Raw genomic sequence first — 72,089 nt, forward strand, 5'->3', positions numbered from 1 at the left:
AAGCCACACTGATAAGGTCCAATCAGTTTGTTGACGGTGGGCTTTAATCTTTCACACAATACGCTCGATAGAACCTTATATGCGATGTTGAGGAGGCTAATCCCACGGTAGTTGGCGCAGATTGTGGGGTCTCCTTTTTTGTGGATTGGGCATAGCACACTTAAATTGCAGTCGTTGGGCATGCTTGCGTCCGACCAAATTTTACAAAGAAGCTGATGCATGCTCCTTATCAGTTCTTCGCCGCCGTGTTTGAATAGCTCGGCCGGCAATCCGTCGGCCCCTGCCGCTTTGTTGTTCTTCAGGCGGGCAATTGCTATTCGAACTTCTTCATGGTCGGGTAATGGAACGTCTGCTCCATCGTCATCGATTGGGGTATCGGGTTCTCCTTCTCCTGGTGTTGTGCGTTCACTGCCATTCAGCAGGCTGGAGAAGTGCTCCCTCCATAATTTAAGTATGCTCTGGGCATCAGTGACTAGATCACCTTTGGGGGTTCTACAGGAATACGCTCCGGTCTTGAAACCTTCCGTAAGCCGCCGCATTTTTTCGTAGAATTTTCGAGCATTACCCCTGTCGGCCAGCTTATCAAGCTCTTCGTACTCACGCATTTCAGCCTCTTTCTTTTTCTGTCTACAAATGCGTCTCGCTTCCCTCTTCAACTCTCGGTATCTATCCCATCCCGCACGTGTAGTGGTCGATCGTAACGTTGCGAGGTAGGCAGCCTGTTTTCTCTCCGCTGCGACACGGCACTCCTCGTCGTACCAGCTGTTCTTTTGCACTTTCCGAAAACCAATGGTTTCGGTTGCAGCTGTACGTAAGGAGTTTGAAATGCCGTCCCACAGTTCCCTTATACCGAGTTGTTGACGAGTGCTCTCAGAGAGCAGGAGTGCAAGCCGAGTAGAAAATCGTTCGGATATCTGTTGTGATTGCAGCTTCTCGACGTCGAACCTTCCTTGTGTTTGGTGGCGCGCGTTTTTTGCTGCACAGAGGCGGGTGCGAATCTTAGCTGCAACAAGATAGTGGTCCGAGTCGATGTTAGGACCTCGGAGCGCACGCACATCTAAAACACTGGAGACGTGTCTTCCGTCTATCACAACATGATCGATCTGGTTGGTAGTTTTTCGATCCGGAGACAGCCAGGTAGCTTGATGAATCTTCTTATGCTGGAATCTAGTACTACAGATAACCATATTTCGGGCCCCGGCGAAGTCAATCAGCCTCAACCCATTTGGGGATGTTTCGTCGTGGAGGCTGAATTTACCGACCGTAGTGCCAAATATACCTTCTTTGCCCACCCTGGCGTTAAAGTCGCCAAGCACGATTTTGACATCGTGGCGGGGGCAGCTCTCATAAGCGCGCTCCAAGCGCTCATAGAAGGCATCTTTGGTCACATCGTCCTTCTCTTCCGTCGGGGCGTGGGCGCAAATCAGCGATATGTTGAAGAACCTCGCTTTGATGCGGATTGTGGCTAGACGTTCATTCACCGCAGTGAATGATAGTACTCGGCGACGGAGTCTCTCTCCCACCACGAATCCTACACCAAACTTGCGCTCCTTTATATGGCCACTGTAGTAAATGTCACAAGGACCTACTCGTCTCTGTCCTTGTCCCGTCCATCGCATTTCTTGGACGGCGGTGATGTCAGCCTTTGTCTTTACGAGGACATCAACCAGCTGGGCAGCGGCACCTTCCCAATTAAGGGACCGGACATTCCAGGTGCATGCCCTCAATTCGTAGTCCTTATTTCGTTTGCCATGGTCGTCATCAAAAGGGGGGTCTCTCATCCGAGGCTGGTTGTAGCTCTTCACTGGGGGTGTTTTTTACGTGGCGGGTCCCAAACCCAGCGCACAACCCTTGTAGGGAATGTTTCGCCTTCTCACTTTAGCTCACCTTCGAACGGATGTTCTTAGGCTACCCAGAGGATACTTGGTCAAAGACCGGAAGTAGTGAGCTGCTTGAGCCATGTGTAAAAGAATCGTTTCTGGCCACTCCCAAGTGAATGGCGATCAGAGAACTTTCCTCACTTGCGTGAACTTCTACACATGACTCCATCCTCCAACAAATACTATCTGAAATTAATTTTCCATTGTAATAAAAAAGGATTTAGATTTAGGATTTATAAGTATGTTTAATTGCAACTAATAATTTAACAAAGGGATCATAATGATTATTTGCAATATTCTTCCTCCAAATATATTCAAAATTAAATTAGAAAAATCTTCACAATTATTATATTTATCTTTATTAAAAACCCGTTTAATGACGCGCCACTGGGACTCGATGCGTTGAGTGTGGGTCCCGTCCTCTGCGACGAACGGATTATCGCCGTCGCTGTGATTAACCCGTCAGTGATCATACCCGTGACTGGTCAGACATTCATATGTCTTCCAACAATCGGTACATATAATACTACCTTTTGTCACGTGCTTCTCTATCAAAGGTATAAGCACCTCAGCAGACTTCACATTGCCGGGACATACCTCCAGGCTAAGGTCGTCACTCCCATCCTCAACCATCCCAAGAACCCAGTGGCCTTCGACTATCTGCCCTAAAATAAGAAAAGATATATTAATTACGTAAAAAAACAATAATGTTTTTATTATTATCTTTGTTGTATGTATTTCCAAATTTGCTCTCATCTATTTGAACAGTTTTACCAGGGCCACCAACATTACCTATCGTTACCTGATGATCAACCTGGTATAATATTACGGCCTCGCGGCAGTAATTATAGCAGTCACATATAGTAGCGCTAGATAAAACTGGTTCCCTGATAAAACTGTTCTTCCGCATGCGACAAATGGGATGCATACGCATACATTAAATAAAATATTTCAGGAAGTGAAATTTTTACGTTGTCCAACCAGGTCTCGCTTGACCTTGCCAACGCAGTTCGGTTCCTTTCCGACACCGGAACACCCCATCAGTGCTACTTTTATTAAATTATAGCGTCATTGGCACTTTATATGTACGACACATTTTAGATTTTAAAATTAATCCTTGCTCTTCTGCAAAGGAAATACATTTTTCTTTACAATCGAATGTTCGGATTATTTTTACAATATTCCATATTGATTTCACTTCCGAGGCTTTAATCACATTTATTCGCTTTACGACACCTCGGCTGGTTGACGCTCCGATACAATCTATTTAAATGCCTTAAGTTATATTTATATCAATTTAAAAGTTGTATTAACTTACCTGATGAATTTGCACTCATTTTTTTAAACACACTTTAATTTTTAATACTTATATATTAGATATATTTTTAATTTTATATACTGCTATATATTTTTAAATTTGTATACTGGACGCGGAATTCAAATGAAATGAATATGAGAATAATTACAAAACGGGAAAAAAGAAACGGTACATTGTTTAGTTGTAATAATACCTGTTATAGAAAAAGTAGTTTAAAAAGGGGAAACGCGGAATTGATAAATGTGAAGATATTGACAAAACGGACAACAAAAAGAACGGTACCTTGTTTAGTTGTAACAATATCCGTTAAAGAAAATTTGGTTTAAAGAGGGTGATACACCCTATTTAACATAACTTTTGGATTTCCTCTGTGCATTGGCAGCCTTCGGCCGCGCTTAAAAAAAAACTTTGGCCGATCCCACACTAGGGCAAACATTAGTCCATTCGCGTCCGACTTCTTTCTGCATTGGCGGCCTTCGGCCGCGCTTAAAAAAAAAATAACCTTGGCCGATCCAACACCGGGGTGTGCCAGGTTTGTTTTAGTAAAACTCCTTTTTGCGTTTCAAAAATATAACCTTAGCCGATCCAACACCGAGGTGTGTCAGATTTTTTTCCGAGTAAAACTCCTTTTTAATAACCCTGACCGATCCAACACCGGGGTGTGTCAGTTTTTTTTTCGTGTAAAACTCCTTTTTGCGTAGGCGGCCTACAAAAAAAAAAAAATCGGGTGGAGCTGTGCCGAGGCACACGGCCGTTGGTTTTAACGTGAAACGTCTATGTTAGCGAATCGCTTTTAAAGTAAATTATTGAAATGAAAATTGACGCTGTTTTAGGTATTTTAATAAAAAAGAACAGGTACATAATAGAAACATAAATTACTTATTATTACGATTAATATTCGACAACAATTTTATTTAACATAGGTCTGTGATATGTGAAATAAGCAACATACCATAATGTCAACATTAATACGGCATAATGTCAACATTAATATTTCTGGTGAATGAACAGTCTATAGTGGTATTGCCTAATGTTGTCGGTGATGTTTGTACGTTGTTGAGGCCGAATTCATTCCTCATGAACTCAACGAGATAGCTGTTCTGTTGTGGATCGCAATCGAATTCGCCGCATAGAACGATTGGAGGCTTCAAGTCTGGCTGAGAGTTCGGTATTAATTTTGTTAAGTTTGCTGAATATGGCAGGAGTGATTGATAAAGACATAGCTTAACAGCTTCAGCCGACGCCTTAGGATGTATATATACGACACCGAGGATAAACAGAGTATGATCTTCGACTTTAACGTCTACCAGGCATATGTCACCAACATTATGTTTTCTCAAGACTGAATTTCCGCATGACTTGTTAGAATTTACAATGATTTTGCTACAGTTCGTGGAGCTTTGTAGGTTTCTGTAGATTGCAGAACCTCCGGCTGCAGAAACTCGCGACAATTCAGATGAGGTAGACGGACAATCTGTACGATGTTCAAGTTCGGTGTTATTACTTGGTCATAGTTCGAAGCCATTGATTATCACAGTGTTCGCGCAATTCATCCAAGTCTCGCTAATTACCATATAATCGGAGTTCATCAATATATTACCGCTTTCAATATCTTCTGCATGGACAACCAAACTTTGTGCATTGAAAGCAGAAACGATCAAAATTAATTGCCGTCGTCGATGTAGGTAGTCACCCTGGTCTTCATTGCATTCGGCTAGGGCGTCTCGCTTAGAGAAGGCTCTTGCTTGCATTGACAACATGGGAAAGCGATGATTGGCCATCCGATCGTACTCGTCGCAAATATCTTTCACCGTTGGCGCCGTGCTGCCTCGCCCGTGATAAAATTTAAAATCGTCTTTATCATTGGTGAGATACAGACCGTCAATCGATGTAACTCTACTCAGCGCAACGTACACAAGCTGTGGCTGTTGTGACTTATCGTAGTTGAAAACGACTTCGTCGAATGTGCCACCTTGCGATTTATGAATGGTGATCGCGCTTGCGGACACAACCGGGAATTGGTTACCTCTACACTTGATATTCCCACCGAGCCGTATGTTGGCGACTGTGGTCACAATAGGTGTCCACTTTAAATCTAACACATCACGTTTGCACTTAACGTGGAGCTTCGCTTTCACTCTACATAGTTGGCGCATGCTTGGATTTGGAAACTCCAGCCAAAGGCGCACTCTCTTCCGAATTCTTGTTGAGGTTGACGGCTGAGGTTCAACATCTATTTCTGCCGTCCTATAGATTGCTACCTGTTCGTCTTCAGTCATTCTATATACTTAAGCGTACCGATTGCCCATTCACTAGTCCATCTACAACATCTAAACTCATAGTAATCATATACGGATAACCGGCAGCTAGTTTTAAACTGTACGGCAAGCCGCCCGACTCTACGGCGCTCATTTTGTGCAAGTTGCGGCGAGCAGTCGCGACCTCTGTTAGCGTATTGTAGCCAATCGTCGTGTCGTCTGCAATATTTTCAAACTCAGGTATGAAAGCGTTGTTGTTATATGCGTCAACGTCGTGGTTGCAATGAAAGAGGCGAACAGCCGCAGGTATGTTTACTTTACACCAAGCTCTACTTCTGAAACGTGATTCGATCAGAGCAATTTTCTCGGTACCGAGTCTCTCACTTACGCGGCCCTCTGTAGAACGATGAAGCATTTACGGGCGGTAACTGACAAAGATCTCCGCAGAAGATGATGTTAAGATTGCCAAACGGTTGGTCGTGTACACCAGTGATCTCTTGTAAGCGCAGGTTTATTTTATGTAGCACATCGCATCCAATCATGCTCACTTCGTCGATTATGATGCATTTCACACCAATGAATGTACTTCTGTAATTTTGAAGCACCTCTCTTGCCATCGTGCCTATACGTCTTGATTGAGTAATCTAATCTTGAAAGTGGAATGTACAGTCACGCCGCCCAAGTTTACGGCTGCTAGTAGACGCGCAAGCAAGAAACGCATTGCGAAGCGAATTATGTTGTTGGGTGTATCTATTGTACGTCTCCATTAGCAATTTGAGCACATAGATCTTACCACTGCCAGCAGGGCCGGTAAAAAAAACTTGAATGGGAATCGAATCACGCAAGAGCAACCGATGTATCGCCTCGAGACAGTACAGTACTCTTGTTTAGACATCACATTGCTGCGTTTACGAATAGCCGATATACCTATTGCATTAACGACATTCTCAAAGTCGTCATTGTTCTCCGTACCATCAGGCGGCCCCAAAACGTTTCGGACGAAATCATCTCGACTGTTGCTTGTATCTAATGGGTCAATGTTATCGAAGTCTTCGCAGATCTTCTTCAATTCATCAAGTATCTTCGCGATATCTTTGTTAGACTCGAATTCTTTACGCGTGGCCATGATCTCTACTTCCCTTTCGTCTTACATCCTGAGGAAGCCATTTCGGTCCAGAATCTCAACCGCCTCGTTATTAAATGGTAAGTAGAGCGTTACCACTTCTCGCTTATAGTTCACAACATCATTCAATTCATAGCATCGTGGACTCGTATAGAACGTTGTCCAGTGCTGGCTCGTCATCACCAGACGCATCGTCGTTTACTTCAGTTCCAAGCGGTCGACCCTTTCTTTTTTAGTTACTGGTGTGTACCACGCAACAAAGTCAGCGAGGCACTTGTCTTCAAGTTCGGCCTTTTTTCGTACCGCTATTATACTCTTAGTCCAAATGTCAGTGCTATTTTCGTTCAAGTTCTCCTCGTCCATCACCGCTTCACGCTTTCGTAATTTATGACGTTCTTGTGGCCACATAGTCGGGATATAGCTCACTTCACGGCTGCTGCCCTCATTGGTTGGCGAAGCAGGTACTATGCGGCCTCCTGCTTACATTTCAAAACTCGGCTTAACGCCGAGTTGTTTCATAATCTCCACATACTCCTTCTCGGGATTCTGTTCTTGTATTTTAATAAGTTCTTGGTGTAGGTTACCAATACCGTGGTTTGACTTATTGACGTATTCCACAACATAAGCCGCGCAGCTGTACTCGGAAACTAGTTTCTCTGCGCGTACACGTAAACGTATGTTTATGGACTTGATTCGCATACAATTCGCCGGGTAGATCGTTGCGACTCACTGAGCAGAGATCAGTCAAGAGTTGGATAGTCTTTGGCATGTTTCAGAGATGTTTTCCTGTGGATCGTTCTCGAGCCATAGCAGAACATGGGCATGTGGACTACCGCGGTGCTGGAACTCAATACGAAGAAAGTAATCGAGAACCCGGTAAGGACCGAATGGGTTGTATGTCATTTTCGCTTGTAGCATCGCCATAATTGTGTCGATAAACTTGTTGAAATACACGCAACAGCTTACCGGATCTTCATTAATAAGATGGCTCCGCTGAGATCGATTTAAGTTGACTAAAGGATCTTCGACACGAATATCTTTGAATGAGTCGCTAAGGTCATGTAGTACTTTCAGCAGTTTTGGCCACTTGATCTCGTTAGCACTGATAGTAAAAAATACTGTTGGTTTTCCAAGTTGACGCAACATTGCAAATAGGTCCTTTTTGCGAGCCATCCAATATTGAATGGAGTTCGGTATCGACTTTAAGAAGACGAAATTTTTATAAATGCAGTCATCCATAAAGTTTCGGTCCTCAAGCATCCTGCGTGTGATTGACTCAGTCTGCTTTATACAACGAAACATGTTGTAAATATCTTCGACAACGCGGAAGCATCTTCATGGCCATGTAGAGAACATGATCCGGAGTTGCACCGCGTCGATCCAAATCGTCGTCTATCCGCCTCGGTAATTGCTGCACAATGTTGTTTACATCGACTGGTACATTGATTACCTGACCGACTATACCATAGTTACATTCGTAGTGCAATCGACGAATTTCCATGAATGGTACCCGCAGTGAAATCAATCGAGTGCTGATCGGGTCAAGCAGCGGCAGTCCGCTCGGCTTTGGAGGATAACGAAAACCGTTTGAGCGCGACTGCGTTGAGATTTTATTGGCATCTATCGATTTGCTACAGGTACTGCATAAGCGAAATTCCGTCACATTTTCATCTGGTAATTTTTTGAAAGGAAAGAAGTGTTGCGATGTTTCACTTTCTTAAAGTCTCTTTCGAACCAAAGTCGATCACAAACGCTGCAAGATAAACCAAACGGATTGGCTTCAAATACCGTTTTGAAGCGTTTGTCCGCTGAACGCCAATGATTTTGCATTGCTTTCCTTCTAGTGATATTGACATCTCTCAGTTCCGTGGCAGATCCAATAGATATGTCGATCGTCTGTTCATTCGTTACGTCCATAAGTATAGGTATTCCAGTGGTAGAGGTACTCGCGAGGTCGGCGGCAGCAGCTTTGCTACGTTCTCGAAACCGTCTCTCTCGCTCGGCGCCGGACATTGGGGTACCTATGCGTGGCCCATAGCCCTCTCTCTGTAACGATAACCGTAATTTATATTTCTGGCTGGCTCTTGCACAAGCTGAGGCAGACGTAGCAAAAGTTTATATATTTATTATCACTTTCTGGTTATTTTAAATATAAATACTGTCCAAATTACACTTATTTTTGTATAAATCAATCGGTTTAAATAAACTTGACAAACACAATAAAGAATCAACGCGCTATAAAGTCGGAGTCACGAGTTACACTGAATAGAAACAAGCGAGAGCGCCGGTTTCGCACAGTTAACGCAGTATGCCTCCCCCGCCACCCCGCTCGAACTCAATGTCATAACAGGGAGCTGACTATATAAGCGAAATATTCACACCACATTTTTGTTTCTAAGACTAATAGTTTTTTAATTATTAAGGTACGATGATATAGATCTTTTCGTTATGGTCCACTTTTTAAACCTGGGCCCGAATCGCGTCAGTCGTGAGCGAGCAAGTAATCGTATCGAGTGAAATTTCGTAACGTGTCGAGTGTGCGGATCATCGCTCTCGATACGAAACGAATAGAAGTTTTATAAAATAACTTCCCTGGTGTAGCTCTAAATGACATGTTCGAATAACATGAAATACGAAACAAAACAAAAAAGTTTTTGAATTGGAATTGAACGTAAATATTCAAAAATATTATACGTTTATATATAAATTTACTAAATTTAGTTTTTGCAACAAAAAAATTAACCCTAAGCATATAATAAAAACAGTATGAGAAATATCTGGCTTTTGGGTAATATATGCACTTATACAGCTACAAAATATATTTACAGACATATTTACGTATTTTATCAATTACATAACAGGAGCTTCTGGATATCCTTTGGAGCCATGGTGTTTGACACCATTTAGAAACCCCGAACTTGGCTCGTGCCAATCACGCTGTATTGCTGAACGAACCATTGGTATGCTGAAAGACCGGAGGAAAATTCAGTAATGATACAAGAAGTCGGTATAGTAGTACAATTTAAAAATTTGACATATTGCAGATATTTTGTGAATGAAAACAATGTACAGAAATAGATACGGAAAATGAGACTCAATTAACAAAAATTGGTCATCAAATTAGAAATCATATTATGTTGTCTTCAGATAATAATTGAACTAAACGTTCCAACAACATTTGAATTCATATTTTTCTTTAATAAACATATTTTCAATAAAAACAGGAACTTGGAATTAAGATTTCGTATATATTGGTGTTTATTTCTGAAATTTTCTCTTTAAAATATTAATCCCATAAGTTTTAATCTGCAACTCCACAGTGTTTTTTGCATATCTGATTTATGTGCCTGTTCTTTTATTTGCAGCGGTCTCTCCTTTAAAGTAATTGGTTTCTCAATATTTTTTTTGATTTGGGCTTGCGTTGCTTCATATGCGCGTAAATTGGATTTCAAAAAAGAAAGCTTTTCGCTTTCGACTGTAGGCTTCTTCTTCCTCGCTACTAATAATCATCTCTACCAACTCATTTAAACCTTCTTCTGGCACTACATTTCCAAAAGATTTAACTATTGTCAACCCTTCTACTGCAACATCTATCCCCGTAGCTTGGATGAGTTGCTCTTCTGCTACCTATACCTATTATTGTATTTTATTATAATTTTAATCATCTATTATTTTATTTATTTAATTAATATTATTTATTGATCTCACTTTTCTCCAAGATTTTCTCCCATAGCTTATTTGCTGCAACTTTGCCTTCCCCACGATTAGGGAAAATATTTTTGGCAAAGTCTTGCTGCTGTAGCATAAAATCACTCATCAAAATTTTTTTTTTACGCATATTTATTCAAAAATAGAAAAATAACTCACATTTTGCCTCCGATTATTTTTAACTTAACTTTTTTTTAATTTGTACTATAACGTTTCTCAAATAGCTAACGAGTGAAATTTCTATTCTTTCGCACAAGCAAAAACACGTTATCGAATGAAAAAATTTCAAATTTCTAAAGTGCGTATTCGACAGCGTGTACAACGATCCGAAAACAAAAAAAAATACACGAATTTCGCTCGTTAACGAGTGCCGCGATTCGAGCCCGGGCCGGGTTCCCGTATGTTTCGGCGCGATTTTAAAGACGTTTCACGTCAATAACGCTGGCTGATCCAACACCAGGGTGTGTCAGGTTTTTTTTTCGAGTAAAACTCCTTTTTGCGTTAACGGCCCAGCCGATCAAAAATCATGATATATCAAGAAAATCGGTAATGATTTATGTATTTGGGGTATAATCCTATTTTTTATCCATTTTTATTCGTTTGATAAATGTGTAATTATGGCAAAACTTATTATCTGTCAACACTGAACTTTTTATTGTGCATGTAATGAAATTTGTGTAAAATATAAAATGCTTATTTTAAGCAAATATCTAAATAATTACTGAAAAATAAATACATACATATATATGTAGAAGCATTGTAGTGAAGTGTATAAAAAGTGCATAATATGAAAGAAAAAGTTACTATAAATCGAGAAATTACAAAAAATAAAAATTGCTAAATTTTCAAGTTTAAATGCAAATATCTCGAAAACTATACGTTTGCGGCGGCAATAATTATATATACTAGTAATAACCCCTGATAATCGGGGGACTCCGTTATTTAAAATGAAAAAAGTAAAAAAAATTTTTTTATAAAAACTCAATTTATTCAAGTACTTCATGGAAAACTACATTCGTAGTGGTTTTATTGTGGTCGTAAGTCTTAACTTTGATATCTTGAGAAGATCGTACTTGACTCAATGCGACATACAGCTGGCCATGCGTAAAACAATCCTCCTTGAGGAAAACACCAACTCTTGCTAGAGTCTGCCCTTGAGATTTGTTTATTGTTATTGCGAATGCTACAATTATTGGAAATTGGCGACGCTTTAAAATAAAAGGAAGTTTTGATTCGCTGGGCTGTAAATTTATACGGGGCAATAAAATTTGTTTCCCTTGTGATTCACCGGTTAAAATTTCGACCTCCAAACAATTACAATGTAGTGCTTTTTCTATCAAGCGAGTCCCATTGACCAACCCTTCATATGTACTAAGATTGCGGATTAACATCACAACTGTTCCAACCTTAGGCCTTCACTCATGAGGCGCTACTCCACTGAAATTAAGGGAGTTTAGAAATTCTGTAGGGAATCCGACATGCTCTTGAGGATCTTCAGAAACGACAGTATCCACGCTATAATATACCCTTTCTTCACCGGGCAACATATTTACTATTTCGCTATTTATTATCGTACAGTGATCTTTTTTTGGACACAAAATTGCCCGATCCTTCAAATAGTTTTGACTAATAACACCAGACTGAGGCTGAAATACCCAATCCACTAAATTTTCATTTAGCAAAATTATCTCTTCTGGTATATTGATTTTCGACTCTGGAGAGAGCTCTCGACCTTCTCCAACACGCAAAAGAAAACTGTTGTATAAGGATTCTTTAGAACGCATATTCGTTGATAGTTTGAGACACCTAAAAAATTTCCAAAGTGAGCACCGTTTCAAACAATTACCAACTATAGCGGCGCGTGAGCTATTGGGCACCACAGGAAGAACTTGCCTGAAATCACCACCTAATAAAATAACCTTTCCACCAAAAGGTATTTCATTTTGGTGAATATCACGTAATAATCGATCTAAGCAAAAGTAGCATGCTAATTCGGCGAGCATTGCGATTTTCTTCTCTGGCCCTCTGTTCCTCTTCGCGTTCAACCTGTGCCATATGCTTATACTCATTTGCCAAGGGGTTAATATTTGAAAGCATTTCGTGGATTTCTCTCAGCAAATACCTATCGCAGTTTGAATTATGTTGTGCCCTTATATCAGTTGCTTGATCCGTGTCAAGAATAAACAGCTGGGCGTAGGAGGATTCTGAAGGATGATCTGCATGCAATGGACCTACCCTATGATATATTGATCCATGTATTCGGAAGCAATATGGTCCGCGCCTTGTAGGCTCCGCAATTTTCGCTTCGAATGATGCAACAGCAAACGAACTATTTAGCTGCCGAATATTCTCCAAATAGTGTCTCCGCCAAGAGCTCAAATCATTTTCTAACACAGTTTTCAAAAACTCAGGTACACGTAATTCTTGAAGTTTAACTTTTCCGCCATGACAACATGTCGTAAAGCCATTTCTTACCTAGTAACAATTTCAACCAAATATTAAGACAATAAGTATGTGTATACATATATTACGAATATAAAACAACGAAAAGTACAGGTACCTTTTCACTTCCGAAATGTTTTGCTTTACAGTGTAAACCCCCAAGCGAACTATACTCCGGAAGAACTACGGAGTTTAGGGCAGCTTTGAAATAACTTGCCATAGATCTTGCATGACTACGGCTCTAATAAAATAGGTCAATTCATATACATACATACATTAACAATTAAAAATTCCTTTTTATCTATAACATTCACCTCTTCTCTTCGACCTGTTAAACTCCTTTTTCGTCTAATTCGCCTTTGGTTTGGCATTTTATTTTTAATAATTAATCTGAATCTGAACTGAAATTCGATGTAGTATGTATGTATTCGCTGGTAATAGCCGCCTTGACTTTTGGAAGAAAACTGAACTGACTCAAAGCTTACCTAACGCAACAACACTTCTAATCAAAATAACGCCGATAACAATATTTCTGTTAGATTTTGCACTTGCGTCTTCGCCCATACATATGTATATACATACATATGTTTGTAAGTATGTATGTGTGAATATAAAACAAAGTAGAGTATGCATGTCAAAGCGCAGTGTTCCTTAGCTCGTACATACATATTCGTGCAACATAGAAGAGAGCGCATGTCAAATCGTAGATAGCGCCTTAGCGCATGCATATGTATGTATGTACCAGTGCACATGCCAAAGCAAACATTTGTAATTTGTAATATTCGTCATTCTCTTATTGTCATAGATAACTTGATTAGAATCTCTTTTCTTGCTCTCTCGCTTGCAGCTGATCTGTTTTCTGAGCTGGCAACAAAACACAATCAGGGTGCCGTCAACCAGCAGTTAGTGAAAAAGGCGGGATGCCAGGAAAGCAGCGCTTTATTTACGTGACGAAATTAGTGTGAAATGAAACTGTGCGAACATATTTTGGCAAAATAAATGTTTATGTAAATTAATTAATGATTTTGCATTTTAGCATTTACATATATATGTATGTATGCATTTTCAAAGTGTTTAATTTAGTGTTTTGTATAATTTATTAAATACACAAGTTAATATTTTTCAGCAGTGGCATCATTGGCAAATGTTATAAAAAATGCGAGTTTTGACAGCTCTCTCTCGAACCAAAGAGTCTCGTATCAAGTTATCTATGCTTATTGTCATTTTGCTACCGACCAGACAACATTGTTGTTGTTAGATTTCGCACTTGCGCCTTCGCGTATGTGGGTATGTGTGTAACGAAAGCAAATGACAGAAACATTTTTAATTATTCATTCTCCTACATATATGCTCTTTTCTGTAGAAGCGCTGCTTATATTAGCATAATGTAAAAATTGAAGAACTTTAAACGCAAATATATCAAAAGTGGTTCAATGAATTTAAAATCTGTAAAATTTGTGCAAAGTTTCAGATCGCACACTTTAATTTGATGTATTATTTGCCTCTGTACGTTTTGTAGATCTCTGGAAATAAGCGCCTTGCCTTAGAATAATATATAGATTCTTAATCTGGAGCATCAGCTCTATCCAACCATACCACTTTTAACCCTGAAATCGTGGGGTGGTATACTAAAGCCTTGTCGGCAACTATGTATATACATACATATATTCTTAACCTGGAGAACCTCCTCTCTCCGTAACATTCTCAATTTAATACGAAATCGGGGGAAACGTTATTATAAAATTCACCCACTATTTTTTAGTTAAATATTTTTTTAGGTAGGTATTGTTTCTTTTACAAATTCATGCTGGAGTATGATGTTCCGACACCGTGCTACTTTATACATTTTTGCGGCAATATAAATATGAAAAAATAATTCGTGGGATGATGTTTATGGATTTGATATGAGTTGCATCTGGAAAGTTGCCGTGACTGAATCACTGAAGACTTGGAGTTCTCCTTTCCGTTTAACCTGATTTGTGAAACAATTTTGTACAGGCCCTTGTTGCATGCTTCAATTTTGAATTTACAAAATGTCACAAGTGACTAGGTTTTAGTACTTTCCCTGAGGCTACGTATACCCACTGGAAACAAACAGTTGTAGGTACCTTTAAAAGAAATCCAAATGAACGCTATTATCGCGATTTAGACTTTGTCATATATGTTCAATTTAAAGGCGAGCTTTCAAATGTCCATAAACACCTATAGAATGCATTATATGTATTTAAAAACGGCACGATTCCAATTACTTTGGCGGAGGGGTAAAAAAATTTCCATATAAATGGGGTATGTTCGGATGCAAAAATAGTGGAAAAATAATTTATACTTTTTAAAATATACCCGATTAAAAATTCAAAAATTTGCATTAAAAACACATGATATTTCTCTATGTTTCAGTAAATTTTTTTACACTCTTCACTTGGTATATTTAAATATACACTCTAAACATTGAAATAAGTTCACATTTCACTTTTATTTTGTAATATTTTACCTAAATTTATTAATTTAAAAATCATTTAGCACACTCATCGTTGCAAAGGTGAGATTGTTTACAATTATGAGGAAAACGAGCGTTGCCACATTTTACCCCGAATTTGTAGGAATCTTAACGATTTTTCTTAGTTTGTTATTTTGCGTGATTCTTTTTTCTATATTAATTATAATATAAAATACTTTCCCACATTTTTCAAGTTATAATATTGAGTTGTGAACACTTTTTCCATATACATATTCCATATATAGTATATATGTATAATATGCGATTTATGTTTAATAAACACAAATAAGTAAAAAATAACCCTGGTCGAGCCAATACCCGGGGTGACTGAAGTACTTTCGCGTAGTACTCCTCTAAGTATTTTATTACCTAATATTATTACATAATATTAACTAGTTGTTTATTAAATTTAAATAAGAAAAAATCCATATGCATGGAAAGATTGTCTATACTCATTTTAATTTGAAATATAATTTATAGACACACTTGTTTTTATTAGAACTATATAAGATTGCTAAATAAAGAAAGAGGAATTATATCGAAATAGAGAAATTCAGCGAATTGCTTATATTTGCTTATTATCATATGGCAGCGCTCTATTTCCTCATAACTGTTAGCACATACGAGTAAATGGTGCTCACTACGAGTGTAAAAAGTGATTTTTAAAATAAAGATTTCTTAGGTAAAAAAACTGCAAAAAGTGAAAAATGTGGATGTATTTAAATGTTAAACTATAAACATTTAATTAGTTTGAAGTAAAAAATGTGCGAAAATTGTGTTTAATGTGGTGAAATAGCTGTTCGAATTTTTGATTTCGCGTACAGCTAGATTGTCAAGATGATAATTGGATATAGTTATGTATTTTAATATATACAGTTTAATGAAGAATTTGGATTGTCGGAAATGTTAATTTTTCTGACGTGGACATTAAAATAAAAATTTGGATAGATGAAAAGACAATTTTGAACGTCAGAATTTTACACACCTCCTAAGCTAAAATTTAGAAGATGGAGTTAAGTAAAAATAACATGTTTTCTTATTTGATCTTAATGTAAATATATTTATATTTACTATATAAGGATATGCAAGTACGGATGGGTGAGTATCGAATGCAAGTAGCGTAGTACTTGTCTAAAACTCTCTTAATGATTAACAGAACATCAATTTAATGCATTCACCTTACGACTATATTTAGCAACTGTGTTTGTTTTGAATTTCAAATGTCAAAATTTGTCTTTCCATTTGCGCAGAAAAATGCAAATTTGCCAACAGAAACAGGAAGTTTCTTCAACAAATCAACAAAGAAAATGACAATTGAAATTAAAAATGTCTTCTTTTTCAATCATTTTTAAAACAAAAGACTTAAAATTAATTAAAATAATTTAAAGAAAACCTACAGTAACAGCAGAAAGGAGTGTGGCAAAAACATAGCATAAATTTACAAATTTGGTCCTTTGGTTTTGGTCTAAAAGGAAATGTAACAAAGTTAGCAAACTTCATAAAAAACCAGTACATAACACATATTTTTCTTCTCCTTCAATGTTTCTAACAAAGCATACCGCTGGTGGGGGGCAATGAAAGAATGGCATCGAGGGAGAATTATTTCATTCTAATTTTTATTTTGTGTTTTCATTGCATATGTACTATTTTAGGATCTTATCTTATACATATAATTGAATATAAGTATATGTATGTGTATATGTCTGTATGTATATGTCTTATGCGACATAGGGTTGTTTTTAAGTGTACAATTCAATACATGTGTGTGTGTGTGTGTTTAATGTTATCTGATCTGGATTTTTTAAATGTAAAGTTATGACTTGTGTTTTATTATTATTGTATGCACATTGCATATAAATGTATATGTTTGTTTATATGCATACATATCAGAGAACTGCAACGAGTAATACATTTTTGTTTATACTTAAGTACTGATCCGTTACTCTGTTTGTTTCTGTCAGTTCGGTTCATGTACACGAAGCGCACCGTTTGCCTTTAAATCAGCGATAGAGAACAGCTTTGAATCACTAGCGATCAGCTTATTCCTGATTTGTTTATGAACGTTCGCATCAGCAGAAAATACCCGAAGTGATGCAAACTCATGCTTCAATGATTGAAATGATCGACAGCGTTCGGTTTGTGTATCATCCCCTAAACACTGATTTACTGGTGCACTTCTGTTCTATTTCAAATACATATGTTTGTATATACATGTATGTGTGTATATACATATGCTATATATGTATGTACATATATACATACATACATGATTCAAATCAGTCCAGCAGAAAATTGTTGTTGTTTGCTGTACTCATAGATTTACCCAAAGATTTACTCGTAGATTTACTTATAGTTTACCCAAAGTTTCACATCAATTCAAACAATCGTCGCAACGCTTTGAACTGGCATGATACGATTGGAACCGAAGCCAGCCATACCGTTTACTCGATCGTGATTGCCGAAGAACAGATTGTTCGTATTGCATCAGATCAGTTGACGCTGGCGGCTACTCGAATTGATCAACAATGTTGACTATGCTGAACTGAATTGATTTGATTGTGTTTTTGGCACGACTGTTTGTTCTGATTTTATCATACTCGTTGCAGCTCTCTGGTACATATGTATGCATGTATGTATGGATATTTGATAGTATCTCGGCTTTGCTGACGCTAAACTAGTAAGCATGTTCAAAGAAACCCCACAATGAAATAAATACTAAATAAAAAACTGTCATAAATAAAAGCACTTATACAATGGACCAATAAAGTTTACATACACCTAGTTCTATTAAATTACGACACGTTTATTTGTTATAAAACGAATAAATTTTTAGTTTGTTTCTATCCATTTCAATATATGAATATTTAACATTAAATATTGCATATCAAATTTCGATGTTTTAGAATACGGTTTTCCAAAAAGTTTCAGATGTTTTGGATAGAATTAATGTCTGGTGCTTGCGGGACCAATTTGCATATTCCAAGCGAAGCCAGGTCCTCCTCCACTTGGTCCTTCCAATGGAGTGGAGACCTACCTCTTCCTCTGATTCCCTGGCGGGTACTGCGTTGAATACTTTCAGAACTGGAGTGTTTTCGTCCATTCGGACAACATGACCTAGCCAGCGTAGCTGTCTTTTAATTCGCTGAACTACGTCAATGTCGTCGTATATCTCATACAGCTCATCGTTCCATCGAATGCGATATTCGCCGTGGCCTGGACCATAAATCTTTCGCAGAACTTTCACTGGAAAGCTCGCAGCGTCGACTCATCAGTTGTTGTCATCGTCCAAGCCTCCGCACCATATAGCAGGACGCGAATTATGAGTGACTTATAGAGTTTGGTTTTTGTTCGTCGAGAGAGGACTTTCCTTCTCAATTGCCTACTCAGTCCGAAGTAGCACTTGTTGGTAAGAATTATCTTGCTTTGGATTTCCAGGCTGACATTGTTCGTGGTGTTTATAATGGTTCTTAAATAGACTAAACTATCTACAACTTCAAAGTTATGACTGTCAACAGTGAAGTGAGAGTGACATGTTTGTTTGATGACAGCAGATATTTCGTCTTGATCTCGTTCACTGCCAGACCCATTTGCTTTGCTCCCTTGTCCAGTCTGGAGAAAGCAGAACTAACGGTGCATCGGTATACGCCAGCAGCTGTAGTTCCCTTTATACTGAGTTGTTGGCGAGTGCTCTCAGAGAGCAGGAATACAAGCCGAGTAGAAAATCGTTGGATAATCTGTTGCGATTGCAGCTTCTCGACGTCGAACCTTCCTTGTGTTTGTTGACGTGCGTTCTTTTCTGCACAGAGGCGGGTGCGAATCTTGGCTGCAACAATATAGTGGTCCGAGTCGATGTTAAGACTTCGGAGAGCACGCACGTCTAGAACACTGGAGACGTGTCTCCGGTCTATCACAACATGATCGATCTGGTTGGTGGTATTTCGATCCGGAGACAGTCAGGTAGGCTAGTGGCTAGACGTTCATCCACCGGAGTGTCCACGAATCCTACACCAAACTTGCGCTGCTTTATAGGGCCTCTGTAGTAACTGCCACAAAGACCTACTCGCCTCAGTCCTTGTCCCGTTCATCGCATTTCTTAGACGGCGGTGATGTCAGCCTACACTTCAATGAGGACATCAACCAGCTGGGCAGCGGCCCCTTCCCAATTAAGGGACCGGTCATTCCAGGTTCATGCCCTCAAATCTTAGTCTTTATTTCGTTTGCCATGGTCGTCATCAAAAGGGGGATCTCTCATCGAAGGCAGTTGGTAATCCTTCATTGTTACGTGGCGGGTCCCAAACCCAGCGCACAACTCTGTGAAGGGGGCGTTTCGCCTTCTCACTTTAGCTCGCTTTCAAACGGATGTTCTTAGGCTAGCCAGAGGATACTTGGTCAAAGACCGCAAGCCGAGAGCTGCTTGAGCCATTCATAAAAGAATAGTTTCTGGCCACTCCCGAGTGAATGGCGCTCAGAGAACTTACCTCACTTTTTGCCCGCTTTCCCATTGCAGTTGTATGGCCGCACCAACTCGAAGCTAAATAATGACTGCATTACCTTCTCTATCGACCATTTTTTTAGGTTTTAGGTTTAGGATGATGGCCGCCTATAAATGTATAATTATCTATAAATATTTATATATACATATAGGGAAAGAAAGACAAACTTAATATAGTGTCAGCGTAAGGTGCTTCTCCACCTTCAGCTCTGTTTCCTCTGACGACACAGGAAGCAAGCGAGCTTTGCAACGGAATCTGCTTCTCACTTACCACGTCGTCTTTGATGCGGCTTATACTGCCGTGGGATTTTACAGAGAGCACCTTTAATTCCCGCAATAATTGGCTTTGTGCTTGCATCTCCGCACGTTCGGGCATCTGAAATTTAAAGTAATAAATAATTAAAATAATCTTAAAATATAATAATTTTATTTCAATGAACACCTTCTCAGCAGGAGCACTTTCTACAGCTGATAACCGTTTTATAATTTCTTCTTGCCGATATTCTCTTCTTCGAAGGGTGTCTGGAATGTTTTGCAGTACTAACACAGTATCGCCACTTTTATTTGGTTAGAGTTGGGTAGCCATACGCTACGAATGTGGTTCGGCGATACAAAAGCTGTAAAATCTTATTGGGGTTCGTGTCCAATATTGCATATGATTTTCAAATTTAAACATATGCCGAAAATTATTTAGATGCCCGAGTTTTTGAACGCAATCAGTTAAATGTAAAAGACCATGAATAATGAAATTAACTAAATGTCGTCCATAAAAATTACTAAATAACATAAGAAATTGTTTCAACAATTCATTGGCAATGGTGGATTCTACTCTACGAGATTTTTCGCAACTTAGAAGGCGAATACCGGATTGTAGCAAAAGAAAATGATAATGCAAATATATAATTTTTTTACATTAATTTTTGTTAAACAAGCAAAAATTAAAAATCCAAAAATTTATTAAAAAGAAAACAAACAAATAACAAAAAGTGCACACAAATTGTTATTATTAAACATAAACAAATTGTGTACGAAACAAAAAGTAAAAGCAAAAAAAGAAAAATAATCAAACAAACAAAAATGAGTGCTGCTCAGCCTCACCAGCAAGGCCGGTGAGGCGATGTCTCATCATTGCAGCGATCAGCTAAAAGGGCAACTAAGCAAGTGCGGTCAGCAGAAGCAGCAGAGAACAGCAATCGGGCAACAACAAATGCGCTGACAGCAACCAGTATGCAGGTACCAGCAAGCACCTGGACAGCGAAGGAAAACAAAATGCAAGGTGAGAATGTACCAAGCAAAAAAGGGTCGTCTGTTCAGACTGGTATTGATCGCTATATTAACGTAAAAAGGAAATTAAGTCAAATTAAATCAGCGGTCAATACCAAAAATTTCAACCAGGCACGCCAAATGGCAAAAAGCCAGAAATCATAAATAGCAACAGATTTGCCATATTAAGCAATGGTTCAAACGACGATGCGAAGGGTCCCACCACAGTCGTTAATGCCAAACCACCTCCAATGTAGTATTTGCGTGAGCCTAGCAGTAATACTCTTGTTCCGAAATTAAATGAAATAGTAGGTACTAACAATTTTCATATAATGCATTTGAAAAGGGCAATATAGATGAAACAAAAATTCAGTCCTACACTCAAAAAGACTTTATGGAAATCGTTTAATTTTTGTCACATATTATTATTTATTATATAATATTATTATTTATTAATAATACTTTATTAGTATCAACTGAAGAGCTCTAAGGATCTAGTTGCAATTAAGGGTATATAGTCCGCCGTAGACTCTAATGAAATCAAAGAAGCATTGGAGAAATGCGGTTTTGGTATTAAAACTTTTGTAATATACATATTTAATAGAAACAAAGTACCACAGCCAATGTTCAAAATAGAAATGCCTAATCAATTAAAGAAAAAGAAATACATCCGATTTACAATTTAAAAATCTACTCCATCGCAGAATCACCGTTGAGGAACCACATAAGAGAAATGGTCCAGTACAATGTACAAACTGACAAGAGTATGGACACACGAAAGCATATTGCACTCTACGCAGTCTCTGTGTGATGTATGGTGATCTGCATCCTACTTCAAAATGTAGACTTAAAAAAGAGGATTTAAATTAAAAATGCAGCAAATGTGGAGGAAATCACACTGCTAACTACAGGGGTTGTCCTGTATATAAAGATTTGAAATCGAAGTTGTCACAGGACATTCAAGCACGTCGTAACCAAATGTTGAGTATTCCTCCTAATGAAAATATTGAAATCCTCGTCCATATTTCAAAACCAGTAAATCCTAAAGACAATGCTACACAAGGGAGCTATGCAAACTTGGTGAAAGGCAATACTGTACAAATGCAATTGCCCCAAAACCAACCAAATGGAATCGTTGAAACTATGATTTTCAATTTTACTCATTTTATGGCTTCAATGCAAAATATGATTCAAGAAATAATCACATCACAAAACCAAATGTTGCAAACTTTTTTAAGTAAAAAATGAGTGTATTGAACGTTTGTTTATGGAATGCTAACGGTGTTAACCAACATAAACTAGAACTTATTAGATTTCAGGATGAAAATAATTTTGATGTAATGCTATTGTCAGAAACTCATCTTACGAACAAAAACAATTTCTTTATGCCGGGATTTAGACTCTATGTTACAAACCACCCAGATGGAAAGGCACATGGAGGAACAGCAGTGTTGGTTAGAAAACGGTTAAGTCACCACGCATTAGAATCTTATGCCACAGCGCAATTACAAGCTACAACAATAACTATAAAAAATCGTATATACGTAAATTAAAAAAAGCGCTTAAACGGAAGGAAGAATTCAACACTGAAATGTATATAAAGAAGCTGTGTCCAAATTCAAGCAAGCAAAACTCCCTTTAGAACGCACAAAAGTCCATGCAGCCACCAACTGACTCCAACATACCTATACGAGACATGAATGGAAATTGGACTCGAAGTGACGAAGAAAATGTTAATTGTTTTGTAAATCACCTAGAAAAGGTATTTCAACCTAATTGCCCAAAGAACAAGTTTGAGTGTTCCAGCTTACCCAACACAGTTAACGAGTCACTCGAGTCTTTTAAGACCTCACCTTCTGAAATTATTAGAATAATAAAGTAACTTAACCCAAAAAAAGTCACCAGGACATGATAATATATAGATATTATAGAAGTGCTCTCTTTGCCCTTCAAAGCAATTCTTAATCTCGAATACTATCCTATCATGGAAAAAGTCGTAGTATATCTTGATATGTACATAAAATTGGGAAAGACTTAACACAGCTGTCTTCATACAGACCAATCAGTCTTCTACCCTGTCTTTCTAAAATATTTAAAAAAGTGTTACTATCAAATATGACTCCTTTACTTCACGAAAATAATATAATACCAACGCACTAATCGGGTTTCGTGAAAAATATAAGTAGCACGATAGAGTAAGTAAATTGCTAACGAAATAGGAAAAGCATTTGAGTACAGAGAGTACTGTTCAGCTATATTTCTAGATGTGGCTCAGGCGTTTGATAAGGTGTGGCATAAAGACCTTTTATATAAGATTAAAAACATTCTACCTTAAAAATTGTATAAAACATTGGAGTCTTATTTAAAAAAGGTGCGTGGAGTCCCTACGCGCGGATGAAGTTATACTTCTTAGTGATATTCCAAGAAATGCATATCATTTTGTATGAAAGAAAACTAGAAAACTTAAATTCACATTTTATAAATTTATTATCTCCCCGAGCATGCATTTGCCAACAAGTCGTCTTTTCGCGACAATGGCAAAAGCTAAAAATCATAAATTGCACCATTTTCTGGTGCTTCTCGCAAAAATCTGCGTCGATATGTATTCACGATCATACGTATTTACTTTACTTATGCCATAGAAATTCTATTGCTACGAATATGGAAATGACAACGAAATAATGCAAATATGCTTATTTCTAAAGGTCATTAATTTCTTTGAAGAAATGAATGATCCTGAGAAGTATAGTCTTAACTTTTCAACGGCCAACGCAGAGCGTTTCAACCAAAAGGAATTCATTCATTAGAATCACCACTCAGAAGTCGTTTTATCCGTTGTAAGCGAATGATTTTCGAAGAAACATCATTTCTAATATCCACACGAGACAAAATTAGAAATGAACTTCTTAAACTTCACGCTGTCAGATAAAACGATATACCTCGTCATGCGGGTCGATTTCCAAAAAATGTAAATGAAGACTAACTACAGAAATAATCCTGCAAAGTATAGCCTTAATTTTTCAACGGCCAACGCAGGGTATTTCAATAAAAGGGCACATAAAATAGTTGAGAATTCGCAGAAATGAAAGACAAAGGAAAGAAAAAGGAGTATAACTTCAATAATGAACAAGCATACAAACATACATATGCGCAGCAGCAGCAAGGAAAGAGGTAACAATCGGCGATCCAATGTATATTTCTTTCATGCATAACCAAACCATAATTAGGACAACGCAATTCAAGTGTCAATGGTGGTGTTGGTGGTAAGCGCTTCAAAAGTGACGACGAGCACGTAGGTTCGAATCCCAACAGAATTTATTTTAAATTGAATATGTCACCAACATAAAATTGAAACATTGTTCTACAAAAACAACAACAGCATAAGCATGGCAACATTGTGTTGTTGGTAGAAAAGCCGAGCTGTGCCGAAAGAAACGAACAAGCGATCGCCGATTGTCACCGCTTCGCTTGCTGCTCGAACATCTTCGCAGACAAGGTTGCGTAGATTCATATTGAGCATGGTTGTGCAACCTGAATCTGTCGCAACCTTTTCCGAACTCGTATAAGAAGTATAACTTGAAAAATAGACAATTTATGGTAAAAGTGGAAGATTTCATATCTGATGAATGACAAAAAAGGGCTGGTGTACCACAGGGGAGTGTTTTAGGCCCAACTCTATACATCATATATACAGCAGATCTTCCAACAGTTAATAATATATTAACTTCAACTTTTGTGGATGACACAGCTTTAGTGATCCGTAACAAATGCCACATAATAGCATAAAGAATATTACCCGAGCACTTAAGGTCTATCGAAGAATGACTAGCCAACTGGCGTATAAATGTAAATGAACAAAAGTGTAGGCATGTTACGATTTCGCTAAGACCGGAAATGTGTCCGGCAGTAAAAATTAACAACATTTTAGTACCCCAAGTGAATGAAGCAACTTATCTTGGTATTCACCTAGAAAGAAGACTTACGTGGAGAAAACATATATCTAGTAAAATAACTTGCATGAAGATAAGAGCTGCAAATTTAAATTGGCTATTAAATAAAAACTCCAAACTTAGCCTAAACAACAAAGTTCTTTATATAAGGCGGTGATAAAGCCGATTTGGATGTATGGCATTCAACTGTGGGGTACGACCTGCGCAACTAATATTGATATAATACAAAGGTTTCAATCAAAAATGCTAAGATCAATCGCGTGTTTACCATGGTACATGCGCAATGAAATATCCATAAAGACTTTGATATTCCTATGGTAAGGAAAGAAGTAGAAGATAGCTGAATTAAATATTTATCTCAACTCCGAGATCACCAAAACCCTTTGGCTAATGCTTTGGTACATTCCTGCGATCAAACACGTCTTAAAAGAAGAGATATGCCCGCGTACTAGGGAGTAACGTATAATCAAAACCGTTCAATCACTTGCTTGAGATTGTCTAGTTTTTAAAAATATTTAAGATTTTATAACTTATTGCTAGGCTTTTAAGCCAAAAAACAGATTCAATAAATAAAATAGATATTGCAAAAAAAAAACAAATTCTTCCGAGCGTGTGACTTTACACCAGTACCAAATGCGCGAGCTGGTGCGTCACAAGCAATAAGCCTAGCACTAAACTCTTTCAAATTCTGGCTCTATCCTACTTTAGCTCCGTTTTCTTGCAAGAACTTTATTTCTTCACAAAATTCCCGATTGTAAAAGGTCTTGTGTTAGGGAAGCCTATTGCATGACCTAAAATTGGTCATAATGTCCTATTGGAACAATTTACAATTTAAGTCCATCTATTCCTACATCTATAGAAACTCTTTCGAGAAGATCAAAATCTGGAAAACTAAAAATATATTGTATACCAAAATACAATAACTCACCCTCAGCTACAGATTTATTCTCCTACCTGCTGACTTGTACCTAAAAGAGTCCCTGCACTTAACGGCAGTACTTTAATACCTGGACTATCTAAGGTTTGTAAAAGGTCCGTTAAACTATATTGGGATATGTTATTTTTAACAGCCCATGTCTTCAATTCCTTTCAAAGCTCTTCACTAACATCTTTGTTCTTTCTTTCTACACAAACGTCAACATCGTCATCATCGAACAAAAATCTGTCATTTTCTCTATCACTACTATACTCCAGTTACTCATCAATAGCTAAACCACCTATTCTTTCCCTACAACTATCTGTTACTTCACAGAATCTGTCAGAAACTGCTGCCCTGCTTGTGGATTTTATATCATCGCTTTCTAATATACTACTATCTTCATTTAATTTGCCAAACTTCGCAACTGTAGCCCTAAAATTTTAATTTTTCTTACAAAAAAGTTTAGAAAATGACCTTTTGTTCATTTTAAGATGTAAAAATAACATGTCTATAATATAATATATTAATAATGTAATATGATATATGTATTTAGGGATTTCACATAGTCTCATAAACTTACAAGTTATAACGATCAGAAAACATAACCGTCAAAGTTGCATTTGCGTAAACTTATTTTAGTATGCAATCCAACAACAAAGTTTTTAAACTAGTATAAAAATTTATGATTTTACAAAGCTTTATAACACGTTGCAAGTAACCCAATAATGTTAATAATGTAATATAATATAATAAAATATTAATGAAATATGAATATATAAAACTCTCTTCGGTGAGAATTGTAAACACAAAATCTAAAAAAATAAAAATTAAATTAATGAACCAAAAAAATTCACACGCAGCAAAATATACTTATAGTTTCACTAACACTACAATTAACCAGTATTATTTATTTGTTTTCACATAATTTTAGCACTGCGCAGACCTAAAGCACGTAACACAAATATTTGTCAACCAACCGCACTGGTCATTTTATTTATTAAATACTATATGTATATATAAACAAATTTTATGTCATCACCATATTTGTCACGATTGGCATCTCTACAATTTATTACAATACACATTCATTTTTATTTGTTCTACTGTATATATTCATTCATTCATTTTTACGTTGAATAACTTCATTTTAAAATGTAAACGGGCAGTCGCATTTTGAATTCAATAAAGAACGGTCATCTGACTCTGTCTTGAAAGACAGACTTCAGAAGTGGGATAGATCTAAATAATTCCACAGTAGTGCAACTGAAAGAATCGTTGAAAAAGTTGAATTTAAAGACTAGCGGCGCAAAAGCCGAGCTAATAAGCCGACTCCAAGATGTAAATTCGGATTTGGTAAAGCAGGTTATGGAGTCAAGTGAAGCATGTGGCGCAGAGTTAGCGTAGGGAAGTGGTGAAGATCAGCATGAGAATGATGAGCCATAGTTGAACAACGATCGAGTAAGGACGCAGTTGGAGGTGCAGGTTAGTGCGTTATGTGGCGCAGTGGAAATGCAAACCTCACAACTGCATACTCTTCGTTCAACAGTTCCGGACATTCGGGCAACAGTGCACCCAGTTACGCAAGCGCAGATACCAACGTCGTTAGCATCATTTGCGTCGCAAGTAGAACGCAATTTATCTTCAGAGCCGTATGTATATGCACAGTCGTATGCATATATGCAACCGTCATCATATCTGCATATGTATGCAGCAACCACCTACGTCGTGCCATCCGAATCAACCGTTCATCATGCAACAACCGTTACCAGTAATTGCGGCACAAGAAATTAATGCGTCAAATGCGCACTTGCTAACAACGCCACAAACAGAAATGCATGAAGAACATAGAGAACGATCAATGCCTTGTTTCAACAAACAAGAGGCAGAGGTTATACACCAAGTGAAATAGCAGCGATTCTGCCTGAGTTGAACCCCATTGATAACACGTACACGCTGTTCTCAGTAGACTGCGGAGAGTGGCTAAGCGATGGGCTGATGCACAGCCAGTATATCGTGAGTGGAGTGATTTTGTAGTTTCTTTTTTGGCAGATTTTCCGTGAGTTAGAAATTCTGCAGACACACATATAAGAATGATGAATACAAAAAGGGGTAAGGGTGAGAAAATTGATGAATTTTATTATAAAATGCTAGCAATAACCGACGAGGTAATATTGACGATATGTCAATAAAACGATACATATATTTTTAATGGGTTAATGAACGATAATTTGAGTTAAGTGCAATGAAGTTTACTAAGTGTTCTGATTTATTACAACCGCTGTTGAATATACCACCGAGCGGGAAGAATAAATTTAAGCCACATGAATTTCAATACAAACAACAGCAAACGCCAGAAGTGGCAAGTAGAGTATCCAAAGGCACTGTAGTCATTGAAGAAGGCATGTGCACAATCATCAAATTAAAAGGGAAGTCTTAGATATATATATATAGATATATATCTTAGTAGGTGCTGAGTTAAGGGTAGGTATGGAGCAAAAGTTAGTTGAAATGGTGAATATATACGCGAATTGTTTCGATGAAAAGTTACCTGAACTGGGTATATCAAGGCGGTTCAGAATGAATATCAAATTAACGTCATCGAAAGCAATATATAAGAAACCATAAAATATTCCAATTCCTAAACAGCGTGTTGTTGAGGAAATCGTAGATGAGTTAATGCAGTTGAGTATTGTGTGTAGATCTGAATCCACATAGGTATGCTTCACCAGTAGCTATGGTGCGTAAGAAAAATGGGAGGAAAGGTTGTGCGTCGATTTCCATGAGTTAAATGCTGTAACTGAAAAACAACCGTGGTTGATGCCGACAGTTGATGGCGTTTTGGCGACACTGTTTGGTAAAAAGTTTTTCACCACGTTGAAACCTTTTACCGCATTTGTAACGCACAATGGCCATTATGAGTTTAATAGAATGCCATTTGGTTTGCGGAATGGTCCGTGTACAATCCAAAAAATGATGACTCAGCTGGTTGCACCGTTGAATAAAGCAGTTGTAAGCTATGTGGATGAGGTGATTATAGCTACTGATACGGAGGAAGAAAACTTATTTTACTTAGAGGAGTTTTTAAAAATTGTTGAATATGCATTGTTTGCTAAGCCTCTCACCCTGCTTACGAAGAAGGACGTAGGTTTCGTTTGGGACTCGACATGTGAAGAGTCATTCCAGCGTTCAATCGAGTTGATAAGTAAAGCCCCAATTTTGACAATCTATGACGTCACGAAGGACCATGATCTCCATACAGACGCATCAAGTATGGGTGTAGACGATATTTTTATGCAACGATATGAGTGTGGAGGGCATGTACGCAATAGGAAAAGAATGGCATGCATACGAGCCGGAAGTGCTCGTTGTGGTTGAGACATGTGAACGCTTCAGAATATTCTTGCTTGGTAAACGTTTTACCATCGATGACGACAGCAAAGATGTCAAAACCTATGATTCCGAAAGTGGCGCGTTGGCTACTACGGCTGTTGGAATACGACTATGACATAATACATCGAGCCGAGTCAGCTCAGTCGTGCACCAATAAGAGAGGACGAACAGATAGAAGACGTATCTAGTAAGATTTTGAGCCTGACAGTTGACGATTGGGTTTGCATCATGCAGAGGAAAGATAGCAAGCTGAATGAAATTATACGCGTAATCGAGGGTAAAGACACTGGCAATCAACGCAGTGACATAAGGAAACGTTTCTGTTTGAAGAATCGCCGATTGTTCCGCTTAATTAAGAATGGGAGTAATTTGTTAGTTGTTCCAAAAGGCATGCGATAGCGGATACTTAAACTCTGCCATGACGACGTGGGTCATTCCGGTGTCAACACTACTTTAAAAAATATCATGCAATATTTTTGGTTTCCGCGCATGAGGAACTTTACAAAGGGCTTTTTCAAGTCGTGTATTGGGTGTTGTTACAGTCGCGAAACGATTCGCAAGGAATGCGAGCTCTATGGCATGGAGGTTCCAAATTTACCGATTCACACTTTACACTTGGATCATGTTGGGCCTTTTGTGAAAATTCGACGTGGTCATGAGTACGTTCTGGTCATCGTGGACGCACTCACCAGGTATTCGGTAATTGTCCCAACTAGATCTACGAAAACCAAACCGGTCGTAGATGCATTGAATGATTTCACTATTTTCTTCAGCTTAACGCAACGAATTGTAACAGATAGAGGTACCGCATTTACGTCCACAGCATTTAGTAACTATTGCGAGGCAAAAACAAGATACAACATATTAAGGAAGCTGTGCGTACACCACGTTCGAATGGTTTGGCAGAACGGGTTAATCAAGCAGTATTGGCGTTTTTGAGAGCATCGACCAGTGAGGCGAAATATTGGGATACACATGTTCGTATGCTGCAATGGTCCTTAAATACTAAGGTAAACGCGGCAACGAAATTTGCGCCGATTAATTTGGTATACGACTTTCCCTTACGCGATTTAAGTGGTACTAGCAAAGATCCAGAACGAAGAGGAACATCTGCAAATGAATGGTCGACGAAGTGAAGCTATACAAAACATCAAATTGGCACGAGTCAAGTGGAAAGCCATGCTGCGAACGCAACGTCACTACAGTCAAATTGCAACATCCGACAAGATGAAACCGAAATAGACGATGATGGTGATCCTGAAGATGCTCATAATGACGAATAACTCGGGACGAGTTACTGTCAGGAGAGGCCGAGCTGTCACCACCATATTTGTCACGATTAGTTTGTTGAATAAGTTCATTTTAAAATGTAAGCGGGCAGTCGCATTTTGAATTCAATAAAGAACGGTCATCTGACTCTGTCTTGAAGGACAATTATACATAATTTCATAAAACTCATCAAACAAAATTGATCTTCTGCTGTAGATGAATTGAGAATTTTTAAAGAGGGATATAGGAATTAATTAAATGAATTTACAAATAGTTTCAAAGTGTTCCTTATCTTTTTTCGCTTTAGATATTGATATTCAAAGCTACAATGGAATAAAATTATTAATTTGAAATATATTTAGAATATGCAAATTCCTGCACTTACCTTTCTTCACGCTAGAATTGCAAATGGCTCGCAATTTTCCCTCGTTTTTTATTTCCCTTTGAATATCCCAATCATTAGCCCTATTGACACTTATGTTTTCTCTTTCGCACTCATTCAATAAGAACAAGAAATGAGATAACCACATTATCTACACTTTACATTCTACTTGTGAAATTCGAAATGCATTAACCCTAACATGGTTATTTCGACCATGGCTTAGCATGTTTCTAAGGATTTTAGACGACTTTATTCCGATCGCGTAAAGGTTAAAAAACAAAAGAACCCACACGTGTGCGTCGGTGTTAGTAATTTAAGAAAATATGTGTAATTGTCTTCAAACGTATTCAAAACGTGGTTAGGGCTGGACTGGCTGGCAGGGATGGGGTTGTTTTTAAGTGTACAATTCAATATATGTGTGTGAGTTTAATGTTATCTGAAGTGGTGAACACATAGAGCGCGACAGACTGCAGCAGCACGACAGTGAACTGAAAACGTCGTTGTTCATCTTACTACACGTACATTTTGAGAAGCACCAACAACACAATGGCCGGCATGTACACAAAACAACGCAGTTGTCCATTTTGTATGTACACAATTTCGTTGTGGCCATACTAATTCCTTTCACTTCAATGAAATTTTAATATTTTGTTCAAAATTAAATTTTTTGTGCAAAAAATAAGTAAATAGGTAAATATTTTTGCTTTAAATTATCAATTGTTATTACAAATGGTATAATAGAGCCATAATATAGCTATTTTATGCTTTTATTTGTAAAATAACGTCAAGTTTGTTAGAGCTGTGAATAATTTTACATTTTACATATTAGTGGCATCACCACTCTACCTCCTCTTTCTATCTTCCATTCTACTGTCAACTCTACTGTCGTCCTACTGTCGTTGGCAAAAATAGGGCGATATTGAAGTTAGCGAGAACGACAACTGTCGGCGTGCAGTCGTGTAGTCGTGCAGCTGTCAAAATAACACTGCCCTTAAGAACGTGTGTATTTTATTATTTGACAGATGTAGTTTGCAGTCTGTCGCTCTCTATGTGTTCAGCGCTTGATCTGTGTTTTTAAAGTATAAATTTATGACTTGTGTTTACCCACTTAGTTTACAATTCCTATACGCAATTTTATTATTATTGTGTGCACATTGCATATAAATGCAAATGCCTCTTTATGAACATATGGATGCATATACATACATATGTTCAATGATATTTGAATAATACTCTGCCACTTTTTTTATCAGGAACTAGCTAAACGTTCAAATATAACCCGAATATTACTATAAAATGACATATAGGGTATTCACAAGGTGTCATAGTGTGTCATATCGTCATGTTGTCATATTTTTTATGACTGTCATACCAACACTGTTGTTGTTTCACATGCAAAATTAAAATATGACTGATACAACACTGCGTGCTATGTATTTGTTTACTTTCTTATTATTGGCGTTTAAGTGTTTAAAATTAATAAATTTAATAAATTTCGGTATTAATATGGAAGGAAACCACGATATTCAGGTAAATTAAGTTGAATATAAGTGAAATATGAAAATATTTTGATGTTTATGTGGTTGCAAATGATCTTATTGCAGTGTAAACAAAAAAGGTCGCCGTTTCAATCCGGTACATAAGTGGAATGCGACAGAAGAAAAAGCGCTTGTGGAGTTCTTCTACTTCTTAATTGGCGTAGACACCGCTTACGCGATTATAGCCGAGTTAACAACAGCGCGTCCTTCCAACGGAGTGGATGTCTTCTTCTTCCTCTGCTTCCCCCGGCGGGTATTGCGTCGAATACTTTCAGAGCTGGAGTGTTTTTATCCATCCGGACAACATGACTTAGCCAGCGTAGCCGCTGTCTTTTAATTCGCTGAACTATGTCAATGTCGTCGTATATCTCGTACAGCTCATCGTTCCATCGAATGCGATATTCGCCGTGGCCAATGCGCAAAGGACCATAAATCTTTCGCAGAATTTTTCTCTCCAAAACTCTCAACGTCGACTCATCAGTTGATGTCATCGTCCAAGCCTCTGCACCATATAGCAGGACGGGAATTATGAGCGACTTGTAGAGATTGGTTTTTGTTCGTCGAAAGAGGACTTTACTTTTCAATTGCCAACTCAGTCCGAAGTAGCACCTGTTGGCAAGAGTTATCCTGCGTTGGATTTCCAGGCTGACATTGTTGGTGGTTTTTATGCTGGTTCCCAAATATACGAAACTATCTACAACTTCAAAGTTATGACTGTCAACAGTGACATGAGAGCCAAGTCACGAGTGCGACGACTGTTTGTTTGATGACAGGAGATATTTCGTCTTGCCCTCGTTCACTACCAGACCCATTTGCTTTGCTTCATTGTCCAGTCTGGAAAAAGCAGAACTAACAATGTCATCGCCATACGCCAGCGGCTGTACACTTTTATAAAAGATTGTACCTGCTCGATTAAGTTCTGCAGCTCGAATTATTTTCTCCAGTAGCAGATTGAAGAAGTCGCACGATAGGGAGTCGCCTCATCTGCAACCTCGTTTGGTATCGAACGCCTCGGAGAGGTCCTTCCCGATCCTGACGGAGCTTTTCGTGTTGCTCAACGTCAGTTTACACGGCCGTATTAGTTTTGCGGGGATACCAAATTCAGACATCGCGGTATAAAGGCAGCTCCTTTTCGTGCTGCCGAAAGCAGCTTGGAAATCGACGAAGAGGTGGAGTGTGTCGATTCTCCCTTCACGGGTCTTTTCCAAGATTTAGCGCATGGTGAATATCTGGTCGGTTGTTGATTTGCCAGGTCTAAAGCCACACTGATAAGGTCCAATCAGTTTGTTGACGGTGGGCTTTAATCTTTCACACAATACGCTTGATATGACGTTATACGCGATGTTGAGGAGGTTTATCCCACGGTAGTTAGCGCAGATTGTGGGGTCTCCCTTTTTGTGGATTGGGCATAGCATACTTAAACTCCAATCGTTGGGCATGCTTTCTTCCGACCATATTTTACAAAGAAGCTGATGCATGCTCCTTATCAGTTCTTCGCCGCCGTGTTTGAATAGCTCGGTCGGCAATCCATCGGTCCCCGCCGCTTTGTTGTTCTTCAGGCCAGAGAAAAGAACGTTGAAAAATCCTGAACTTCGTAAAATGTATTTGGACTTTATGAATGAATGCAGAGCCCAACGAACAATTAGACCCCGAGTGAGCTACACTATTTCATTCCGCATCAATGCGTTTTGAGACACGGGACCACAACAACCACATGACGTGTTGTTTTTGACGCTTCGAGTCATACTTCATCTCAAAATTCATTAAATAAACTTTTGATGATAGGCCCAACCATCCAAGAAGAATTGTACTCAACTCTTCTTCGTTCTTGTTTACACAGGTACGCTTTAACGACAGACATTACTAAAATGTACCGCTAAATAATGGTGCATGAAGAAGACGGAAATATTCAGCTTATTGTGTGGAGAGAGCATCTCTGAGAGCATACAGTCACTTACAGCACACGGTGTTAACAAATGCTCAGCGATGCTAATACAACTAAGTATCCACTCGGCTCATTGGCCATTAAAAGAGACTTTTATATCGATGGCATATTGACAGGATTCGAAAATTTTGAGTCTCTAGATCTTATTAGAAGTGAAATAATTAAAATATTGAACTCGGCCGGATTCACTTTAACGAAGTGGTTTTCGAACCACCCTAAATTTTTCGACAGTGATTGCACTGAAAAGCCATTCAGCTTCAATGACAAAAATTCAACTAAAATCCATTGGTTTCGAAAGAGGAGAGAAAGAGGCGGGCACAATTATAAGCTCGCATCACTGATGTTAAAGGATCATGATGCCGTCAAGATGGCCGGTGTTGCGTCAAGCGACTTATGTCTAAAGCTAAAACTAAAAAACATTGAGTTAAATAAAATAAATTATTAAAATATTATATTTAAATTATAAAGTTTTTTTTATAATGTAAAAATACTTACCCTAATAATATTTAACACCTTTACACTCACCTTAAACTATTACTTTAAGTTAACAAAATGAATTATACGTACCTCTTTTTTGTAAGTTACTTTAATTACGACTATTTTATGTTGTTAGCTTAAGGATAGGTGGAAAACGAAATGTAATAAAGAATTCAATTGTATTTAGACTACAATCGAAATCGCACGCGTTTTTTTTCGCGTAATTATGGGAAATTTTAAGTAATTCCGTACACGTAATTGGTCCACTAGTGAATTTGTGAAATCTCGCATCCCGACTAATAATTTTAAATCTCAAAAACGCTTGAGAATTTTTATTTCAATATGGAACTTTTGTTCAATTCTATTTGTCCACGCAATAATAAATAATACCCCAAAGTCTAGAAATAAATAACACAAATATCAGTCTTTTGCGTAAAATTCTTTTTTGGGTTGGCGACCTTCGCCAGCGTTAAAAAAAATAACCCAGGCCATACCACCACCGAGGCATCTTCAGTTCTTTTGCGTAGAACTTCTTTTAGCATTGGCAGACTTCTGCAGCCCTTGTCGATCCAACACCGGGATTTATCAAGAGAAGGGAGTTCTGAAAAGTTAAGTTAAGTTTTAGTTAAATAGTGAATTAAAATAAGTTTTGCACTATTTAATACAAAAGAAATGTGTAAAACCGAATTAATGAAGTGTTAATGAATATAAAAGTTAAAAATATATGTGTAAAATTCAGTATAAATCAAAACAAGTTAGGAGTGGATAAATTTGCAACCGAACATTTTATACTCTTGCAACTTGCAAGAATCAAAACCAGAGAAACACCTACATCTTAAGATGTCAACCAGAGGATCGGAATCTAACCAATTTTATGTACACATATACTATATATAACTCATACACGAAAAGAGACGCCAAGACGAAAGTCTTGCCCTCGTTCACATCCAGACCCATACGTTTCTCTTCTTTATCCAGTCTGTAGAAAACAGAACTAACCGCGCGGTTTTTGAGGCCAATAGTACGAACAGCGTACGCCAGCAGTTACACACCTTTATAGGAGATTGTACCTTTTTTAATTAGCTCTGCAGCTCGTATTATTTTCTCCAACTACAGATTGAAGATCACGACAGGGAATCTCCTGACGCAGCTTTTGGAAGGCGGCATGGTACGTCCACGGGTCCTTTCTAAGATTTGGTGCTTGGTGCAAATCTAGTTGATAACAGATTTTCCAGGACACACTGAGAAGGTCATTCATTGGCCCCTGCCACTTTGTTGTTCTTCAGACGGGTAATTGATATTTGAACTTCATCATAGTCAGGCAAGGGAACATCAATTCCATCGTCATTTATTGGGCAATCGGGTTCACCATCTCGGGACAAGTGTTCCCTCCATAACATCAGTATGCTCTGAACATCAACCAAAATCAATTGTGAAACCTTTCGGTAGTCACTGTAACTTTTCGTTAAATTTTTTGTTATCAATCGCTACTGTGCCAGGTAATCTATATGTTTTCACTCCACTACGACATGACAGTCCACATCGTAAAAAAGCGAGCGTTTGTATAAGAGAACAAGTCGCTTGTATGTACTATGTTTGATAACCGATACCCATCTTGAAGGAAACTTGCAATTTCTAGCAGAATTTTATAACATTATTAGGCAATTCACAAGCTTTGTTGTATGTCTTATGTCATATTTTAATATTCTTAAAAAATACGACACTTGTGAGCACCCTTAACTGTTGTATGTCATATTTTGTCATATTTCTACACTTAATCAGCTGATAGTGAAAAATTAAGAAGACAGAAATGCCACGAGAAAGTCAGAAAAATAAAATTATAGCTTTTTTATGTGAAAATCATGCATTGGCTCTATTAGGAGTTGAATCAAGTGAGTATTTGCATACATTTCTTCATTAAATACAAATATTTATACTTTGCCAGGTGACGAAGAAGACGAAGCTATTGAAAGTTTTTTAATCAGCGTGGTTTCTTTAAAAAAACAAAACAAAGTCAAATAATTTTTTTTTAAAGAAACCAACGGCTCAAAGCTTTTATGATCGTTTCATCGAAGACACGCAGCTGACGGTAGGATGGAAAGTAGTGCGCGTAAAAGTACGCAATATGCGCACTAATTATAACAAAGCAAAGGAGTGGGAAGGGTCGACACTGGAACATTTTGGTAAGCCGAAATGAACGCTTCTTCTCTTGCTCAGCAAACAGCTCATGAGTGCGAATAACCGCCCCGCCATCCTTGATTGGCCTAACTTCGTGGATCCTCACACCAAGTGAGGGACCCACCTCCTTCACCACTTTATTTATAACTTCCTTAGAGGAAGTTGTGGGAACTTTACTCCGCACCACGACCGACCAGGTCTCCACAGGTTTCGGCGTCACCGGAGTGATTGCATCCAGCACAGGTGCTGGAGGCGCAGGCATCGGTGCCGACGGAGCCGGCATAGATCCACTCGGCGCCGAAGAGGAGGGTCTCCCACAACTCCCCCTAAGGGCATCTACCTGACCACGAAGATGGGCATTCTCGGTTATCACCGTCATTAGGAGCGCCTCATGCTTTGAGGCAAGCTCCGCAGTCCCTACCTCAAAATTCCTGGACTCAAACACGAGCTCGTTCAGCTCCCCGGTAATCCTTTTGGCAGCCGCAACATGGCTGACCGCCCCACCCCAACAACGACAGGTCCCCGTGAAATCTCCCGCTTCCCTCTCTTTTTTGGTACTCGAGACACGAGTGCCCGCTTTCATAGCGCCCTCTTTCCCGACACTTTTGCCCGTGCTAGCCAGGTTGGCTTTCACTGCAGCGGCCACGCTACCACTACCGCTCCCTCCCTCATTGTGATGTCAGTGTTGACAGTCATAACTTTAAAGTTGTAGATAGTTTCGTATATTTGGGAACCAGCATGAAAACCACCACCTGGAAATCCAACGCGGACTGAGTAGGCAATTGAAAAGTAAAGTCCTCTCTCGACGAACAAAATCCAAGGTATATACTCAGACACAACCCACCCCAAAAGGGTTTTCTGTAGCGTTGGTTGATTAGAGCCACTTTTAATTTTTTCAACCGCTAACAGATCGAAAAGTTTTCTTTTCCCAATGAGATATCAATCTTTTTTGATTTAAGGAATTCTGGATCCGCCAATTCAAACTTGTGCGGAATTTTCCACCCATTAATATTGAGGTTATGGTCTGGATGATTAGCCGAAATACAAAGCATTATCCAACCGATTCAGCCGTAATTCGTAATTATTTATCCGCGACTTAACAAGCGCGTTTAATTTTGTCCCCATATTCGTATTGGAATTTCCAATTCCTATTATGTTAACGTATTGTGTTGCCGATATACGACATCGATCCGCTCTATATTTGGATACGGTCTGCCCCTTACGCAAACAATTTATGCATAAGGGCACCGATTTTACAAACGCCAACCTCTGTTGTACCGGAAGGTTAAAGGGTTAAAGGGTTAGTTAAAGGGTGTTCTTTCGACTTGAACTTTTGACAAATTGACTGCGTTGTGTTTGCAGAAATTAATGCTGATTTTGTCCTGTACATGTGTGGCTGCTTTATGTGGCTCGCGCTGGTTGTGGCTCCAGGTTTCGTCATCGAACAAGACGTTCCGTCCGCTGATAGCTGCTGAAATCTTCTATTTAAATGGATCAATTACAATCCTTCCATAATGGCAAGTGGTCGCAGTCAAGTTGCCCTTCCCACTCGTCATAACTATGTATAAGTATAATAATAACGTTTTCTATTATCGATCATCACTTGTAATGAAGGTGCTGATGGCTTTGGGATGGTTGGCAGCTCAAAAAGTTTTGAAATTGTGTTGAATTAAACATTTATTATCATAAACCTTTTTAAGAATTGCCCATGACTTCGGATAACTTTCATCCGACATTTGAAATGCCTTGATTGTTCCCAAAGCTTCTCCAGACACACAATTAACCAAATGGTTAAACTTTTCAATATCTGGGATATTTCGGTCATTATGAACAAAACTCTTAAACAGACTTATGAAATTTTTAAATTCCGAATATTCTCCCTTGAATTTCGGCAAATTCATTTTAGGGAGCCTTGTGCTGAGAGGTGTTACGAAAGATGTTCGGCCATTGACATTCTATTTTTGGCAAAAATGTTTTTAAGTATTGATTTCGTTTCAACAATTATGCCCTCTAACTCCCCTCGGGCCATGTCTTCTTCATCAATCTCTTCAATTTTAGATTGGCATTTCATTAACTTTTCACTATGTGAATTTAGTATGTCGAGCCGACGTTCCAACTCTCTGGATCTAATCATAAGGTTTTCTTCAAAAAGCCCTTCTTTATTCGCAAAATACTATTTTTCGCTACCGTCCTTTGACGCTTTAACGACTTTAAGTCTGTAAACTCCTTACTTGGAGAGAGGTCGGCGATAGTTGGCTTAAGCTTGTTCATTTTGACTTTTTGAATTAAAATTCACAATAAATTGGCAACAAAACAAATCCGGGAATATTGGGAATCGATTGAAGAGAACGAAAAAAAATATCGATTGCCAATTGAACGAAAAGCCAAACGAAAGAAATAAACTCAAAATAAGCAAGAGCGCAAAAATTTAACGCGAAATAATAATAATTAAATTTGCGAAAATCTTCGAAAATCTTCGAAAAACTGACCAAATTAAAATTTGTATCCTCTTGCAACCAGTTGCTACAGAGTAATAGCAGAACCAGTCAAAAACGCTACCCCCTTCCTTCCTTTTCCTTCCTTAGCGAGCAAAATGTGTGAACAGTTGAGCCTGTGGTAAAAACGCAGAAATCAGCCATCTTTGTTTATTTTAATTTGAACAATGTTGCCATTGCTCAATACGCATATATAGTTTTGTACACATCTATGTTTTCAATTACAATGTTTTATAATATAAAATATCAAAACTGAACACAAACTATTAAAAATAGTTTACATATTTATAATAGCATTCGAATCTGATTTTGAGTTATTTTAAGAAAATTTCAAACATATTGAACAGATTGAATTATAAAAGTTGATAATTACTACAGTATATCCATATTGGCAACCCTGCGTTGTGAGAGAGCAATCAGCTGCCACGTTTCTACGGCAAAAATCCAAATGCCGTGAATTCTCAGGGCATCCTACATCAAAGAGAGAAGGGAGTAGCGTTTTTCATTGTTCACTTACATTGCGTGCCCATAAGATAGGTCGTATCAGCTGAATCGGGCCACGATTCTACGTTCTCCACTGCTTGTGCTATAAGTATAATAGTTTTTTTCACCTAACGGTTGTACGTATCACATAAATACATATATAAATGATCAGGGTAACGAGAAAAGTTGAAATCCGGTTGACTGTCTGTCTGTCTGTCCGTCCGTCCGTCCGTCCGTACAAGCTGTTACTTGAGTAAAAATTGAGATATCTTGATGAAACCTGGTATGCAAGCTTCTTAATACAAAAAAAAAATTCGAGTTCGTAGATGGGCGTAATCGGACCACTGCCACGTCCACAAATCGCCATTAACTGAAAACACATAAAGTTCCACAACTAGGGACTAAATTATGATATAAAACTGTAATTTGGCAATAATTTGGATCGCAGTAGCAAGTGGCACCTGTGGATAAAAAATTTTGAAAACCATGATTAATGTGCATATCTCCTAAACTACTAAAGCTACAACAACCAAATTCGCCCAGCATGAATATTACAAGAACTCCTACCGACAGTGTGAAAATTGTTGAAATCGGATGAAAACCCCGCTGACTCCCCATATAACTGTTATGTTCAACTATGTTCAAAACTACTGAAAGCGCAATAAATCGATAACTATATGCCCCAGAAATGTAAAAATTTGCCGCCTGGATGGTATGAGAAAGATTTATGGGAGCCGAAGTGAAAATTGGACGATTGGCGTGGTACCGCCCACTTTTTGGAATGTGGCATTATTTTCATATTCTTATGCTACGCTGTGAAAATGAGCGAAATCAGACAATAACCACGCCTACTTCTCATATGGCACAATTTTAAATTCCACTTGATTCGTTCAGTTTCCAGTACAGAAATCAAAAAGCAATGAATATAACGAGATAAAACTTCGCACGAATAATGTCTTTGGTGTGTGCTACTTTATTATCAAAAATTGTTTAAATTAAATAAAAACTGTTCAAGCCCCTAGGTAACGAATATTTTGACCGCGGTATCTACAGTTCGAAAATGTCGGTCAGTGTGTGAAATATATAACTGAAATTAAGGGATAATGCTTCTCTTATAATAGTTTGTTTGTATGTCAAAATTGGGTTGGTTCAAATATCATTGAACATGCTTACTTATCAGCAAAGCCGAAATACTATAAATATCTACTTTCATACGTAAATACATATTTACATAAACAGCCACATGCATTTACATGCAATGCACATCTAATAATAATAAAAACTAGTAATAACCCCCGATAATCGGGGGACTCCGCTATTTAAAATGAAAAAAGTAAAAAAAAAATTTTTTATAAAAACTCAATTTATTCAAGTACTTCATGGAAAACTACATTCGTAGTGGTTTTATTTTGGTCGTAAGTCTTAACTTTGATATCTTGAGAAGATCGTACTCGACTTAATGCGACATACAGCTGGCCATGCGTAAAACAATCCTCCTTGAGGAAAACACCAACTCTTGCTAGAGTCTGCCCTTGAGATTTGTTTATTGTTATTGCGAATGCTACAATTATTGGAAATTGGCGACGCTTTAAAATAAAAGGAAGTGTTGATTCGCTGGGCTGTAAATTTATTCGGGGCAATAAAATTTGTTTCCCTTGTGATTCACCGGTTAAAATTTCGACCTCCAAACAATTACAATGTAGTGCTTTTTCTATCAAGCGAGTCCCATTGACCAACCCTTCATATGTATTAAGATTGCGGATTAATATCACAACTGTTCCAACCTTAAGCCTTAACTCATGAGGCGGTACTCAACTGAAATTAAGCGAGTTTAGAAATTCTGTAGGGAATCCGACCTGCTCTTGAGGATCTTCAGAAACGACAGTATCCACGCTATAATATACCCTTTCTTCACCGGGCAACATATTTACTATTTCGCTATTTATTATCGTACAGTGATCTTTTTTTGGACACAAAATTGCCCGATCCTTCAAATAGTTTTGACTAATAACACCAGACTGAGGCTGAAATACCCAATCCACTAAATTTTCATTTAGCAAAATTATCTCTTCTGGTATATTGATTTTCGACTCTGGAGAGAGCTCTCGACCTTCTCCAACACGCAAAAGAAAACTATTGTATGAGGATTCTTTAGAACGCATATTCGTTGAGAGTTTGAGACACCTAAAAAATTTCCAACGTGAGCACCGTTTCAAACAATTACCAACTATAGCGGCGCGTGAGCTATTGGGCACCACAGGAAGAACTTGCCTGAAATCACCACCTAATAAAATAACCTTTCCACCAAAAGGTATTTCATTTTGGTGAATATCACGTAATAATCGATCTAAGCAAAAGTAGCATGCTAATTCGGCCAGCATTGCGATTTTCTTCTCTGGCCCTCTGTTCCTCTTCGAGTTCAACCTGCGCCATATGCTTATACTCATTTGCCAAGGGGTTAATATTTGAAAGCATTTCGTGGATTTCTCTCAGCAAATACCTATCGCAGTTTGAATTATGTTGTGCCCTTATATCAGTTGCTTGATCCGTGTCAAGAATAAACAGCTGGGCGTAGGAGGATTCTGAAGGATGATCTGCATGCAATAGACCTATCCTATGATATATTAATAATAATAATAATCCCAACGATTACCCTCCTCCCGCCCAACCGACGCGAGGGGCGCAATCCGCGAACGAGCGGAATTAGCCGAGTCATAAAAGGCAAGAGAGTTTTAAGCGTTGCGATCTTAAGCTGCTCAGCTACAGAAACAAAAATTTCAACAGCCGAAATTAAGAATTAGATTAAAGTTTTTAATTATTAAATGTTACTTGTTAAGAGTAGATAAAATAATTTTTTTAATGGTAAAGAGTGAGTCTGTTAGATCAAATGTGCTGGAATGAAAATTGAAATCATGACATATATACGGCGGAATGATTCGTTTGACTCAAAATTTGTTCTAGAAAATTTTAAAAGTAAGGGTCTAAACTGCCTGGTAGGGCGAGCGGGAACGTTAAAATTAATATCAGATAAGAGAGATGGGCTACAGACTGACCCATTCATGAGTTTTACAAGAAATATTATACCAAGCATCTCCCTACGACTAGCGAGTGTCGGGAGATTTATAAGTTTTAAACGGTTAATGTAAGGGGGAAGATTTAAACTGGAATCCCAATGCAAATGATTTAAGGCAAAAAGTAAAAAATGTTTTTGAACGGACTCTAATTTATCCGAATGGACTTGGTAACTAGGGTTCCAAACCACAGAAGCATACTCCAATATAGTCCTCACAAGAGATGTAAAAAGAATTTTTGTGGTAAGCGGATCTCTAAATTCTTTAGACCAACGTTTAACAAAACTAAGAGCGCCTTTAGCTTTAAAAACCGTGGAAGATACGTGAAGATTAAAATTGAGTTTGGGGTCCATAGTTACTCCCAGATCAACAAAACTGCATACTTGCTCCAACCTAAAGTTTTGTATTGCGTATGAGGTAGGGTCTACAGCTCTACGTGAAAAGCACATCGTTTTACATTTTTTAAGGTTCAATGGCATGTCATTTCTATCACACCAAGAAACTAGGTTGTTTAAGTCTGTTTGCAACTGACATCTTTCGCTGTTTGAAGTATACGTTTTAAAAGTTTTACATCGTCAGCATATAATAAAACTTTTGAAAACTTAACAACAGATGATATGTCGTTAATAAATAACAAGAACAGAATTGGACCAAGATGGCTACCTTGAGGAACGCCTGAAGGAACATTGATTATGTCAGAAAAAGTATCTTTAAATATGACTTGTTGAATTCTATTACTAAGATAAGAAGCATTTTATAAATATTGGTTGAAAACCAAGAAGATCAAGTTTATTCAAAAGAATCGAATGATTTACTTTATCAAAAGCTTTACTAAAATCTGTATATATAACATCAGTATTCTTATTCTCCCAAAAGCCCGTTGATACATGTGATACAAATTCAAGCAAATTAGTTGTGGTAGATTTCCCTTTACGAAAACCATGCTGAGAACAAGAAATTAGTGGAGAGATCCGAAAGGTTATGTCGTCTGTTATAATTGCTTCAAAAAGTTTAGGTATTGCAGACAACTTTGCTATTCCCCTATAGTTTTCAATAGATGACCTAAATCCACTCTTATGCAAAGGAATTATAAATGACTTTTTCCATATGGATGGAAATAAGCCTTGCTTAAGAGATGAGTTAAATAGTTTTGTTAGGGGTTGGTATATATATTTGGCACATTTCTTAAGAAAGCATGAGGGAATCATATCTGGGCCGTAATTGTATGATTGTTCTAACATATTTAACTGATTTAAGACGTCTGATTCGGAAATGGTAGGTGCGTTAATGACAGAAATCGGACATAACTTGTGCTGATGCGGAACATTTTGTGGAGATTTTGAAGAAGTAATTGGACCTAAAGAATTCAGCGAACATATTAGAAATGGTGTGATTGTCACTGGACATACTAGACTTATATTTCATAGCGGACGGAAAATTAGAAATCCTGCGTTTGGAGTTGACGAAACCATAAAACAATTTTGGATTACGTATAATATTATTTTTTACTTTATTTATATAATTACTATAACATATTTTGTTAAGTTCAGCAAATTGTCGACGCAATTTAGAATATTTTGAATAGTTAGCAACTAAACCAGTTTTTTAAAAAAGTTTAAAAGCACGGGATTTTCTATTTTTTAATTTACATAATTCTTTCGAAAACCATAAATTAGAACTAATTTTTTGAGTAACAACACACTTCGGAACATATTTTTCAAATAAGTTTACAATAGTTTCATTAAAGTGGGAAGCACTAAATTCAATATTGCCACTGTAATCTGGCCAAGTTATTTTAGAAAGTTCGTAATTAATCTTCTTAAAATTAGCTTTCGCAAAGTTGAACCGAAAACAAAGGTCTTGTGTATTATTATAAGCAAAGTTGGCTATGATTTCGATGTTAATTTCCAAAGCAGGATGATACGTGTCCTCTGGCCGAACTAAAGGATCACATCGGACAACAGAGAACATTGAAGCGTTATCGACGTAAACTAGATCTAAGAGCTTACCAAATTCATTTGAAATTAAATTAATTTGGTTAAGACCCAACTCCGACATTTCATCTAAGAACTCGTTAAAACATGAACGAGTACTAATAGGGATGGTGTGATCATCAATAGATTTCCATGATACGCACGGTAAGTTGAAATCTCCCAAAACAATCATGGAATCAGTATCATTTACCATTGAGAAAACATTACTTATTAATGTAGCATGCTGCATATATACAGATATGTCAGAGTGAGGCGGTATATAAGACAATGTTAAGTAGATATGACCACTGTTAGCGCAAATACGAATGCACTTAAATTCAATGAAGTCTGCATACGGAACATCGACTTCTTCAGATGGAATTGAAGAATGAACAGCAAACAAGACGCCACCTCCTTTTCTGTTCAGCCGGTCATATCTAAAGATTTCGAATTCGCTGTTGAATATTTCGTTATCAAAAATGTGGGGCTTTAGCCAAGTTTCTGTCAAAGCAATGATTTTAAAGTTGCAATGAATGCTATTTAGATACAAATCAGTAAGTTTTGTATTAAGCCCTCTAACATTTTGATAATAAACAATCAGCGAATTATTGTTAATTAGTTTTTTGTATTAACGGGATTTCTTGGCATTTTAGTGATAACTACAGGGGGCTTTTCACGTTTGTGCTCGAATTCGCGCACAAAGACCCCAGATGAGTTGTCAAATATCAGTTGAAAATTGTCAGCGGATACGTCGATCTTAAACGAGGAAATATCTCTGTTGTATTTGAAATTAAATTCACGGATGTCTGTATCTACCGTTTTTAATTTCGACGAGATGTAACTTTTTATATCCTCGACTGTGGTATCCGCAGCAAGTCTCGAGATAAAAATTGCTTTTTTCCGCGGTATTACCACTAAGTTTTTATTAGCTGACTTGGAGGTATTTGGAGGCGGATCTTGAGAAGTTTTCGGCTTACCGTATTCAGTAACAATTTTCTCTGTGTCCTGAGCAGACGGAACCTTCTCTCCTTGAGGACGAGGGGATGCAAGATTTATGAGGTCAATAGCGGGTGGGGGCATACTTTTTAAGAAAGATACAGTGGTATCTTCATCAGACGGACGTTTTCGTTTAGGTTTTGGATTCTCATCCCGAGTATTTAGGCATTGAAATGATTGAAACAGCGTTTCATAATGCCTAAATTTTTCAGTAAGGGTTTCAAGCTCTCGACCAATCTCCTTGAAACCATTGCGCGCCTGCTTAAAAACTTTAAACAATTCAATTTCAGTTGGTCTGCATTTCAAGCAAGACCAGCGCAAGCCCTTACTGTCAAGAATGGAATCCAAAATCCTACCTGTCAGTCCAGCACATTTAAGATGGGCAAGCCCATCACAAAGCCAACAAGAAACATAGCGTTCCGACTCGCTTTTCACAGAGCAGTTCGGAAAGTTACAAGTCATAATGAACAAAAACAGTATTAAACAAAAATATAAAAAATGTTAAATAATAAAAGTAAAAAGCGCGATGACAAAAATATTTATAACAAATGAATGCAATAAAATAGTTAGTTATCAAAGATAACAACCAATGTAGCGAGCAGTTTGAGATGCACTGTAACACACGAAAAGTAAGAAACTCGCAATCAGCTGTGGACAAAGATGGAAATGAATAAAAACAAGAAAGAAATTTAAGTAAGCAATATAAATTAACACTAACAATTGCACTATTTAAAATGTAGCAACAAAAACAAATTGAAAATGACTCGGCACAATAAATTAAAATTAGCCAGAACAGAATTAAAGTAAAATCAATTGCTTCACTAGCACAATATAACACTGATACTTATCTTAAAAGATCACTTAATACAAAAATTTTCACAATAAAGTTTTAAATATAAATTAAATAAATTCGCCAGAGCACCAAATTTACAGCTGAGCACGAGAAGAGTTGCCAATTCTTTGATCCATGTATTCGGAAGCAATATGGTCCGCGCCTTGTAGGCTCCGCAATTTTCGCTTCGAATGATGCAACAGCAAACGAACTATTTAGCTGCCGAATATTCTCCAAATAGTGTCCCCGCCAAGAGCTCAAATCATTTTCTAACACAGCTTTCAAAAACTCAGGTACACGTAATTCTTGAAGTTTAACTTTTCCGCCATGACAACATGTCGTAAAGCCATTTCTTACCTAGTAACAATTTCAACCAAATATTAAGACAATAAGTATGTATATACATATATTACGAATATAAAACAATGAAAAGTACAGGTACCTTTTCACTTCCGAAATGTTTTGCTTTACAGTGTAAACATATATTAGTCAAACCCCCAAGCGAACTATACTCCGGAAGAACTACGGAGTTTAGGGCAGCTTTGAAATAACTTGCCATAGATCCTGCATGACTACGGCTCTAATAAAACAGGTCAATTCATATACATACATACATTAACAATTAAAAATTCCTTTTTATCTATAACATTCACCTCTTCTCTTCGACCTGTTAAACTCCTTTTTCGTCTGATTCGCCTTTGGTTTGGCATTTTATTTTTAATAATTAATCTGAATCTGAACTGAAATTCGATGTAGTATGTATGTATTCGCTGGTAATAGCCGCCTTGACTTTTGGAAGAAAACTGAACTGACTCAAAGCTTACCTAACGCAACAACACTTCTAATCAAAATAACGCCGATAACAATATTTCTGTTAGATTTTGCACTTGCGTCTTCGCCCATACATATGTATATACATACATATGTTTGTAAGTATGTATGTGTGAATATAAAACAAAGTAGAGTATGCATGTCAAAGCGCAGTGTTCCTTAGCTCGTACATACATATTCGTGCAACATAGAAGAGAGCGCATGTCAAATCGTAGATAGCGCCTTAGCGCATGCATATGTATGTATGTACCAGTGCACATGCCAAAGCAAACATTTGTAATTTGTAATATTCGTCATTCTCTTATTGTCATAGATAACTTGATTAGAATCTCTTTTCTTGTTCTCTCGCTTGCAGCTGATCTGTTTTCTGAGCTGGCAACAAAACACAATCAGGGTGCCGTCAACCAGCAGTTAGTGAAAAAGGCGGGATGCCAGAAAAGCAGCGCTATAATTACTTGACGAAATTAGTGTGAAATGAAACTGAGCGAACATATTTTGGCAAAATAAATGTTTATGTAAATTAATTAATGATTTTGCATTTTAGCATTTACATATATATGTATGTATGCATTTTCAAGGATGGAGGATGGAGTCATGTGTAGAAGTTCACGCAAGTGAGGAAAGTTCTCTGATCGCCATTCACTTGGGAGTGGCCAGAAACGATTCTTTTACACATGGCTCAAGCAGCTCACTGCTTCCGGTCTTTGACCAAGTATCCTCTGGGTAGCCTAAGAACATCCGTTCGAAGGCAAGCTAAAGTGAGAAGGCGAAACATTCCCTACAAGGGTTGTGCGCTGGGTTTGGGACCCGCCACGTAAAAAACACCCCCAGTGAAGAGCTACAACCAGCCTCGGATGAGAGACCCCCCCTTTTGATGACGACCATGGCAAACGAAATAAGGACTACGTTTTGAGGGCATGCACCTGGAATGTCCGGTCCCTTAATTGGGAAGGTGCCGCTGCCCAGCTGGTTGATGTCCTCGTAAAGACAAAGGCTGACATCACCGCCGTCCAAGAAATGCGATGGACGGGACAAGGACAGAGACGAGTAGGTCCTTGTGACATTTACTACAGTGGCCATATAAAGGAGCGCAAGTTTGATGTAGGATTCGTGGTGGGAGAGAGACTCCGTCGCCGAGTACTATCATTCACTGCGGTGAATGAACGTCTAGCCACAATCCGCATCAAAGCGAGGTTCTTCAACATATCGCTGATTTGCGCCCACGCCCCGACGGAAGAGAAGGACGATGTGACCAAAGATGCTTTCTATGAGCGCTTGGAGCGCGCTTATGAGAGCTGCCCCCGCCACGATGTCAAAATCGTGCTTGGCGACTTTAACGCCAGGGTGGGCAAAGAAGGTATATTTGGCACTACGGTCGGTAAATTCAGCCTCCACGACGAAACATCCCCAAATGGGTTGAGGCTGATTGACTTCGCCGGGGCCCGAAATATGGTTATCTGTAGTACTAGATTCCAGCATAAGAAGATTCATCAAGCTACCTGGCTGTCTCCGGATCGAAAAACTACCAACCAGATCGATCATGTTGTGATAGACGGAAGACACGTCTCCAGTGTTTTAGATGTGCGTGCCCTCCGAGGTCCTAACATCGACTCGGACCACTATCTTGTTGCAGCTAAGATTCGCACCCGCCTCTGTGCAGCAAAAAACGCGCGCCACCAAACACAAGGAAGGTTCGACGTCGAGAAGCTGCATTATCACAACAGACAGCCGAACGATTTTCTACTCGGCTTGCACTCCTGCTCTCTGAGAGCACTCGTCAACAACTCGGTATAAGGTAACTGTGGGACGGCATTTCAAACTCCTTACGTACAGCTGCAACCGAAACCATTGGTTTTCGGAAAGTGCAAAAGAACAGCTGGTACGACGAGGAGAGCCGTGTCGCAGCGGAGAGAAAACAGGCTGCCTACCTCGCAACGTTACGATCGACCACTACACGTGCGGGATGGGATAGATACCGAGAGTTGAAGAGGGAAGCGAGACGCATTTGTAGACAGAAGAAGAAAGAGGCTGAAATGCGTGAGTACGAAGAGCTTGATAAGCTGGCCGACAGGGGTAATGCTCGAAAATTCTGCGAAAAAATGCGGCGGCTTACGGAAGGTTTCAAGACCGGAGCGTCTTCCTGTAGAACCCCCAAAGGTGATCTAGTCACTGATGCCCAAAGCATACTCTATTTATGGAGGGAACACTTCTCCAGCCTGCTGAATGGCAGTGAACGCACAACACCAGGAGAAGGAGAACCCGATTCCCCAATCGATGACGATGGAGCAGACGTTCCATTACCCGACCATGAAGAAGTTCGAATAGCAATTGCGCGCCTGAAGAACAACAAAGCGGCAGGGGCAGACGGATTGCCGGCCGAGCTATTCAAACACGGCGGCGAAGAACTGATAAGGTGCATGCATCAGCTTCTTTGTAAAATTAGGTCGGACGAAAGCATGCCCAACGATTGGAATTTAAGTATGCTATGCCCAATCCATAAAAAAGGAGACCCCACAATCTGCGCCAACTACCGTGGGATTAGCCTCCTCAACATCGCATTTAAGGTTCTATCGAGCGTACTGTGTGAAAGATTAAAGCCCACCGTCAACAAACTGATTGGACCTTATCAGTGTGGCTTTAGACCTGGCAAATCAACAACCGACCAGATATTCACCATGCGCCAAATCTTGGAAAAGACCCGTGAAAGGAGAATCGACACACACCACCTCTTCGTCGATTTCAAAGCTGCTTTGGACAGCACGAAAAGGAGCTGCCTTTATGCCGCGATGTCTGAATTTGGTATCCCCGCAAAACTAATACGGCTGTGTAAACTGACGTTGAGTAACACCAAAAGCTCCGTCAGGATCGGGAAGGCTCCTCCGAGCCGTTCGATACCAAACGAGGTTTCAGACAAGGCGATTCCCTATCGTGCGACTTTTTCAACCTGCTTTTGGAGAAAATAGTTCGAGCCGCAGAACTAAATAGAGAACGAACCATCTTCTATAAGAGTGTACAGCTGTTGGCGTATGCCGATGATATTGATATACCCGCGCCGTTAGTTCTGCTTTCTCCAGGCTGGACAAGGAAGCACAGAAAATGGGTCTGGCAGTGAACAAGGCAAGACGAAATATCTCCCGTCATCAAACAAACAGTCGTCGTATTCGCGACTTGGCTCTCACGTCACTGTTGACAGTCATAAATTTGAAGTCGTAGATAATTTCGTCTATCTTGGAACCAGCGTAAACACCACCAACAATGTCAGCCTTGAAATCCAACGCAGGATAACTCTTGCCAACAGGTGCTACTTCGGACTGAGTAGGCAATTGAGAAGCAAAGTCCTCTCTCGACAAACAAAAACCAAACTCTATAAGGCACTCATAATTCCCGTCCTGCTGTATGGTGCAGAGTCTTGGACGATGTCAACAACGGATGAGTCGACGTTGCGAGTTTTCGAGAGAAAAGTTCTGCGAAAGATTTATGGTCCTTTGCGTGTTAGCCACGGCGAATACCGCATTCGATGGAACGATGAGCTGTACGAGATATACGACGACATCGACATAGTTCAGCGAATTAAAAGACAGCGGCTACGCTGGCTAGGTCATGTTGTCCGGATGGACGAAAACACTCCAGCTCTGAAAATATTCGACGCAGTACCCGCCGGGGGAAGCAGAGGAAGAGGAAGACCTCCACTCCGTTGGAAGGACCAAGTGGAGAAGGACCTGGCTTCGCTTGGAATATCCAATTGGCGCCACGTAGCGAAAAGAAGAAACGACTGGCGCGCTGTTGTTAACTCGGCTATAATCGCTTAAGCGGTTTCTACGCCAATTAGGAAGAAGAAGATGCATTTTCAAAGTGTTTAATTTAGTGTTTTGTATAATTTATTAAATACCCAAGTTAATATTTTTCAGCAGTTACATCATTGGCAAATGTTATAAAAAATGCGAGTTTTGACAGCTCTCTCTCGAACCAAAGAGTCTCGTATCAAGTTATCTATGCTTATTGTCATTTTGCTACCGAGCAGACAACATTGTTGTTTTTAGATTTCGCACTTGCGCCTTCGCGTATGTGGGTATGAGTGTAACGAAAGCAAATGACAGAAACATTTTTAATTATTCATTCTCTTACATATATGCTCTTTTCTGTAGAAGCGCTGCTTATATTAGCTTAATTTAAAAATTGAAGAACTTTAAACGCAAATATATCAAAAGTGGTTCAATGAATTTAAAATCTGTAAAATTTGTGCAAAGTTTCAGATCGCACACTTTAATTTGATGTATTATTTGCCTCTGTACGTTTTGTAGATCTCTGGAAATAAGCGCCTTGTCTTAGAATAATATATAGATGCATGGGGACACAAGTCATAAATTTACAGATGAGATAAAATTAAACACACACACATGTATTGAATTGTACACTTGAAAACAACCCCATATCAAGCAGCATAAACAATATGCTGCAATACATACATGCATACACACATACACATATATTAACTTATTTAAGATAGTTTTCTAATTATATATAAGTAATGAAAATACCAAATAAAAATTAGGATGAATATATTCTCACTCAAACAAAGATCTTCAAAGATCAACGTTTCATGATACAAATCAAACAGGGTTGAATCGGACAAATATTTCCCTAATCCCTCATATGCCTAATATAAAGATTTTTGAATTTCGGGGTAACTTTGCACCGCATATATCAGCCAAGTATCTTAATAATATCAGGAGATTCATTGAAAACTTGACCTAGTTGCCATATAAGTAATATCAGGAATTTCGAACATCACTCTGATTTTACCCTATATGATTGGTGATGAGAGAAACTTTGATAAAAATTTGTGAGAATTTTATTAGTTTGTAGTATTGGTTAAAATAAATAAAATCAAAATTACCCCCAACTCCTATTCACTTCTTCTAATCATTTTCATTATTGCAACAAGTTTTGTGCCGAATATATTGGTCAGTGAGTATTATTTTTATACTCTTGCAACCAGTTGCTACAGAGTATTATAGTTTTGTTCACCTTCTTGTTTGCTGTTCATTCTTTAATTCCATGTGAAGAAGTCGATGTTCCGCATACAGACTTCATAGAATTTAAGTGCATTCGAATTGGCGCTAATAATCTACTTAACTTTATCTTATATGCCGCCTATATCGGACTTATCGGTATATATGCCAAACTCTATAGGTCGCTCATAATTCCCGTCCTGCTATATGGTGCATAGGCTTGGACGATGACAGCAACCGATGAGTCGACGTTACGAGTTTTCGAGAGAAAAGTTCTGCGAATATCGCATTCGATGGAACGATGAGCTGTACGAGATATACGACGACATTGACATAGTTCAGCGAATTAGGTCATGTTGTCCGGATGGACGAAAACACTCCAGCTCTGAAAGTATTCGACGCAGTTGCCGGCAAGTGGAACAGCTTTCCACTTGTTAGAGGACTGACACATAAATGCAGTCAAAATATCCGCCGTTAAACTACCGTCCAGTACAGTTTTTTCATGTTTCCTTCATGTTTAGCAACCGAGGACAATGGAAAAACACGTGTTCAGAGTCTTCTATAGACTCCAAACACATTGAACAATACCGACTGACGTCATTTTGAAATTTGTATAAATAGTTTCTGAAGCACTAAAGCATGCTTAGTATTTGGGTCAAGTGGAAATCCAGGTTGCCATGTTGTCTAATTATCCACGTATGGATGTCAAGTGTAAATCTGTGGATTCACAGTCCTTGGGTTGATGTTAGCCAGCGTTGCTGCCATATATAATGTCTTCTTTTACGTTTAGTGTTTGTATCCATACAGGAGCAGCATATAGTATAGCTGAATTCATCTCCATCATTCTTGGTAAGGCATTCTAAATCTATTCCATCTTTTGCCACTTATTGCACATTTTGCAGTGTCGGCAACTTTTTTCAGTGCATCAATAGTGGACCTCGGTTTTCTGAAGTCGTGTTGACTTTCTGGATTGCAAATTCCGAGCGGTTTCTTGCTTTGCTTTTGTACACTTTGCCCATTGTGTCGACACAGATACACAGAGGTCTATGCGATGAAGGTTCATCTCTGGGTTTTTTGATTTTGGGATTATGACCGGTGGGCTTTGAAATTATGGCTACCTTTAGAGCTTTGTTTGGTAAGCCAGGCGCTTTATTGTATTTGATTTGTTTAGCTATGGCCAAAAGTTCTTCTTCTGTAACCATCAGGAGTGATTCAGCATTCGTTTCGGCGCTCAACGCTAGAAATCGGAAAAATGCCTCGACTACTTTCGTCATGAACGGAGCGCATTTGGGTTGGATATACAGATTTTATAAAGGTCTACATTCGTTCCTTCACATATCTTTTCAAAACAGTTTTCTTTTCTTTAGAAGCTTCTTATGGCTTTTAAATGCTTATTTGAGTCGGTTTTCGTTTTCGCCACTTTGATTAAGTTATAGGTGACGTCGGGCTGAGTGACAAAGCTTCCTTAGCTTGGCAATTTATTTATTCCACCAAGTATTTTTCGTGCCACCGTTAATTATTGTGAGGTTTGTTTGGCTCAGAAATTCTAAAACTAGGCGCCCACGATGGTTTGAATTTCTGCAACCCCAAGCAGTAAACCATGCGTTAAAGTCGCCTGCCATTATTATCGTCGTTTTGCTTCTGGTTTCTAAAGATAATTCTATGAGGAAGTCTTTAAATTCTCTAGTGGATGCGCTGTGGCGTGCATAGCAGCTTACGAAGTATTATCGTCCTATTTGCGCCCATGTAAAATCATTTTTTGTTTCTTTGTAGCAAGATGTGAATGTTTGTCCGTTGCTGGACCATATTGCCACACTTTGTAAGGCGGCATCAATGTTGATGTCTATTACGATTTGTTGCAGTAGGACTTGTGCTGCCGCGCAGTGGATTAAATTCAGATGCAATATTTTAATTTTTTCTTTGTCGTTAGCAACTCCAAATATTTAGGGCAAGTTGTACTTAGAACTGAGTGCTCTCCTTTGCAGAGCATGTAACCCGGTGTGTTAGTGCATACTTTTGATACATGTCTCGTGCTTCCACAAGGTGTGCAAAGAGAGAACCTGTCGATCAGACTACAACATTTATGCGCCATGTGGCCTGGATGGAAACATCTATAACAGCGGGATACAGGGGAGTACTCCCGGAGACGATAGATTGAACACCCGATCTTTACTTTGCCTGATTTAACGGCAGTCTTGGTGTCTTGAGTACGCAGACATATGATGGTTATTTTAGTGTCGCTTCTTGTTTTCAGCATATTTTTAACATTTGTTCTGAACCCGCACTCTTTTTCTAATACGCCGCAAATTTATTCTGGAGTGGTTATTTCGTCTAGGTCCTTGCACATTATAGTGACGTTATGTGTTTTTGGCTGTATTACAACAATTTCTCGCCAATCACTCCTTCAAGGGCGCTCAGAAATGTGTCGGCTTTCTTGTTTGCTTGGTTTTTTTATTCTATTAGCAGGTCTCCTTCAAGGCCACTATCGCGTCCTTTTTTGTTGAAAAAATGCTACCTGGTTTCGACCAAATTATTTTTCGATCGGCTTTCTCTTTTTTACTATGTTCAGTGAACATAGGGTGGCCCTTAGTTGTATGGAGGAAAAAAAAAGTTTCTGGATTCTCGATCGCACCCCCTAGAAATATGCGAATAGCCCAAAAATTAGTATATACAAAGTTTTGGGTCAATCAAAAAAGGTTTAGAGGTTGCGCAAGGAGCTTGAAATCCTGAAAAATTAAGAATTTTTGCCATTTTTATGTCTCAGACTTCCATATTTCAAAGCCACACTATCCCTTGCTGGTTTTCCATACCGTAATAAGATCTGCATTTTATTACCTTTCTAAAATTACCACAATCTTAAAAATCGGTTGATTGATGATAAAGTTACAGAAATACAAATATGAAAGTAAATTAAATGTGTTGCACGTGCATTCTCAAGCGTCGCATGCTCGTGATATACCGTTATAACGGTTCTAATGTCATAAAAATTTATATTCTGTATTGCTAAAAGCTAGTGTGCTAATGTAGTCGCAAAAGTGAGTACAGAGAAATCGTGGCGTGTAGACAATTTAATTTGCAAAATATTATAAAAATGAGTGAATATAATTTTCGGTCGAAAATTTACTTAATTGGAACGTCAAGCTTTCAAATTCTTGGTGCAAAACTACCATCAAATAAACAAGTCTTATCAGTTTTTTTTTCATAATCATAACATAGTGAAATTATCAATTCGAAAGAGTGCTAGATTGACTATAAAAGAAGTGTCCGTATTTTGGGAAAAAGCTAGAATACCAATTAGAGATGAAAAACACTGCATTGACAAGTTGGAAAATATGCATAGAGAATGGCAAGCTATTGGAAAAAGTAAAAATCGGTCTAGTGAAAAGCAAAAACCAAAAGTAAAGCAATTTAGTGAAATGTTAGATGATTTATTTGATATTGCTCATGCTAATGCATTACAACTAATTAAAATTGACACCGACAAAAAGTTTTTGATAAATCAACGAAAAAAGGGGCGACCAGGATGTTTTGGTGTTGTTGATACCAAAACTGCCCAAAAAGAGAAAAGAAAGGCAGCGATTTTAGAAGAACAAACAAAAAAGATACGAGTGGTAGACAATATGGAAAACGAAATTGAGGCAATTAACACAGGTATGTATTTGAATGAAACTGTAATTTGAATGGGGTGACATTTATGTACTTGTAGCAGGAGAATTGTCTTCAGACAGTGATGATGTGCATACAAGTTTGGAAAGTGAGATGGAAGAAGATTCTCATCCATCATGCTCCACTTCCATCAAAAATCGAGGAACGAAGTACGTCTTCACTGAAAGAGTCGTATCTGCCCTAGATAAATGCAAAATTAGTGATCGTTCAGCAATGCATATTGTCACTGCCGTTGCTGAAGCACTAGGACATAATACAAATGAACTCATAATAAACTGTACGTCATTGCAGCGCCAAAGGCATTTAAATCGGTTAAAAAAATCAGAAAACAACAAAGAAAACCTCAAGGTAAGTCGTGTACGGATTAGATCATTGAATCGCGGTATTCGGGTAATAAAACTCTCAAAAAAATTTTCTTACATATGTATATCCCTTGAAATTTTTTAATTAAAAAAATATACATTACATCTATATAGCACTTGAATGAACAAATTTTGAATGGTAAATGTTTTTAAATAGATACCCTGTGGCACTTTGCATTGGGATGGAAAACTCCTTCCGGAAATAACAGGTCGAGAAAAGGTGAAACGACTTCCAGTTGTTGTTACTGACAGGAATGGCGAACACTTAATAGGGGCTCCAAAACTATATGCTGCAACGGGCTCAGAAATAGCTGATACGCTGTACGAACTGATATTTGAATGGGACTTGAAGGATCATATTGTGGCCTGTTGTTTTGATACGACATCGACTAACACGGGCGTAATAAAAGGAGCTGCAACGTTGTTAGAAAAAAACTTGAGCGAAAGCTTTTGTATCTACCTTGTCGGCATCATATATATGAAATATTGTTGAGAGGGGTTTTCGAGTGTTATTTTCCCGTAAATACAAGTCCAATTGTTTCGCCGGTTTCAAGAGAATTGGGAAAATATTGATAAAAACAATTTTAAAGACTTGTTACAAAACAATGAATTAAATTTACGTTTGAATGATAACGTAGATACTATTTTAAATTTTTGAAAGGAAGAGATGAAAAAGAAAATAGTTAGAAATGACTATAGGGAATTATTGGAATTGACGTCTATATGTCTAGGAGCAAATAACGGCGTAAAATTTCGTATACCAGGTCCAACTCATCATGCGCGGTGGATGGCTAAGGCATTATATTGCTTAAAGATCTATTTATTTCGTGAACAGTTCAAACTAACGGAATATGAAGAGAATTCGTTAGCAAGTATATGCACATTTATTATAAGATTCTACGTTAAGCTTTGGTTTAACTGCACCAATCCATCTAAAGCACCTCTTCAAGACTTATCTTTTATTAAAGAAGTTAACGAGTATAGAAATGTTAATAAAATAATCTCTGAAATTGCAATAAAAAAATTTTGTAAACACCTCTGGTACCTGTCTGAAGAATGTATTGCATTGACATTATTCGACGATGACGTTTCTTATGCCATGAAACAAAATATTGTGGAAAAAATTAAAAACATCGACAACTGCGACAAGGAAACGGAAAATGTAAAGAGGGTACACTAAGATCCAGTGAAATCAATGAATTTATAAGAAAAGAACTACATGATTTTGTAACAGCAAATACAATTGATTTTTTGGACGGTTTGGGATTTCACCTCAATTTCTGCAGGTAGATCCACTTTATTGGAAGGATACAGAAACCTATCAAAAAGCTAAGGATATTGTTATAAATATAAAAGTGGTTAACGACACAGCAGAACGTGGAGTAAAACTTATGGAAGAATATAATAGAATACTAACAAATGACGAACAAGAGAAACAATATTTATTACAAGTTGTAACTGATTATAAAAAACAATTTGATTCACATAATAAATCATCTTTAATTAGATCATAAGAAAAAATATTATATTTTTTATTATTGAGAGTTAAATTACCTTTCGCACATAACAAATGAAGTAGGGTAGATTAAATTTAAGAAAATGTAAAAATTCGTAATTTTTCAGGATTTCAAGCTCCTTGCGCAACCTCTAAATCTTTTTTGATTGACCTAAAACTTTGTATATACTAGTTTTTTGGCTATTCTCATATTTCTAGGGGGTGCGATCGAGAATCGGAATACTTTGGAAAATAAGGGCCACCCTAATGTTCACCCATTTCTCGCCTACGTGGTTATTTCCAGAACTGTCTTTCTGTGCAATCTTAGTGACCTCTCTTATAACGTAGTCTTTTTGGGCTAATTTTTTCTTTTTGAATAGGGGATACTTGCGACGCTTTCCTTACCATGACTCTCTAGTTGGGAACACCTCTCAATGGGTATGCTCAGTCCTTTGCCCTAAAACCTTAGTTGCCTTTTTGATGGTTGGCAATGCCGTAACCAAACACAAACCGAAGAAAGATAATCGAGAAACAGCTTATTGCAAAAAACAAAACGGCAGATTAAAACTAAGTGTACGTTTTGATTCACTGTTATATGGGGAAAAATCTAACTTAAATTTTATTTTACGAAATTTACCATGAAACGGCCAAGTACAATTTGCAATACAAATCAGATTTTACTTATCTGTTAACTGGGTTCAATATCCAAATTAAGTGGTCCAGTCTACCAGTAAGTCGCAAACCAAACTACAAGGTGCGTTCCAAAATGAATCTAGCGCTCCCTGGTGGTGCCATCTATATGTCGACTGGTGCGTTAGAATCTGCTATCTTTATCGATTGTCCAGTGACATAACATTTCATATTCATGACATTTCAAAGATTGGGGACATTCAAAGAAGTGAAGTTATTGCATTTTAAGTGTCAGTATGTTTGTGTTATCGGTACGAAAATGAGCTTCGAACAAAGAGCCAACATAAAATTTTGTTTTAAAATGGGTAAAACTTTTATCGAAACGTTTCAATTGATGAAACTAATTTATTGCGATGATTGTCTATTCCGTAGCAGGGTGCACGAGGGGTTTCAAGGTTTTCAAAGTGGTCGTAAGGACATAAATGGCGATCAACATGTGGGTCAATCAAAATCCGTGATCACCGGAAATTCCATCGAAACTGTGGGTGAATTGAATCAGTCGAAATCATTATTGAAATTCATGGAAATGGAATTGAACATCTCCAAAACATCGATTTATCGCATTTTGACCGAACTTCCTTTATAATCTTGTGACTGGTGACGAAACGTGATCCCGAAACGAAACGCCAGATTGATTAATGGAAGGCACCGGACGAGCCGAAACCCAAAAAATCGCTCTTTGAGAAGTCAAAAGTGAAGACAATGCCGATTTGTTTTTATGATCCACAAAGACCTACCTTGGAGTTTTGTAGCGTTTGATGCACCGCGAAAATGAAAGTTGGCGTTTGTTGCACGATAAAGGGCCGTCTCATCGATCGACGCTTGTGACCGATTATTTGACCAAAAATCACATTTTAACCATTAACCACTCCCCGTATTCACCTGATATGGCACCGTGCGACTTCTTCCTTTTCGGAAAAATTCATTTGCCCATTCAAAAGGCTTGAACCGGCATAATGGCGGCCAAACCGGCCAACGAGCTATAACACTCGTTCGACATGCTTTTGGACCGTGCGAAAAGGTGTATGAAAAAAATTAATTTTGCCGAAAAAATCATTTGTTCTGTTTTTTTTTAAGTCCTGTTTAGTTTGGAACTCACCTTGTATAATGCTGTCATTAATTAATACTAAAAGTTTTCGCACATATTTTTGGACTACAAAAACACTTCTACCTCACTCAGATTCTCAGGTTTGATTTCAAGTTTTCGCGCAATTGTATCTATTTTAGGCGCAAAGAAACACTGTTATGAATAAAACACATTCTGCCATTTTCACATCTCATTTCATATCTCACACATTGAACGATATTTTCAGTCAAAAGTCAACTATTGGTATCGGGTCCACATATTCGGTACCTAGGGGCTTGAACAGTTTTGGTTGGATTTGGGCAATTATTGGTCAAAAGGTGGCTTACTTTAAGAGAATTATTACCGCAAATTGTATTCCGTTATATTAATTAAATTTTTATTTGTGTACTGGAAAGTGAAAAAATCAAATGAAATTTTAAATTGTGTTATATGAGAAGTAGGCGTGGTTCTAGTCTGATTTCGCTCATTTTCACAGAGAAACATAGGAATATGAAAGGAATGTTACGTTCCAAACTTTGTCGAATTCGGTCAGTCCGGTCCCGAGATTAGGGATTTCGCCAGAAAGTGGGCGGTGCCATGCCCATTGTCCGGCTCCGATAGAGCCCCCTTATACCATCTAGATACCACCCGTATATAATAATTTAGCAGGATTTCAGTATTTAATGTAAAAATATAAATAAAGCAGTACTCATTTTATGCATGTGTCCAACCTAATTCAAAACGATTTTTTTAAAGGGGGGAAAGAAGGGAAAAATGTTTAAGCTTATATGTTAAGTGGAAACCCTGTAGTTTAGTAAAAAAAAATAATTTATAGCTCGACCTAAGGATGTGCGTACTGAACGAAGTCTAGGTTCCGACTACTTGTGTGACAATCTAGCGGACTGAAGGTCATTCATTTAATCGGTTCATTGTAATACGGTTACTTAGGTAATAAAAAAAATCAATCTTGAGTAGCATCGCTCAAGTTTATAATTCTCACTTTTGTCCGGTTTTTGAAGGAAAATGCTCCTATGAGCGACGAGAGTTTTATATATTCATATTTCAATATTTATATATTATATTAAATCATATTATATTATTAATATATTATATTACTATATTATATCATATTATATATACATATATATTAGGGCGGGTCGATTTAAAAATCGCCCATTGCTCTATGAAAATCATATTCTAGGGATCAAAATAAGATACTTTGCCGAAGGAACCTTACCTCTAAAACGAATTTTGATGTCCCCCAATTTGGGTCGAACCTTTGGGTAGGGGCAAATTGTGAAAAGTCCCACTTTGACCCATTTAGAGTGCTCCAATCGAGTCCAAATGTATGACCGACCCCACTTACTTTGGACGGCTGATCCACCCATGCCAGTGGCACACCCCCTGGAACTCCCCTGGGGGGTTCCCCATACAATCATTTCAAAAAATCACCATTTTTGGCCTTTACATGAAAAAATCAGCTAAATGGCTCTTTTTTCTATATTTTTATTTATTTATTTATAATAATATCTATTTTTTCTCTTAAGAAATTTATTTAGTCAGAACATATGTAAATGAAAAAATTAATTTAAGTGAGTTATAGAAAAGAAACTAAAAAAATTATTGTTTGAAGTCTTTTTTACTTTCAAGTCTGGGCAATTTCGCACGGCTCTCTAATGTCGCCGCCATAACAGCCTCTACATTTTCCGGTATAACCCGTTTGGAAACGCTAGCTAGCAATTGAACATGTCATTCCGTTCCTTGTATGTGTGATGGAATTTTTGGATCATTAAACGGTGGATCATCCTGATTTAAATATTCTTTCGATGTATCGTACGGAATGCTTCGCGTGAATGGTGGTTCAAATACGAAATCAAAAAAATCATTCAAATTGATCATTTCTGTATAACTTGTGCAATTAAAGTTTATATCTGGTTTTTTATAAACTCTAAGTTCCATTGGCTCGTCAACATCGGTTCGATAGCGTAGAATTTTCTTGATGGCACAGTTGCGCTTTTCTTTCCTATCATCAAACAACATTGATAACAAGATATTTTCCGAATGCGCACAATATGAATTATCTTTAATTACTTGATTGACAATTTTGCGTAAACGAGGTTCTAGAAATCGTGACCAACCAATGAACTTGAAAAATAATGCACTGCCGTACACGACAGAGCTGTAATACTTGATATTGAAGTACATTGGCACATAACATTTAATTATAAATTCAATCAGAATTCTTAAATTTGCATCTGGATTTTCCGTTGTCACATATAATCGCAATAATCTAGCGGCCTTGGTGAGCCACCGAGAATGTACAATTTTCCCTGGTTTGATGTTAGCCAGATCCACCGGAACCACGCCGCTAGAAATTGCATGGGCCATGTCGTATAAGTACTTCGAATCGGTGGAAAATTCTTTTTTTTCTGGAGCAGGGGACATATTTTGCAACTCAATTTTCTGGAAGCCGTCCACCACCTTCAAATATATACATAATAATAAAATAATTAAAAATGGTTGACAATTATAGTAAATGAGTGATAGCAATAACTTACCGGAAGAGTTTCACAAGTTTCGATTTGACGGCTCAGTTTTCCGGTTGCCGATCTTGGTCCAGTGCTGGTTGATTTATCCAAAGCTTCAAACAAATGCCGAAACGGAAGTTCGTTGAAGTGTAGAAGGCAAACAAACCAATGCAATGGTCTTTTTAACAGCAATTCGAATCGTCGTATAATTCCACCGTGTGGGCCAGTGTTTGTTGGCTCACCGTCAGTGCATATTCCAATTAATATATCCAGTGATATATTTTTATCGTTGAAAAAACCATTTAATTTGGTTGCTTTGTATTCAGCGGTTTCATGTTCCAGTCTTACGTAACCAATCAATTCAGAATTGAGTTCTCTCAAAATAACAAGATGAGGTTCTTTTACCATCCTAGTATGATACTTCTCATCAATTTTATCTATCGTTAAAGTATCACCTTTTCTGCCATCGAATGAAAACGCTAACAAATTGGTATCATCTAACCGTTTGCGAAGCACTTCTTGTCTGCATTTCTCTTTTTCTCTGCGAACTTTCGATTTATCCATGATGAGAGGTTTCCCATGCTTATCTTTAATTTTAAAATGCTGATGCTACTCTGTCAGGCACACCAAATCTGTCACATACCAAGGCAAAGTTAAAACAATCGTATCTCTCTGTGTATTGTGAACTTGTGCTTCTATCCATATCTTCTTGAACCGGTGGCGGTGCGTATGTTGAATCATCGGGATCTTGGTATGTTGGCATTGATTACATAGACGTTGCTCCTTGCTCTTCAGTTTCCATCATAAATACATTCATTGTTAGTCTTTTCTGATTATGTTGATTGTGCATGAACTCTTTGAGGCGTTCGGGAACCCATCCGCATGCACATGGAGCTGCCTTCAAATCGCATTTATGTACATGTTCCAATGTAAAAAATTGTTTCCAGAGATTTTACATACTCTGTAAATTGTTGGGTGTTGTTTCTTCTCTTGATTTGCTCTTGATACTTGTCAAGCAATTTATTCAATTTATTACATACACTTTTTTCAGCATTATTTCCATACCAAGTTTTTCCCAAATTCCAATCAACTTATCTTGTCCTTGAATAGTGAATGATTTATGGGAAAACTTTTTTTGTTCTGTTTTAGCACGTTCGCTTAAGTAAAAATAATATCTTAAGATATCCAGATGGGTTGGTAAATTAAGATCAGTCAAATCAGTAGACACACCAAAAACAGTAACATCATGCTTGGGTATATGACTCATTGGGTTTTCGAAAGTTGTTGATATAGTTGCTTCATCTTGCGGTGTAGAGGATGGTGGATTCATTGTAAACTTTTTGATTTGTAATGGTCACTTCACTTATTATTTTTTTTTTGAAATACCATAGTGGTTATTGCTTTAGTTCTCCTCACTTTCACAGGTACTAAGAATGAAATGGTAATTTCAATTCTATTTCAAGATTTGTCCCTACCCAAAAGTTCGACCCAAATAGGGGGACATCAAAATTCGTTTCAGAGGTATGGTTCCTGCGGCAAAGTATCTTATTTTGATCCCTAGAATATGATTTTCATAGAGCAATGGGCGATTTTTTTGCCTCCCCACAAATCGACCCGGCCTAATATATATGTATATAGACGTATTTTTAAATCTTAAAATGAACAAAAGGACATTTGAACCTTTTGAGTAAGGAGAAGGGAAATTTTACGGCTACAATTGCGAAGTTTCGCAAATTGAATGAATTTATTTTAGAAAGCGATGATATAAAATCCACAAGCAGGGCAGCAGTTTCTGACAGATTCTGTGAAGTAACAGATAGTTGTAGGGAAAGAATAGGTGGTTTAGCTATTGATGAGTAACTGGAGTATAGTAGTGATAGAGAAAATGACAGATTTTTGTTCGATGATGACGATGTTGACGTTTGTGTAGAAAGAAAGAACAAAGATCTTAGTGAAGAGCTTTGAAAGGAATTGAAGGCATGGGCTGTTAATAATAACATATCCCAAAATAGTTTAACGGACCTTTTACAAACCTTAGATAGTCCAGGTATTAAAGAACTGCCGTTAAGTGCAATGACTCTTTTAGGTACCAGTCGGCAGATAGTAGAAATTAAATCTGCAGTAATTAATTTTCTAGATTTTGATTTCCTAGACCATGTAGAGAGAGTTGCTATAGATGTAGGAATAGATGGACTTAAATTGTATAAAAGTTCCAATAGGACATTATGGCCAATTTTATGTCATGTAGTAGGCTTCCTTAATGCAAGACCTTTTACAAACGCTTGCTTCTCAGGAATGAGTAAGCCAGCGAATGTAAATGACTTTATTAGGAATTTTGTGAAGAAATAAAGTTAGTGTTAGGCTTTTTGTTTGTGACGCACCAATTCGCGCATTTGTTACTGATGTACATAAAGTCACACGCCGGTAAGAATAGCTACCCTAAATACGTTCAGGAAGGTATGTATTTATAAAGAAAGGAGGGTGTATTTCTCACAAGAAGAATTAGTTCATTTAGAAATCCAGACGCAGTAGAGATCTGGACGAAATAAGCAACTGGTAGTCTACAGAATACCGTCAATTTTTGTTATATTCGGGTATAATTATGTTAAAAGATTGCATACCGGACGATTTGTATTATCATTTTCTTTTGCTACATTCCGGTATTCGCCTTCTAAGTTGCGAAAAATCTTGTAGAGTAGAATCCACTGTTACCAATGAATTGTTGAAAGAATTTGTTAAGGGGGTATTCTAGTCTAGAAATACTATTTAACGGCATTTTTTAAAGTCCAATAAAAAAAACTAAGAACATTTTTACTATCCAATTTTTTATCAGATATTTATTGATATTTTAAGAATACAAAAAAAAAATATAAAAAATTTTTGTGATAATTTGATTAATTGCAGCGTGGTGGCGAGGCGGGGGTTGAAAATAAGGGTGCGCCCTTCCAGACACGATTCCAATACTTTGGGTGATCTAAAAACAAAAACAAAATTTTTAATCAGTACAAATGCTGCTATCGTCTGAACTAGGATAAATAAAAAAAAATTTCAGTAAATGGCGACTATTTGAATTTTTTGCCCGTTTTTTGGCAAAGATCAAAATTTTTTAAAAATAGTAAAAATCTAATTTTTTTAATAATCTTAGTTCCAACCATAGTGAGATATATAGACAAGGTCCACACCAAATTTCAGGTTAATCGGTTCATTAGAACTTGAGAAATCATGTCAGAAGTGTTGAAAATAGTAGTTTCGAGAAAAACGCGATTAAAGATTTGAGTCTAACTCAGCCGGTTTGCACTCTGCGTCACTAAAATAGCTTTAAGTCGGTAAATAATAGGAATTTTAAATATTCCTTTGGGGAATATATTCCTAAAGGTCCAGTCTTTAAGAATATGCAAAAAAAAATCGATTTTTTTTTCAAAATTCTTGACTAGAATACCCCCTTAAGTTATGTAGTAATTTTTATGGACAACATTCAGTAAGTTTCAATATTCATGGTATTTTATATTATAAATTCGGGCATCTATAATTTTTCGGCATATAAATTTGAAAATCATATGCAATATTTGAAACGAACTATTAATAAGATTTTACAACAATTATATTTAAGAATGGAAAAAGGAAGAAATTTTACGGATTCTAGCAAAATTCTTAAAATAAATAAAAGTATTATTAATTGCAAAAACGATAAAGATAGTTTCGTTTTTAGCAATAAAATAGGGTCTTTCAGAGAGCCTTTGGTGTCCTCATCTGGCTTAGGTAGTCTAGTAGGTGAAATTATAAATGAGGACATTTAAATTATTAAAAAAGTAGATTTAGATTTTATGTATTTTTCTATACCAATAGGGAATACATTTATATTAATACCTCTATTGCATAATTTATTTTATAATTTTACATAGATAAATGGATTTTTCTTTTCTGATCGACTCCTCCTCCTCGGAGAGCATTAGTGCACGGCAGCGAGATGGTAAAACGACCAAAAGAGCCGTTTTCGTATCGCCCACCAACTCCAACCTAATAAAAGTGGCGATACTGCGTTGGTACTGCAGAACATTCTTGACACCCGTGGTAGAATAGAATCTCGGCAAGAAGACATTATAAACCAGCTGTAGAAAGTGCTCTTGCTGAGAAGGTATTTATTGAAATAAAATTATTATATTTTAAAATTATTTTAATTATTTATTATTTTAAATTTCATATGGCCGAACTTGCGGTGATGCAAGCACAAAGTCATTTGTTGCGGGAGTGTAAGGTGCTCTCTGTAAAAACCCACTGCAGTCACTGGCGACATGGTGAGTGAGGAGCAGCTTTTGTTGCAAAGCTTGCTCCCCATGTCGTCAGAGGAAACAGTGCTGAAGGTTGAGGAATACCTTACACACCTAACTTACGCTGACGATATGGTAAATTGTCTTTCTTTCCATATACATATATATAAATATTTATAGATAATTATACATTTATAGGCGACCATCATCCTAAACCTAAAATCTACCAAGGGGTCGATAGAGAAGGTAATGCAGTCGCTATTTAGCGACGAATTGAAGTGGTTGTACAACTGCGATGGGAAAGTGGGCAAAAAGGTTTTAATAAAATTAATAATAATGGATATCGCTCACGGTAAATATTAAACTAAATATTATTCAAACGCGTGCGTACGGTTTCACGGTTCGAATACAAGAGAACATTTATTTAATTTCATTTAGTTGCTTAGCCTAAATCTTAAAACTAACGGCTTAAACTAGTGGTAATGTTCATATGTCTTAAAAAAAGGGGTAAGTATAGTAATTTTCAACTTTCGTTAAATATTGTAAAAGATTATGTTGAGGTAAGTAAGGTAAGTAATATTTTAGTATTAAAATTGTATTATTAAGGTAAGTATATATCAATATTTTATAATTTTTATAATTCATTTTTCAACAATTCATTTATTATTTTTATTTTAGGTATAAATTTGTCGCTTGACGCAACACTGGCCACCTTGACAGGATCAGATTCCTTCAGTGGAAGCAAGGCCAGCTTGTGGATAGGACGCTTAATTGTGCCCGCCTTAGACGCCACGTCTGCGACTCGCACCTTCCCGTCTTGCCCTGCTGCGGTGGCACGTTGTCCTCGTGGACGAGAACGAGGTCGTTGAGCTGCATGTTGTGTTTGGGGTGCAGCCACTTGTTGCGTTCCTGAAGGCCCGTCAGGTAAACTTTGGACCACAGTCGCCAGAACTGTTGCTTGAGACAGCAAACAAGTTGCCATCTCTCGCAACAACGAACTGGGTCCACTGGCACCTTCTCTGGAGGTAATGCTCGCAGGGAGCATCCTATCAGTAGCTGCGCCGGTGTTAACGCCTCGCCGTCGTTGGGGTCCTTACTCAGGTGTTCTAGGGGACGAGAGTTGAGGATGGCCTCCACTTCGGCCAACAGTGTTGCTAGCTCCTCTGCTGTGAGTAGCGCGTTGCCGATTACGCGAACGATATGGTGTTTGGCGGACTTCACCTCGGCTTCCCATAATCCGCCGAAGTGCGGCGCCCTTGGTGGTATAAAGGTGAAGCTGCACCCTTCGTCGGCATTCTTCGGCGTCCAATGAACCTTTTTAGGGCGAGAATAAATGAATTAGAAGATAGGTCCGAAACTAGTTCTAAATGTATTGCTTTGGAAGTAAAACAAACGAAAACTGCAATATATGTTTTTACGGGTGGTCGACCGTTGTGTATATCGGACCACAAAAATCTACGCCACATATAAGAAATGGCCGTAGTGCTCGAAGTCTTTCGACGGGCAAATTTCCCATTATTTGGTTTTGCAACTTCGGCTTGTAATTAAAACGATGTATACAGTTTCTTACGGTTCTACTGCAAGCTTCTCGGGCATTAATTAGCCATATGCATTCTCGAAAAATCCCAACCAACGCTTTAGCCCCAGCGTGGTGATTTCGAATATGCAGGAACCGTAAATACGTTATAACGAAGTGCGAACTTTTATTTAATAAAAGCGGAAATTTGGCATCGTATGGGAGAGGTGTATTTAATAGGCGACCTCCTACTCGGATAAATTTGAATGACAGCGACATATCCGAGTACTCATGCAAAAACGGGTTCAGTTTTTGCAAGTTTGCGGGTAGGGTGGTACCTTTATGCAATTTTTGAATAAATGGATTTGGTCGCCTGTTCCATCGTAATATGTACATATGTGACCACACGAAGCAATTTTTTATGAGAAGAAAATTATTCAATAAGGTCCAATATCGAATTTTTCTCTTCTCTTTTTCTTCTTCTCATGGATTGGGAGTATTTCAAAGATATCCTCTAGAAAACTATTGATTTAAAGTAAGAACGACAACTCAAGATATTTTAGAAGACGAAGTTCATTCATTTACGAAAGCTTTTCAAGAGTCGGCTTGGAAAAGTACTCCTGTTCCAAAACAAAAAAACTTGTATACTAAATATCTTTTTGATATTTAAGAACTCATAAAGAAAAAGTGAAAACTACTTAAAATATTGAAAATCAAGTGATTTTCTCAATATAAAACAGAATTAAACAATTTAACTAAGCTTCTCAGCACCAAAATAAAGTTACAAATGACAACATTTCTAATTAAAATGTTAAGAAACCAATATTTTCGAATACTCCCCTCAGAAAGCCAAACGGATCCTGAGCAAAAGAGGCGAAGAAAAGTTCTGCAGCTCGAATTATTTTCTCCAGCAGCAGGTTGAAGAAGTCGCACTATATTTGTCTGAAACCTCGTTTGGTATCGAAGGGCTCCGAGAGGTCCTTCCCGATCCTGAAGGAGCTTTTGGTATTGCTCAACGCTGGTTTACACAGCCGTATTAGTTTTGCGGGGATACCAAATTCAGACATCGCGGGATAGCTCCTTTTCGTGCTGTCAAAAGCAGCTTTGAAATCGACGTAGAGGTAGTGTGTCGATTCTCCTTTCACGGGACTTTTCCAAAATTTGGCGCATGGTGAATATCTGGTCGGTTGTTGATTTTTCAGGTCTAAAGCCACACTGATAATGATTGGTCCTTTGCTTGTTGACGGTGGGCTTTAGTCTTTCACACAATACGCTCGATAGAACCTTATACGCGATGTCAAGGAGGCTTATCCCAGGGTATTTGGCGCAGATTGTGCGGTTTCCATTTATGTGGATTGGGCAGAGCGTACTTAAATTCCAATCGTTGGGCACGCTTTCGTCCGACCATATTTTGCAAAGAAGTTGATACATATCTCCATATCAGTTCTCCGCCGCCATGTTTAAATAGCACGGCAGGAAATCCATCGGCCCCCGCCGCTTTGTTGCTCTTCAGGCGGGTAATTGCTATTCGAACTTCTTCATGGTCGGGCATTAGATCGTCTGCTCCATCGTCGTCGATTGGGGAATCGGGTTCGTCCTCTCCTGGCGTTCTGCGATCACTGCCATTAACCAGGCTGTAGAAGTGTTCCCTCCATAATTAAAGTATGCTCTGGGCATCAGTCACTAGATCACCTTTGGGGGTTCTACAAGAGTATGCTCCGGTCTTGAAACCTTCTGTAAGCCGCAAAATTTTTTCGTAGAATTTTCGAGCATTACCCCTGTCGGCCAGCTTATCAAGCTCTTCGCACTTACGCATTTCGGCCTCTTTCTTTTTCTGTCTGCAAATGCGTCTCGCTTCCCTCTTTAACTCTCGGTATCTATCCCATCCCGCACGTATTGTGGTCGATCGTAACGATGTGAGGTAGGCAGTCTGTTTTCTCTCCGCTGCAACATGGCACTCCTTGTCGTACCAGCTGTTCTTTTGCATCTTCCGAAAACCAATGGTTTCGGTTGCAGCTAAACGTAGGGAGCTTGAAATGCCGTCCCACAGTTCCCTTATACCGAGTTGTTGACGAGTGCTCTCAGAGAGTATGGGTGAAAGTCGAGTAGAAAATCGTTCGGCTATCTGTTGTGATTGCAGCTTCTTGACGTCGAACCTTCCTTTTGTTTGTTGGCGTGTTTTTTTTGCTGCACAGAGGCGGGTGCGAATCTTGGTTGCAACAAGATAGTGGTTCGAGTCGATGTTAGGACCTCGGAGCGCACGCACATCTAAAACACAGGAGACGTGTCTTCCGTCTATCACAACATGATCGATCTGGTTGGTGGTTTTTCGAACCGGAGGCAACCAGGTAGCTTGATGTATTTTCGTATGCTGGAATTTACTACTACAGATAACCATATTTCGAGCCCTGGCGAAGTTGATTAGCCTCAACCCATTTGGAGATGTTTCCTCGTGGAGGCGGAATTTATCGATAGTAGATACCTTCTTTGCCCACCCTGGCGTTCAACACACCAAGCACGATTTTGACATCGTGGAGGGGGCAGCTCTCATAGGTGTACTCCAAGCGCTCATTGAAGGCATCTTTGGTCACATCGTCCTTCTCTTCCGTAGGGGCGTGGGTGCAAATCAGCGATATGTTGAAGAACTTTGCTTTGATGCGGATTGTAGCTAGACATTCGTTCTCCGGAGTGCATGATAGTACTCGGCGACGGTCTCTCTCCCACCACGAAACCCACACCAAACTCACTCTCTTTTATATGGCCACTGTAGTAAATACCACAAAGACCCACTCGTCTCTGTCCTTGTCCCGTCCATCGCATTTCTTGGACGGCGGTGATGTCAGCCTTCACTCTAACGAAGACATTAACCAGCTGGGCAGCGGCACCTTCCTAATTAAGGGACGGGACATTCCAGGTACATGCCCTCAATTCGTAGTCCTTAATTCGTTTGCCATGGTCGTCGTCAAGAAGGTCACTCAACCGAGGCTTGTTTTTTCTTTTCATTGGGGGTGTTTTTTTACGTGGAGGGTCCCAAACCCAGCGCACAACCTTATGTAGGGGATGTTTCGCCATCTCACTTTAGCTCGTCTTCAAGCGGATATTCTTAGGCTACCCAGAGGATACTTGATCAAAGACCGGAAGTCGTGAGCTGCTTGAGCCATATGTAAAAGAATCATTTCTGGCCACTCCCAAGTGAATGGCGATCAGAGAACTTTCCTCACTTGCGTCAACTTCCACACATGGCTCCATCCTCCGTCTAGGCAATATTATCAACTGAAAATGAAGTGACACAAACTTTCAACAATAAAAGATTTGTGTCTGATATCCATTTTTTTTTTGCTTTTGAGCAACATGGTTTTAATAGTTAATACTTATTTTATAGTTAATACTTATTAACATGAAAGGGTTTGCGTGAGTTCGTCAAACTGAGAAAATTGTAAATTATTTTTAAAATCTAAAACAACACTGAAAATCTCAAGCTTTTTTGAGACAAGTTAGTTAACTGGGAATGCGTGAAAAATAAAATTGGCTGTACACCGAGAAATAAAATAACGACCGCTCGCGAATGTTCTTCTTACACAATTGAATTCTTTATTTCAGGAATTTTATGACTTAGCCGAAACCTTAACCTAACGGCTTAAACTAACGGGACGCGTAAGTATGTATTTATAAAAAAGGGGTAAGTAGAATTCATTTCGTAACATTATAGTATATTGAGTATATAAAACATATTATTAGGGTGAGTACTTTATATAAAATAAACTTTAACATTTTAA

At 38.1% G+C, this 72,089-nt stretch overlaps 1 protein-coding gene and 2 pseudogenes across 1 annotated transcript; 2 read left to right on the plus strand and 1 right to left on the minus strand.

Annotated features, from left to right (window-relative positions):
• Window positions 1-23,792: 23,792 nt before the first annotated feature.
• LOC126764739 (small nucleolar RNA U3) lies at window positions 23,793-23,995 on the minus strand (annotated as a pseudogene).
• Window positions 23,996-56,413: 32,418 nt separating this feature from the next.
• Window positions 56,414-57,931, plus strand: LOC126763975 (uncharacterized). The gene is made up of 2 exons (XM_050481752.1): window positions 56,414-56,736; window positions 56,908-57,931. Exons 1-2 carry the CDS (start codon window positions 56,482-56,484, stop codon window positions 57,241-57,243), a joined length of 591 nt encoding a protein of 196 aa, XP_050337709.1. The 5' UTR covers window positions 56,414-56,481; the 3' UTR covers window positions 57,244-57,931.
• Window positions 57,932-64,824: 6,893 nt separating this feature from the next.
• LOC126764415 (uncharacterized) lies at window positions 64,825-67,160 on the plus strand (annotated as a pseudogene).
• Window positions 67,161-72,089: the final 4,929 nt, after the last annotated feature.

The sequence above is a fragment of the Bactrocera neohumeralis genome, unplaced genomic scaffold, assembly GCF_024586455.1.
Source record: "Bactrocera neohumeralis isolate Rockhampton unplaced genomic scaffold, APGP_CSIRO_Bneo_wtdbg2-racon-allhic-juicebox.fasta_v2 cluster09, whole genome shotgun sequence".
NCBI lineage: Eukaryota > Metazoa > Arthropoda > Insecta > Diptera > Tephritidae > Bactrocera > Bactrocera neohumeralis.

Excerpts from the sequence above, each read along its gene's own strand:
- LOC126763975 (XM_050481752.1), top strand. The coding sequence starts at position 56,482 with ATGGAAGAAGATTCTCATCCATCATGCTCCACTTCCATCAAAAATCGA. Across the intron at positions 56,737-56,907 it reads ACAACAAAGAAAACCTCAAG|ATACCCTGTGGCACTTTGCA; the intron begins GTAAGTCGTGTA and ends GTTTTTAAATAG.